At 44.1% G+C, this 72089-nt stretch overlaps 1 protein-coding gene across 1 annotated transcript; it reads left to right on the top strand.

The window, feature by feature from the left end:
• Positions 1-25717: 25717 nt before the first annotated feature.
• On the top strand, positions 25718-50425 carry LOC147890638 (Cyclophilin-like peptidyl-prolyl cis-trans isomerase family protein). The gene is made up of 8 exons (XM_087390699.1): positions 25718-25901; positions 45585-45698; positions 45855-46003; positions 49227-49299; positions 49493-49582; positions 49731-49770; positions 49936-50030; positions 50157-50425. The coding sequence occupies exons 1-8, from the start codon at positions 25773-25775 to the stop codon at positions 50175-50177; spliced, it is 711 nt and encodes a 236-aa protein (XP_087246825.1). The 5' UTR covers positions 25718-25772; the 3' UTR covers positions 50178-50425.
• Positions 50426-72089: the final 21664 nt, after the last annotated feature.

Raw genomic sequence — 72089 nt, forward strand, 5'->3', positions numbered from 1 at the left:
TGTGCTCAAACAACAAAAGGAGGATATCTTGTATAATGAGAGCACAACCTAGTACTTTGCTTCAAACATTAGTGTGGCTTATTTATTAAGAGAACGCCTTGTACTACTTTTGTTAAAACACTAGATGGCTTGTATATGATGAGAGCACCTTGTACTACTTCCCTTAAAATACTACAATGGCTTGTTTATGAGATGATGGCACCTTGTATTACTTAGCTTAAAAGATTAGAGTGACCTATACCTATGATCATGAACTTTTTTTTTGCAATGTTTACGCATTAACTAATGATTTGATAAATCCTGATCAAATCATCTAAGTTCCTTTATAAAGCATGATGTCCTTTGCAAAGAGGACAACATCATTTGCATATATAACAACAATGAACTATTTAACCAATAATATGGCCTTATTCTTAGCTGTTCGACTTTATCCATTCATCTAGTTCACCTATGCATATACCAAAATCATGTTGTTGATGATTACATTGGTGAGATATGGTAATGTACGACAAACATCATAGACCTTTAATGATGGAATATACCAAGTCATGTTGTGGATTGATGAGAGATGGTAATGTCCATGACAATTGTTGTAGATCTTTGCAATTGGGGTTAGAGAGAGAGAGAGAGGGAGAGAGAGAGAGAGAGAGAGAGAGAGAGAGAGAGAGAGAGAAAGAGAGAGAGAGAGAGAGAGAGAGGCCTCACTAGCCTATGAGACAAAATGTAAAACCAAAAGGTAACTCATACAAGCCACTAAGGGCTGAAGCAAAGGGCTCACTAAGGCCCTTGCTGAAAGCTAAAGTGCGAAGTTAGTGAAAAAAATAGTAGAGTAGCAAAAGCAAAATATCAGAAGAGTATCAAGTGCTCAAAGCCAACGCTCCTAATACCTGCCCGGGTTCCATATATCCAAGTAACCTGGTCGCTCTCTGATGAGATGTGAGGAGCTCTCATATCTGTGTTTGTCCAACTATCTCTCGATGTGGTGGAGGGTATGGTCTCCTCAATCTCTATATCCGATGGGCTATGTCAAGAGTGACACCTTGTCTCTGACAGTCACCTCTGAGGAGGGCTAAAATCACAGACCTCGATCGTGTGTGCTTTGGTTAATCCACAATGCTCTCATCTCATCAAGTTCCTCTCTCTTAGCCTCAATGGCAGCTAGCTCAGATGCATAGAAATCTATAACAAGTGTTTGTCCTCTATTGATCTGGGTGACCTATGGCATCAATCCCTACTACTCTCTATTCTGTCACATTAGTATATCTCTCTGTCATTGCATCTCAATCAGATAGAGCCCAACACAAACCTGATTGAGAAAATGGATCAATTGTGTAAGTCGACCAAAGGCATGCCCCTCCTGGAAGAGGCAATGATATCGCCCTCGAATCTCAAAGTAGACTAGGCAGACTCATAGAAAGTGCTCCTCTATCTCTTGATCTCCTCCATCTGGCATAGTGTGCAGATCCTCCACTCTCTGGGCATGCTTGTAACTCTCCCAGCCTCAATCCTCAGCTAATGTGATGAGACTCGCAATTGACCAATGGCAATCCTCAATGTATGTGAGACTCTCTTGTCCTCAATCTACTGGGGTCTGATGATGAGACCATGCTCAGAGACCCCCAAGAAGTGGTCATGATAGAGCTGGATCTTGGTGGGGAACTCCTCTCCCCCCCAAGCCTTAGAGCTATGAAGCTGGAGTAGGTCCAACCGTATGATACGGTTGATCTCATCCCGTGGGATCATCTCAGGTGGTGCATCCATGCTGTATAGAAAGGGGGAAAGTATTTCCATTTGAATGTTGTGATTGCCAATCCATGTGGATACACATGCATACCATGATATATCAACACTGCTCTCTGCTAGTCGCTTGGAAGACTCCAGTGCTATTCTCTATAATCTCCACTGGGGTAAGGCCCAGCTCTGTGGAGAGAAGTCATTGTCTGAAAGATGGCATCACCTTGGAGAGGGGTCATGGCGAACTTTGCCTGTAAAATCTAATGGGGGACTAAGGGATTGCTCCGAATCATCATGGATCCCATAATCACCTGAAGCCTCTCAAATGTCTTCCACTCTATTGTTGAAATATCACTCCCCCAGAAAGGTGCTACATACATGGCAGTCGATCTCACCAGCATGTCAAAAAGCCAACCTTTCATTGGAGGGTCCTGGAAGTGTGCCTGGAAGCATTGCCTCTCTAGTCAAGCTAGAGCACCCTATCCTCGTGTGAGTCATGCCATACCTGCATGGGTCATCGTGAAACCTGGTCCGATGAACACTACCCCCAAATATGTGTAAGATTTCACTATCTCCACTTGCTCGTCTTGGTATGTGAAGCTATGGTGATGGGACACTACTCGCGAGGTGTTGAAGATCATAACCTTGCTTTTCCCAAGGTTAACTATCAAGTCTCTCTCTTTGTATAACATCTCCAGAGCCTCTAGAAGTTTTTACAATCCCTCTGCTTAGGATGTTTTTGCAATCCCTCTACTGAGGATATGTCATCTGTGTACAACAGTATTATCTACATCATCAGGTTAGCCAGAAGTAATCTCTATTTACCACCTACCCAATGATGGCAAAGAGATATTACAACTAACTTTGCAATGAGAAGGGAAGTTAGATATGCACAATAGACCCTCTGACATACCTTACAAATATATTGAGTTTGTTGATGGAATTTGATACATAGTACTACATCATTGCAAAGCAAGTGGAAGTACATAGTATAGTAACAATAATGTATCAGTAAATTTAAAATAAGAGTCCAAGTGGAAATAATGTTACTTGTATCATTTTGTGCCAATCATGCGACTTGAGACCACTTAGTTTTCCATTTGAAGTAAAGGCACCCTTCAAGTTATGCATATATCTAGTTCAAGTTTTCATACCCACAATAACACTCTTCACATAACTCTATTCTCCCTTTACCAAAATGCATGGTGCCTTAGGTAAAATCACCTTGTTGCCTCTTTCTAGGTGATCAACAAAGGAACTGATCTCATCGGTATAGAGTGCGAAGACAGTCAATGGAGAGAGCAACCTTGTTTCACTCTGATAGTGCTCTCAACCCAGTCTAATAGGCCTCCTAGGGCACATACCCTCGCTTTGACGTACTCATATAGACTCATGACCCCCCAGATCGTGATCTTTGGAAGCTGCAATTCCTGTAACCTCTTGATCAAGTGAGACCATGGGACACTATCAAATTCCTTATGAAAGTCTATGAAGCAAGTGTAGACTTTCTGATGCCTTGACTTTGCCTCCTCAATGATAGCCGTCAAGGTGAAAATGTGGTCTAGGGTGGAGTGTTGTCTCTGAAAACGTGCTTGCCTAAGAGCTCAATGTCCATGGCCCTTTGTGTGGCTATTGATTTCCCTCTCTAGTACGGACCCATATATCTTAACTAGAGTGTGGCCAATCATAAGAGTGCATTCCCAGTGTCCCATGGGATCACCTACCTTGTGTATTGGTACTATGGTGATGGTGCTCCAAGTAGGCAGGAAGCCATGGCATAATGCATGGTTGAACAGCTATGGTAGGACCGGGCTCAAGACCTCCTGTCCATGTGCAAAATGCTTAGTGTGTAGTCCCTCATGATTTGGTGATATCCGGTTCTAAAGCTAGAGAAGGGCAGCTCATACATTCTACGTAGTGAACAAGTGACACATAGTGGGTCTGGGCATAGAGGACATATCAGGTGGTGCCTCTGACCAGGGACCTCATAGAGAGAGCATGCATATGTATGCTAGACTACTGTGATGGAGATTGGTGACTTCCCCTCCGATAAGAGCCCCCATCCTGTAGTAGGATCTTCTCCACGAAAGGATGCGATCACCTCATCCATCTTGTGTATGAGGAAAGCCCGCTTCTTAAGTTGTATCATTTGGCATGAGACCTGTTGTTCTTTTGGTGAAGTCAAATGTCCTAGTTCTCACTCACGTGTGAGGTGGGCTCTCATCTCTCTGCATTCATCATCAAACTAGGGGTTTTGGGGCATCTTCCCATCTGGGACACGTGCAGATCGAGTCGTGGGGAAGGATCTAGTGGCAACATCCTGTATCAATGAAACTAGGGTATCTGATGCATGTGTGAGGTCCATACCCTCTCAAAGTAAGACTTGAAGCTTAGAAGCCAGATGGCTCACATACACCAGGTCAAGTACACAGTTAAAATGGATCTAAACGTGAGTGGGTGGTAGAGGGGCCCTCCTCATGGTGGCTAGCATGGTAGCTGATATAGAGAAGGCAAGGTATGAGTGGTCGCACCGGAGTGGAGGAGGAGGCACAATAAAATCGCATATATGTGGGGCAAAGGCTAGTGGACCCAACACGTAGTCCACTGTACTTCTCCCCCCGCCACGTAGGAAAAAAGTGAGCCCACCAGATAATGGCCATATCTGGAGACTTGGATAGCCCCCAACTTGAGTAGATACCTCCCATATGCTATCAGTGGTGCATTTGCATCTATTGACTACCTCACAATCCCCAGCTCTGGTGCATCCATCTCCGATACTATGAGGGAATCCTCATTGAAATCTAGCAGGCCAACCTTTCTGTTTCCAGTGCATGCATTGAAGTCACCAAGGAGGAGAGTATCCCCTTGTCTTGAAAGCTCTGTGATGTCATCATGAATGGTCTCATATGGGCTGTTCCCATTAGTGGGGTGACTTCTGGTGCATAAGATGATGTGTCTTGGGGAAAGTAACACATTGCAATGAAAATTGGGCATGTATCTAGTAGCAGAAATCGCACCCACATATGTCATGCATAGTCCTCTCTCTGGATCATAGATATGAGTGTTCTCTTATGTGCTCTAAAAAGGACAACCACGCCTCCTTACCACTGTATCCCACTGTCTCCTCTCATCTCCTTCCTCTGGGCTGATTCCCAAATATGTCCCATCACTGTCGGTAGCCCTCTTTCTGGGCTTTCATGGGTCTCGATGTAGAAGATCATGTCTTTGTCAGTGTATGTTTCCAAGAAACCCTCGGGGTCAGACCAAAGGGTACCATTGCAATTCCACACTGCTATTCTTAGCCTTCCTTATGCACTTATCTTCTGGGTATGACACCGTCATGTGCTGTCCATCCCTCCCTCTTCTCTTTCTTTGCTTTCCTCCCCTTTTGCTCTCTCTCTGATAATCAATTTCCCATCTCTATAGACAACCCATTTACTTGCATCTCTTACTGCCATAACATGCACTATTCTCTCTCTGTGATGCTCTTATTGTAGCAATGTGAGGTCATCGTCCAAGTATGCTTTTGTACCTTTCAAGGTTGCCCTCATGCTCATGAGGTATACCTGTCCATTGTTGTCTAGAATTTCATTACAAGGGGTCTGTTGGAGCCTCGGCTTTGCCAACCCTCCATGTTGTCTCACATGTGCGGTTGACTCCCATCTTGGTGAACAAGGTTTTGGCATCTGACATAGGGGTATCTCCAACTGCTAAGCCTCTAACCAAGATATTCAAAGCCTTGATACTCCTTCTCTTTTCTTCCTCTAGAGCCTCAAATATGATCTCTTTCTTGGGGGCTGCCGCACCCTTCTTAACCACATTCTTCCATTCTTGCATATCTGCTTCCCCTTCAGTCATTTGTTGTGTAAACCCAGCATGTTTTCCTTGTATGGTTGTCTGCAAGGATGCCATCTCCTTCTTGAGCTTCTCATTCTCAGATTTTAGTTCTTCCATTGCCTTGTGTTCCCCTTCTGGTGTTCCTTGCATGTTTCTTAGTTGATGTAATTCTATTCCCATGGCTTGCATTTTGTCAATAAGGCTAGTCTTTTCAATTTCCCATGCTGCCTTCTCCTTCTCCCACTCATCGTTCTTGTTCCTCTCCTTTCTCCATTCATCTTGCATACACCCTCCTTGCTTCTTGATTTCATTGAGTGTCTTATCAACATGTGCTTTCTCTAACATCAATGTCATGTTGATGATCTCGAGATTATCCACTTTCTCAATCAAGGCCATACAAATTTTGCTAAGGTGAGTCAAGACATCAGAGGTATTTTTGGGTGGTGACCCTACCATGTAAGCTGTCATTACACTTTCAAGAGCTTTTATATAACTTTGTGTCCATTATATAATGTGTGGAGCTATTCAGTGTTTATTACGTATTCCCGAAATGAAGAAGAAATGAAGAGACAAGGTTTGCTGCTCTAGGGACCTTTAAGTGTACCTTCAAGTATGCTGGTAACTCTTCTCTATCCTTCTACTGACGGTGAAGTTTCCCTCTCAACATTTTCTTATTATTGATGCTGACTTTCTTGATATTCTCATTGTTCTTGTTGCAGGTTTAGAGCTAATAGGGGTTGAGACCTTTGTTGGGTGGCCTTGATGACTAAGTGGAGGGAAAAAGGCCATCTGCAATAGCCTTGCTAGCCTGTGGGCTAGTCAAACGCTTATTGGGGGTAGAGGGCACCCCCCCAGGTCCCTATGCTTGTGCTTGCAAGCGTCTAGGGGTGGCAAGGTAACAGCTGGCCTATTTATGTGCCAAGCGAGTTGTGTCACTGCAGTAGCTGCTACCATGGCGCCATCTAGGAGGTTATGGTAGGGCAAGTCTCATGCAAAGGCGCAAAGGGGTGGTGCATATGGACGAAGGCACGTGTATGGACAAGTAGCAAGGACGACCGGGAGTCACGGGTGGGAGCAACAGTCACAGGCTGGAGTAGCATAGAGGGGGGGTGGCGGAGGTGATGGACGGAGAGGAGCGGGTGGCGGATGGAGGGGTGATGGACAGAGAGGGGGGGTGATGGATGATAGAGAGAGCAGACAACGGACGGGGGTACAGAGGTTATGGATGGAGAGGGAGGGTGACAGACGGAGAGGGGGAGGTGACAGACGGAGAGCAGACGACGGAGAGTAGACGATGGACGGACAACAGATGATGGATGACGGGTGGGTTGAGCGATGGACGACGACGGACGATGGACGACAGGTGCGCTGATGAAGACAAACGACAGGGGATGATGACGGGTCTTCGGAGGCAGGTGATGGACGACAGACAGGGCTGGCGATGGATGACAGGAGGGTGGCGACGGATGGAGAGCAGATGACAGGACGACAGACGCGAGAGAGAGAGTCATATTAACGTCTATGGAATAAAATGAAAAATGTCAAAATGACTTTACATAAACCGAGAGAGTCGCGGTTGAGGTTATTATAGCTAGCACACATATAAGTTCTAATCCTAGTATAAAATGGCCTTCATTACATCAATTTAAGATTGAGGGTCTTTACGTTTAGATTTAGGTCTCTAATGAATGCCAATCCATCTTTGTAAGCTACCCACTTTCGAGCTTTGCATGCATCCTTCACTTTAGTAAGTTCAATCTTCCTTTGTTTGAGCAAAGTTGGAGTGAGCTCATCAAATATCCATACCCTTGTACCCTTCAGCTTGTTTGTATGGCAGAGAATCTTTACTCTTCTTGTCCTCTCATTGAAATAAACTTGTAGCTATTTTCCTTGCTTAGTGATACAACTAATGTCGTTTGCATCCCATTCAGCTTGTGCTATCATATCCTTCATCATCATCAAAGAAACTGAGGCAATCTTCTGCTAGCCCCCTAGTGTGTAGTATTTTGTTATTATGTACTCTACTTTCTTGCTCTTTTTTTTCCATGTATAGGTCAACTTTATTGACTTTACTGCTAACATTTGCAGTCATCTCCTACTTGATGGACCTTACTTGAGTATTGATTATATCCTTTATTATGGATACCAACTAAGGTGTTGGTGGAGAAGGACAATTGTGTAACACTTCCTAGACAATTTCCTTTTTTTCGTTGCTCTTTAAGTCATGCACCTTCTTCTCCAAAACTGTAAGGTGAAATCTGAGCTCCCAAATTTCTTGCTTGGTTTTGTTGTGCTCACAAGCTTCCTAGCTTTCATGGGAGAGAGAGAGAGAGAGAGAGATTAATGTCAATGAAAGACCAATTTGGAAAGATAACTAGATAGAGCCAAAGGGAAGTAGGACTCATAAGGAACATCAAATGAGTTAGGTACTTATAGGTGCTAAATATTTATTTCTTTGAAAACCATGCAATGAATGGAGATGGAGGCTAACATTTACTGGGCCATTGGACCTGGTCAATTGGAATGCATTGCTAAATTTGACCATCAATCACCTATCCTAGCTCCTTCCATGGGCCCTTTTGAATTGGTACTTAAGCTCACTTCTTCTTGTATTGAGGTTGTGTCCTTAATTTAAACTCATTGTTCTTCAAATTACTTGCCTTTGTGCTACACTTTTGTGCCAACATCAAGTGACTCTTGACTAGATGAGCTCACCCTTAGGCTTTGAATCCTAGAAATGCCTTAATCATTGGGCACAAGAGCACCATCTTCTCTTGATTTGGTCTTTGATACTTGCAAGACAAGGTTATTACATTCAATGAAAATGATCGTATCTTATAGGTGCCTTACCATGAATGCAATTGTAGGTGCTTGCATTGGAAATATGCAGCCTATTTTCTACACCCTCTTTGATTGTGCTACCAGTCTAGTGAGTGGTAGGATAAACTATGGCTCAGATAAAGGGAAGGTGCATTGTGAGTGCATCTCTATATCATTCATACATAGAGCCATTTTTACTTGATGAACAAAAAATTACCATGGTACCATAGCTTCAAAGAAACTTTTGTCAATTAGAGTCTATCTTACACCTTGAAGTACAACTTTTTGTTCAATTTTGCTCATGGACCAAAATGTCCACCATTTGTTTTAGATTGATATATGATTCTTTGAGGTAATCCATGCATTTCAGTTTCTCAAGGTTATACAATACCATTAGCAAGATGCTTGGGGAAATGGGGTTGAAAATGTTTGAGATGGTAGATCCCAATCTAGATTGCTAGTCATAGCCATGCTATGAGGTCCTTCCACTCATCCATACTATTAGTGTAGCCTAAGCTTAGGTAGCATGGTACCTATTGATCCTTCACTTTGAGGTCCTCGAAAAGCACCATCAAATATTGAGATAGCCTTGTATTAATCAATCATCATTGAGTTAGCATAGAAAGGGATTGGTTTTATCGAAACCATTACATGGGCACATTTTCTTACTATGCATGCATAACAAAATGTAATGAAGCAAAAAGGCACTTCTCAAGCACTTTACCTAAAAACCAAACGGTAAGAATAAAAATAAGAGAAGAACAAACTTTGTACACACAAAATTATAGAGAGAGATTGAAAATGGTATGACCAATCAAGAGATATGACTAAAGAGGTAACTATGATGGGTAAATTTGAAATATTCTCTCACATGATCAAGAGGCACAGGAGAGGGAAAAGGAGAGGGACAGAGAAACTCCAACAGAGGCACAAAAGAGGGAGAAGGAGAGGGATAGAGCAGTAGCAACAGAGGCACAGGAGAGGGAGAAGGAGAGGGATAGAGCAACAGCAACATAGGCATAGGAGAGGGAGAAGGAGATGGACAACCAGCTCCAACAGAGGCACAGGAGAGGGAGAGGGGAGAAGGATTCCACGTTGATCATGTGATGTTAAATCACATTCTCACACTAAGGTGTCATTGAGAAGGCTTGAGCATGGAGACATGATTGAGTGCAAATAGGACATGGATCATGGCCAAATTACAATAACGAGTGTGCACTTGTGAGCACACACCAGTTTAGGATGATTAATGGTGACTCATGCAAGCTTTAGTGGTGCATTTGATCAAGTTAGGGCATGCCCTCTCATGCAATTGCTTTTTGTGCATAACAATAGTGGCATAGGAAGGTGACATGATGTGAGTTAGAAAATAAAAATCCATCACCTCCCCTTAGTGCATACATTTTAATTAAAGGTGGTAGAGTGTGGTATTTGAAAATTTCAATGTCTCCCTTGGGTCCTTTAATATTTATTTGATAAAAGAAAACTAGATCTACTCATGTGGTGACTTTTTAGAACCGTGGGCTAAGGTGGTTAAGTTTGTCTTTGTTTTTTTTAATAAAAAGTTTATCTTTGTGACTCTTAGGACATTCAATCATTGTTTTCCTCTTTTTTGATGAAGTCTCCACCCTGTCTTCATGTAGTTAGCTTCTTGGTTCTTGAATTTGTAATCTTTTTCCTTGTGTATTAGATTCTTGCAATGGTTACACTTTGGCTTATAGCATTCACAATCCTTGAGACCATCTGTCTACAATGGCAAAAACTGTTAATTGTTGTGTTGAAGAGTGCTTGCTCTTCATAGTTAATATTAGTTGTTATGGTTTCCTTTAAGAAAACAATACAACATTTGTGCTCAATAGATAACAGGATCTCGTATGCAAGAGAGAAAAGCAGATAGTATGGAGAAGCAAAAATTTGATTACTGTAAAACTGCCAGCCGCATGCTCTTGTGTGAGAAGCTTCGATGGCATGCTGGAAACAGTAGAGGACAGAGGTTGGATGCTAAGGAATCAAGGTTGTTGTGGCCAATGATGATAATGGGCTTCACAGGCTTGCTCTTATATAGCCACTAGTCATAGTCGGTTAGACCCAATTGGGAGATCGACCCAATCCACCCAAAACGGCCGACTGGTCCGAAATAAGCCACCAATCACACAATAGAATCGTGGCGCAAAGTAGAGCAACTAACCTACGATCTCCATTCGGCTCAAATCCATCTGAGATCATCTGGGGCTCTAAACGGGCCTTGCAACCCGAGAGTGGGCTGCCCTGGGAAATGCTCCGTCTACCCTCAGTGCGGTTAGTCATGGGATGCCTTCCCGCACTTGCATGTAGCCTAATTGGCAGTGTGCCAACTCTAACACATGGCCCCCATCTAGTGTCCAAACCAAGACGAACCGGATAACTGAGCTACTCAAATGCCTTCTCCGCATATGGGGGGCTTACAAGTAGAGTTAGCTGGTTCCCACGTAGTTACATGAGAGTGGAGCATTGATATCTAACACCCCCCCTCAATGTCCACCCACAAGGGAACTTACTTTTTCGGCCCAATGCCAAGTCAATGAAGATGCCTCTCCAGCAAGTCTCTTCCAAGAGCCTTCGTGATGATGTCCGCAGCATTCTCTGTAGTTGGACATTGGACAGTACACCAAGTCAACCTCTCCATCCATGATGAGCTCATGTACTCTTTATCTTGAATCCTCCCAAGCACCGTTGGGGGAGTTCGGTCTGCTATTGGTGGTTGTATTGGATGGATATCCTAGTCTTAGTTGTCTGGGAAGGAAGCATCCTCCTCTAATTGATGCGGCTATTTTGAGAAGACCACATTGCAACTTACTATTACCTTCTTGGTAACAGGATTATAGAGACGGTAACCCTTCACCTCTTCACTGTAGCCCTAGAAAATACACTTCCGGCTCTTCGGTTCCCAATCAGTCCTGTAAGCATCAGGGACATGCACAAAACAGTCACATCCAAAAACTCTGAAATGTGTAGCTGAAGGTTTCTTACCTGAAAAGGCCTGCAATGGAGTCATCCCGTTCATAGCCTTCGTGTAGCTACGATTCAGAATGTAAACTATCGTGTTACATGCTTCAGCCTAGAAAGACATTGGCAAATCTTTCCCTTTCATCATACTCCTGCCCATTTCGCAGATGACATGCATCTTGTGCTCTGCTACTCCATTTTGCTGTGGTGTATGTGGCAGGGGTTTCTGCCTCTTGATCCCGTGACTTTTGCAATAACTTTCGAATTCACTTGATGTGAACTCACGTCCTCTATCTGATCTCAACTTCTTCACCTTCCTCCCCATTTCTTTCTCGACCATTACATGCCATTCTTTGAACTTACTAAAAGCCTCATCTTTAGTCTTCAAGAAGTATATCCATATCCTTCTACTATAGTAGTCGATCAGCATCATGAAGTAGTAGGAACCTCCCAAAGCTTTCATCTCCATCTTTCCATAGAGGTTCATGTGAACGAGCTCTAGAGGAACCTTTGCCCTGTTGGCCTCTTTAGGAAAGAGCTACCGATGCTGCTTGCCCATCATGCAAGCTTCACATACATCGGGCAGATCTCTCATGCCACAGCTTAGTGTTGCTCACATTGGCTCGAGCACTGAAAGCTGAGAGTTCGTAGATGTTGTTGCACCGTGTACCTTTACCAATGACCTTCCCTTGAAGATCCAAAATCTGTGCGCCATTCTTATCGAATTGAACTTTGAGGTCCCGATCCGTGATCGCAGAAACGACCAACAAATTTCTCTTGATATCTGGCACATAAAGAACATCGGACAACTATTTTACAACTCCATCTGACTTGAGAGCAATCGTACCTTTTCCTTTTGCTAGACATTTTACATCATTGCCGACTGCTACCAGGATGTCATTCCCTACTCCGCGGATGTAGAGAGGCATACCAATCCTTACGACTGGTCATGTGGCGCGATGCACCACTATCAATAATCCAAGGTTCATCCGCAGGTACATGAATTGCCTCCGTGCAAATCTCCTCAATTGCTATGAACAGCTCTACTGGTACCGCCTGCACACTGTTGTTGGACTCTTTCTTTACTCCATTCTTCTCATCTGCAATCTTCTTCCGGCACTCATTCTGCTTGTGCCCTGCCTTGTTGCAATAGAAGCACTTGATCTTCTTCTTTCTCTTTTTATCATCAGAAGAAGATGGGTTACCAGAGTCCTTACCTTTCTTTGATCTAGGTGAGAAAGCCGAATCTTCTCCAGTCTTTGTCTTTTGATGCATCTCCTCCTCTAGAAGCATCACACTGAAATCCTCAAAGTTGAGGGGCAGATTTTTGTTCTGTGTATTCAACGCCATAACAAGACCATCGTACTTTGGTGGGAGAATCTGTATGCACCTTTGTACTAGATTCTCGCTGATGATGGTGATGCCAATCACAGTCATCTGATCGCGCAAATTCTTCACCCTGGTGATGAACTTCTCTACCGTTTTAGACTCAGATAGTTTCTCATTTGCGAGTTGAGTCTCCAAATTCTAAATCTGCGTTTGATTCGTGGTCTCATATTGATTTTTCAAGACCGTCCATGCCTCGTCCGCTATGGTGACATGTTGAATTAATGCCATGACAGAATCACTTACACTGCAGACAATAGAACACATCGCATCTACATTTCTCCTTGCCCATGCGAGAATCTGATCTGCAATTGGTACTACTATTGTCTTGTATTGGCTAGATTCGGTCTCGCAACCGGCTTCACATCCACCCCAGTAGCAGTATCCCAAAGCTTGTATGCACTTAGGATGGTCTTCATCTTGAACTTCCAAAGTGGATAGTTAGTGCTGTCCAACTTTCCGCTTTCGCCAAATGGTGGGATTCACAGTCTTGTGGGCTGGGGCATCTCTCATAATCTACTCGCAAACAGAAACACACTACCAAATCTTCTTGCTAGAGCCCAAGCTCTGATACCATGTAAGAAAACAATACAACCTTTGTGCTCAACAGATAATAGGATCTCGTATGCAAGAGAGAAAATTAGATAGTATGGAGAATCAAAAATTTGATTACTGTAAAACTGATACAATAGAAGGCACTGCCTCCTAGCCGTGTGCTCCTATGTGAGAAGCTTCGATGGCATGCTGGAAATAGTAGAGGACAGAGGCTGGATGCTAAGGAATCAGGGTTGCTGTAGCCAGTGATGATAATGGGCTTCATGGGCTTGCTCTTATATAGCCACCAATCGTAATCGGTTAGACCCAATTGGGAGACCGACCCAATCCGCCCAAAATGATTGACTGGAGGTCGGTCCCAAAATAGGCCACTAACCACATGATAGAACCGTGGCACAGAATAGAGCAACTAACCTACGGTTATCATTTGGCCCACCATCCGGGATCATCTGGGGTTCCAAACGGGCCCTGTAACCTGAGAGTGGGCTACCTTAGGAAATGCTTCGTCTATCCTCAGTGCAGTTATCATGGGATGCCTTCTCGCACTTCCATGTAGCCTAGTTGGCAGTGTGCCAACTCTATCTGAAGCCGTCCAGCCATCAAGCCACACATGGCCCCCACCAAACCAGGACCTACCGGATAACCGAGCTACTCAAATGCCTTCTCCTCATACGAGGGGACTTACAAGTAGAGTTAGCTAGTTCCCGTGTAGTTACACGAGAGTGGAGCATTGATATCTAACATTTCCTTCATTTCCCTTTCTTTTCCAAGGAGAGATAACACACATTCCTCAAATGTGTAAGATTCTTAAAGTTTGTTGTCAAAGCATTATATTCACTATGAATACTCTTTAGGCATTTTAATATGCTTTATCTATCCCTTCTAATTGAGCCATGATATTTTGCTCATAAACTGTGCCAAGGACTCATTGAAGTCCATTTGAAGCCAATAAAACTCAATTTTAAGATATATTACTTGATTCTTTGCTTTAGTTCCACACATAATGTTCAACTCATCCCATGCAAATTAACCATGTTCCTTGGAGTCTATGTGATGGATTAGATTAGTATTCAAGTGTAGACAAATGAGTGATAATGCTTGCTAATCAATGCATTATGTATCTCTTCCTTAATAGTCTTCCATTTTCTCTTTCTGCATTAAGAGTACTTCATTTGTCTATCCCAAGTGTGGAACCCTTACCCAGTTAACTTCTCAATTTCTTAACTCCATTTATTACAAAGGTTGTATGATAGTTTCTAATACAATAATGTTGATGTGGAGCTTGTAGAGCTCAAAATAGTGATCACTTTTTGTTTTTGGACCACAGGGAAATTTCTTTTGGATCAAAAGTTATAGACTTCTAAGCTTTGATGATGTGGAAATCAGGTGCACATGCTAGTGGAGCACAAGTATTGATGTGGCATTATGTGTGCATGTGCTGAATACAAAGTGTGCTTAGATGGCACCGTGCATGCTTATGTGGTAGGTGTGCCACATGGGCGTGGCGAGGTGCCACATGTCACTACAAACTCTCACCTTGTCCTACCCCGTGGATATGCCATATATCAAAATCTAAGGCATGCTATCTTGTGCCGCATGGCAATTGATTTGTCACCTATGTTACCATGTGTCATGTCCACATGGACCTTGTCCATGAAATCTTGTAGATGTTCAAGGAGATGCATACATCATTGTCTGTGTATTCTACTTGTGTGCTATTTGGCATGGCTTGTAGTCAAGTAGCTAAAGCTACTATGTGTGTTATGTAAGTCTTTATGTTATCACTGCCATTGCTAACCCAGCTACTTGTCTATTGCTTTGAGTCAATTTGCAATTTGCATTGGAGATTGTCACTAGAGTCCAAATTTGTGGTTTGCTTTACTCGTACCTAGCATTTGTGCTTTTTGTGGTTGCATATAGCTAAAATTGCTACTTGCATTGAATGATCATTTCTCCTTTCTTACTTGTTGTGGCTGCTTCATAGTTGCTTTCATTATATTGTGCCTTGGTTGATCACATCTTTGCTTTGTAGTTGTTCACGTATTCCACTAGTAGTTGCATGCATCATTGTAGTCGGCTCTTTAGAAAATAGACAACAGGGTCTTGGATTGTAATTGGAGTAATTGGACAAACCTTCTAATAACTATTGAGAACAATAAATAAACTAACCAAGGGATGAACTCCATCCTCCAAAATGGTCCACATTCTCTTTAAGTCATGCCTAGGCCAACCAAGTTGAGAACAGACTTTCATCAAGGAGTTCTTGATAATTAACATATTTGCTTCGATTCAGCTGACCACAGGGAACTCATATATATTTGGCTTAGCTATGCTAGTCTTGCCTTGTACTATGGTTAATACAACTCAAAGTTTCCAAACCAAAGAGTGATCTTCTCTGAGGAAGCTCCAAGAGCCAATTTCACAAAGAGTGATCTTCTCTGAGGAAGCTCCAAGAGCCAATTTGAAAAATTTAAGGGGAGAAAATGAAACTCTTTGATGGGTCCTAATTTAAGAGAAGAGCCCTCTTTTGGTAATTGCCAAAGTCCCTATCAGGGCATACCACTGGGTCTACCAGGATGTTCTTCTGAGATAAGATCTTGACCAAAGCATTGAGCATTTTTTGGCTTCCTTGCAACCTCGAGTCCTTATGTAGTTGAATGAGTTTGGAGAAAGTGAGGGTTGCTATCCAGAAAGCAACTAAAATTCATAAGATTAGTAGCTCAAAAGGCATTAAACATCTGTCAATCGAAATGATCGTCTATCAGCACCGAACATCAACACTGCCTCTCCTCGCCTTCACAAGTCAACTGGTAGCCTCAACATATGAAGCTCCAAGTGGCCTATGGCACACAACACCGTTCAAACATCCTTTGGCCTTCTTTGTTTGGTACACACATAGCAGAACAACCTCCGAAAGCCCATGCTCAACTCGGCTCCTCACTCAATGGCTCAACCCAAGGTAGCAAGCCCACTGGACTTCAAGCATAGAGATACAGACTCTGTCGGAATTCATCACCATCGAACGTTTCTTCTTGGTTTCTCTTCACCAAGGTCTCAGACCTTATCTCAAGACCACATGGCAGTGGATAAGGTCACATGGCATTCACCTAACCGTGGCAAGGGTAAGGACCACCGAAGGATAAGGTTGGCTCAATTCTCTACCAAATGGTAGATAGAGCTAGCCCATGGTTAGGTCAAGTTGACCATGGGTGTAAGGAGTGCTCAGTCTTTGGCCAAGTGGCAACCCAACCTTCTTTGCCCTACTAACCCGATTTAACTAACCATGGTTAGATTTGACTAACCCTTGCCACATCTCAGGTCTAGTCAACCACTCATCTGCCACCTCACTTGACATGTGGGAGTGCCAACTCAGCATCTATGGGAGTGCATATCCACTGTCTACATCAACAATGCATCCACACCATCATTTTTGGGCCCTCTTATGATCAAAATTTGGCCTTTTTTTCGGGGGCCGTATCTTTCTACCCAGGTAGAATTTGAGATGCTCCAAAAACCAAAATTGCCAGCTCGCGCTCTACACACCTATCACATTAGATTTGACATTTGGGATTTTTAGTTTGCAGTCTTTGTAAAAACCTCTTCATTGGCACCCCTCTTGATCAGATCGCTCCGAACCCAACACAACTAAATGAAGATAAAATCTAGTTTGTTGCTTTTTCATATTTATTGATGTGTAGACTAGTTATAGGATAGCTACCTTAGAGGAGATAATCCACAAAAGACAACTAAAGCCCTACCAAAAAATCTCGACTAGTTCCCAACCAATGTAAGTCCCTGCCGAACCTATCATCGGCATTCATCTCACACATATCGACACCTGTTCCATTCTTAGACAGAGGACAGATTCATTCTTATTGAGTTGCTTTGGCACTTTGGGTTACTGATTCAAGACAATTGCACCCTTGCACTCACATGCCACCTTGTAAAGTCACTAGTTTGCTATTTTGACATTCGGTTCTGCATCGCTTCTTCAAGCCTTTGTAAAGCCTTTGGCTATCACTGACACTTGGTTGCTATTTGTATACAGGTTTTGATTCTTGGTGCACCATGGCAAAATCACATGATGATGTCATATTATTTTATCAGAGTAGCAAGCTTGATGATAACTATGGCAATTGGAAGTTCAACATGCTGAATATTTTACTGAAAAACTTGTGGGACATTGTCATGCAAGATGAAAAGAGACCCGAGCCTACCTCGACAACTCACCCCAAATCAGCAACTAGCACTCACAAAGCAATAGAATGAGTGGGATACCAAGGCTCGGCTTGCCTTGAATATCATCAACTTCAATGTGAAAGATATGATTCCCTCTTCTTGGTGGGTAGACCTCAGCTGTACTTGCTTGGAAGGCTTTGGAAAGGAGGTACAATGTCAACAACATGTCATGTATTCTCTTGTCAGAGAATCAATTGAACAACAATCCAATTCTTCCAAATGAATCAGGTCCTGACTTCTTACTCAGATTGAAGGACCTTGGCGATCAGTTCCTCTCACATCACGAGGTCAAACAAGAGAGAGTAGTCCAGCTTGCCATCAATGGACTTGGACTAGGACTTGGACTAGATTATGGGCAATTTGTGGTTGCATTAGTCACTTGAGATGCACCTCCAACATTTCAACTCATGTCAGACATGCTCATGTAGGAGCAATTAAGACATGGTATCAAAATATATTTGAAGGATCATGACAATGCCTTCATAGCAAGAGGAGGTGCAACAAGGTCATACTAAGGAAACGGCAAGAATTTCACACACTCTAGCAATCAAAGCAGAGGTTAGTACTAGAGCAAACAATCTCCATCTTTATCGACTTAGAGTCACAGTCCTCCCACCGCACAAAGGGGGACTTGGAATCCCTGAGGTAGAGGTAACTATGGAAGAGGAGTAAATCAAGGAAGTACCCCTAGACATGAGGGAAATTGCAACTATTGTGGCATCCCAGGCCATTGACTCTGGTGCGAGCACATGACACATGAGAAAGAATGGTTCTCTGATCTCCATTCCAACTGAAACCCAAGAGAGAATGTCGTGATGGGGGATGATACACCCCACAAAGTCAAAGGGATCGACAACATACCCTTGCACAGTAATGCAAGCACTGTAGGGAGCATTGGAGATGCATCTACGTCCCCACAATGGTAGAAAACCTTCTCTATGTTGGACAGATGATTGAGAGTGATATGGAAGTCGTATTCAACAAGTATGGATGCACCGTGAGAGAGCTCAAGAGTACCAAATCCATCATTGCTTAGGGTGTCAAGATTGGAAGAATGTTCAAGCTTTCTTCTGCCATTCCAATCCAGAGAGCCCTAGCAGCTTATCATTAGAATCAAGATGCCTATTTGAGTACATTGTGGCACAGAGGGATGGTCACCTCAACTTCAGAAGCCTTGTAGCCCTAAAAAAGGCAAACATGGTACAAGGGCTTCCACAGTTGTACTTTTGAAAAGATGTATGTGAGGCTTGTTAGATGGATAAGCAACATAAACAACCCTTTCCAACATCTTTGACTCAAAGTACTAACATTCTTCAGACCATTCATTCATATCTATGGGGTCCAACTACTATACCATCTCTTGGCAAGGCTTTGTACTTCATGATCTTCATCGATGATTACTCACGAAAGACTTGGATCTACTATCTGAAACAAAAGTCTGATGCATCTAACACTTTGAAAGACTTCAAAGCCTTGGTAAAAAGTAGACTGGAAAGTACCTAAAGATCCTCCGTTGTGACAATTGAGGTGAATACAAGTCCACAGAGTTCAATGACTTTTAGAGACATCATGGCATCACATGTCAGTTCACATGCAGATATACACCTCAGCAAAATGGGGTTGGTGAATAAAAGAAGAGGGTGATTGCAAAGTCATCTAGATGCATGCTCAATGAGAAGAATGTTCCAAGACAGTATTGGGCCAAAGCATGTGACACATCTGTGTACTTGATGAATAGGAGTCCCACTACTTCATTGTAAAACATGACACCAGAAGAGGCATTCACAAGAACTAAGCCCTCTATTGGTCACTTGAGAGTATTTGGCTCTCTTTCTATGCTCATGTTCCCAACGCACTTAGGACTAAACTTAATGTCAAATCAATCAAGTGTGTTTTTCTTGGCTATGTTGCAGAGTCGAAGGGATACCAACTCTATGATTCAATCAAGTAGAAGTTGATTACATCTAGGGATGTTATAATTGATGAGGCTTCATCATACTTTGATAGTTCGATTATAATTTCTACTCCGCCTCAGCCAACAGTGCCAGTGATACATCAGATTTCTTTGCTTGCAGAGTCGGATAGTATGCAGTCCACAATGACCACTCAGAGTAAAGGTAAAGAATGTTAGAAAATAGGAGGGAATGAATCACTCAATCCTCCACCCAAGATCTCTCCAACTCTCACACACTCAACTCAGATAGATGATCACAGATGCAACAAACACACACTCAAAAATATAGATGGAGAGAGAGAGAGTATATTCATCCATTGGATGGTGGGCAGAAAAATGGCTCCAAGGGAGCAATACAAAACTCAGCAAGGTGTTGGAAAACAATGATGAACTCTCTCTCAGAAACTGCTCCAGATCTGAGTGCAGAACACATCCTGGGAGAGGGCTTTCAGTTTCGCACTGGATGCTGGGCTGAATGGAGAAGTGGGCCTTTTATAGGCACTACCCAGGCCCCTTCAGATGATCGACCAGCAGGGTCGGTACCCTGTCCGACCACATGGGCCCCATTAAACCACCCAGGGTTGGCCCTGGTTGTGGGCCGACTTGGCATGCCACATGCCCGTATATAAGGGTGCCCTGTGCAACTAGTCTGCGTTGCTGTAGGAGCCTCCACGTGAGGCCTAAAGCCCCTATATACCTGCTGTTGTAGGCAGCGACCAGCCCATCTGCCGGTCGCCTGTTTCTGGCCTAAGTCTCTCTCCCAGCCCTCCTACCTCTCACTACCCCTTGTCCCCTCAAATCGGGGGCTCACAGGTGGGCACAGTGAGAATTTAACACCCCCCCTCAATGTCACAACTATGGGCCAATCCCCATACGTTGGTGCTCCATCTGTCTTTGAGGGAGTGCCTTCGTGAAGAGGTCGGACAAGTTGTCGGTGGTCGGGCAGTACATGAGCTCGATCATGTCGTCAATGATGAGTTCTCGAACAAAGTGGTAATGAACTTCAATGTGTTGGTCCGTGCATGTCACACTGGATTCTTAGCAATGGCTATGCAACTTTGATTGTCGCATATTAGCACTGTTGCGCTCTCCTGACACACATCCATGTCCTCCATTATCCACCTCAAATAGTGTCTCACAAGCTACTGTACATGTGGCTCTGTACTCTGCCTCTATAGATGAAAGGGCCACTGTGGGTTGCTTCTTACTCAGCCAAGAGATGGCACCAGATGCAAGTAAGAAGCAATACCCTATTGTTGATCTTTTGGTGTCAGCATCACCCACCCAATCACTATCACAGAACTCGCCTAGTTCAATGCCTTTGGTATAGGTGATCCCATAGGTGCAAGTACCCTTTAGATACCTCAGCACCCGTAAACCTGCATCCCAATAATCTTCTTGGGAGAAGCAAAGAACTGGCATAACAGCCCAACTGCATAACAAATATCTGGTCGAGTATTGGTAAGGTAAAGCAAACTTCCTACCAATCATCGGTACAAAGGAGTATCGATCGGCTTGGATGTGTCATGAACACTTAGCTTGAGCCCAACCTCCATGGGAGTTACTGTTGTCCTGCAATCCTCCATCTGGAATCTCTTCAAAAGTTCTCTACAATATTTCTCTTGTGAAATGAAGATCCTGTCTTTGGCCTGCTTTACTTCTATCCCAAGGAAGTAGTGTAATAACCCAAGGTCAGTCATCTCAAACTCAAACATAGTAGCTCCTTAATTTGACATGGTCGCCTCTCAAGATAAGATCATCAACATAGGGTATGAGTACCAATCGCAACCCTTTCTCAATGAACAAGTAGAAATTTGCCTCAGAAGGGCACCAACTTAGCCCTATCATCTGAAAGAATACATTAATCCTTTGGTACCAAGCTCTGGGGGCCTGTTTCAGCCCGTATAATTCCTTCTTCAACTTGTAGACCTTTAATGGGGACCCTGGATCTTGAAAGCCCCGTGGCTGCTCTACGTATACCTCCTCCTCCAAGGTTCCATTGAAAAATGCGGACTTCATGTCCATTTGAAAAATAGGCCACTAGAATTGGGCAGCAAGGGCAATCACTGTCTGAATAGTAACCATGCGAGCTGTGGGAGCAAAAGTTTCATCAAAATCGATGCCTTCAGTTTGAGCAAATCCTTTGACCACTAACCTTTCTTTGTACTTATCCAAGCTACTGTCTAATTTGTATTTAAGTTTGTAGACCCACTTAGTGCCGATGACTTTCCATCGCGGGGGCCTGGCCACTAAGTCTTAGGTATTGTTCTTTAGGATAGCATCCATCTCTGCCTACATGGCAGCCTACCATTCTGGATTGTCCTTCGCCTCCTCGAAGGTCCTTGGCTCTTCAAGCTGAGCCACCAATGCAAAGCTCACGGATGGGATCTTCTGAAGACGTTGGGACCAACGCAATCTGGAACTGCTACTCTTAGGTACTTCAATGACCCGAGAGTCTTCCAATGTTCTTAGGTACTGTTGGGGCAACCTCTTCTGCTTCTCAGTGGGAGGAGGAATTGGAACTTTTTCTTGAACATCCTGCTCTTCCTCAGTACCTTATGGAACATTAGCTTCCGATTTCGCCACCTCTTGGATGGTCAACCTGGGGTGGGGTGTGTTTGGGGGTTGAACAATCTCCTCCTCAATCTGAGGCTCCTCCTGGGGTTCAGGTTCCTTTTCCTCAAAGACGACATCCCGACTGATAAGGATCTGCTTCTTTACTGGGTCGAAGAGTCGATAGGCCTTGGATTCTTCGCTATACCCAACAAAGATACATTTTCTGCTCCGGGAATCAAGCCTGGTCCTGTCTTCCTTGTGCACATGCACCCATGCGTTAGAACCAAAAATGCGAAGATGAGTGATAGAGGGCTTCTTACCATAAAATGCCTCATATGGAGTCTTGTCCTTGATGGCCTTCGTCTTAGTCCTGTTGAGAATGTGTACGGCTGTATTGATGGCTTCACTCCAATAGGTTTTAGAAAGGTTCCTCCCTCGAAGTATAGCAAGCCCTGTCTTCGTGGTGGTTCTATGCTTGCTCTCGGCTACCCCGTTTTGTTGAGAAGTATGTGCTGTGGTGAGTTGTCACTTGATCCCATGCTTGCAACAAAATGTGTTGAACTCATTTGAGGTGAATTCTCCCCCCTCTGTCTGTACGGAACGTCTTGACATCCTCCCCTGTCTCCTTTTCAGCACTGGCCCTTGAGTCCTTGAACTTCTCGAAAGCTTGTGACTTTTTTAGCCAAACAATACACCCCAAGTCATTCTACTGAAATCATCCACAAAGAGAAGTGAGTACCTAGATCCTACCCACGATGTTGAAGACATTGGGCCACAAATGTCGGCATGAACCAACTCAAGTGGTTTGCTGGCCCGAAACGGGGCCTCTTGTGGGAACTTGTCCCTATGCTGCTTGCCTTCTAGACAAGCCCTACAGACACCATCATTGCCTGTAATAGGTGGAAGTCCATCCACATCTTCGATTTTGACATTTCAGCCAAGGTTCCATAGTTGACGTGACCGAAGCACTCATGCCAAAGTTTGGACTTTCCATTGTCTTCATGAACCAACATTGCACTGAGGCGGTACAGTCCGTTTTCTTCAACTCCTTGGGCCATCATTTGTCCATTTGCTTTGGATGTCACGGTGACCTTGCCGTCTTCAAAGAGAACTGACATGTTGTTCTTGTCCATCTGACTTACAGACAATAAGTTCTTGCAAAGGTTGGGTACATAAAGTACTCCAGAGATATCCTCCTCCTCACCCGCGGTCGTAATGAAAGGAATGCTACCAATGCCCTTCACAGGACATGTCCAGCTATCCCCAACAAAAACTTTGGAATCTGGGTGTGTACTTTCCATGGTTTTGAACCAAGTCTTTCTGTTAGACATGTGCTTTGAAGCACCGCTATCAACATACCAACCCTCTTTTCCTTCACTAACTGCATACGCTGAACAATGTTCACTAATTAAAAACAACTGTCCAGTCGTCACATTGGCAGAATCATTCTTAGACTCTTCTTTGTTCCTGGCTTCTCTCTTCCTGCCTTCTTCTTTCGGCATTCTTTGGCGGAGTGGCCAAGCTTTTCACAGTAAAAGCACTTCATTTTCTTCTTTCGGTCAGCGTCCTCTGACTTCTTGAACTCCTTTGGCTTGCCTTTTCTAGGCTTGTCTTTGGCCACTAATGCCTTCTCGTCGGTTTGCATAAAGAGTTTCTCTCGAGCCTCCTCCTGAAGCAGGAGTGGGGGCTAAGCTCCTCAAAGGTGATTGGCTTAGTCCGTTGACGTGTAGTGGATACATAGATGCTGATTGGGCAGGAGAGTGTAAATGACAAAAGATCCACCAGTGGTGGATACTACTTTAGTCTTGGCTCCGTAGCTTTGTCATGGCAAAGCAAGAAGCAACTAACAGTGCCATTATCTTCCACCAAAGCAGAATATAGAGAATCCACCAATGTAACATGTGAAGCAATTTGGTTCAAAAGGCTTCTTTTAGAGATTGAGATACTTTCTAGAGACCTTATTGTTCTCTATTCAAATAATATGAGCAGCAAGGACCCAGTGTTTCATGCCAAAACAAAACACATTGAAGTGCATTATCACTTCGTTCGTGAGAAAGTTCTTAGTGAAGAAATTGACTTGATACATTGTCCAACACAAGAACAAGTCACATATATCTTCACCAAACCACTTTCCTTTTATAGGTTTGCATATTTTTTACATCAGCCTGGTCTTCACTAATTGCAACTTAAGAGGGGGAAGTGAGAGTTAAGTTGTACACCTTTGTACATACTGTTTCTATTGTTTTCTTTTTGCACTCTTGTGCATCTTTTCAGATCTTTGTTTTTGTTGCTGTTATAAAATCCAAAATTTGTGTTTTGTAAAGCACCCTCTTCTTATGCAGTGCAATTTAAGAGGGGGTGTTAAGAATGGTGTATAAATTGCACGATAAGGGTTATGGGACAAACCATAACCCTAACCCTAACCCTAAGGGGTCCATGTATATATTCCTATTTTCCTTGGAATACAGTTAGTGTACAATTAGTATCTAGTGTGCACTGCTCTATCTCCCTCTCTCATTTATGCTAACAGCTTCTACCACATCCATCATTTGGAAAACCTACACATTCTCTTGATGAAGCTGATCCAAAATTTCTTAGTGTCCACCTGAGCCCTTTGGTAGGCAAAAGTCTAAAATTTTCCGCCCATGAATGTGCATCTCTTAGCAATTGTGCTCCAATATGTCGACAAAGGCTGCTACATTTGTGGTTGCTTATGGCCCCCTTAGCCTTTTGATGAATTAATTTGGGTGCTAGCTATGGGAAGAAATGTGAGACAACACGAGTCAGCATCAAAGATATGCTAGAAAAAGAGATGGATTCTCTAACCATGAGGAGGTAAAGAAGCGAAAGGAGTGACGTAGGAGGTGAAAGAGGGAGAGAAGGTGTCTGGATCCTCTCATGATGAGGATGAACTGTAGTATCATGAAGAGGGGATGCAAAATTTTGATCGATCCCACTATTGAAAAGCCACTTCCCCTCAATCCTTGTGCTATCTATGGTGCTTGAAGGAAGGAGTGTCTAACTCCTTATTCTCAATGTCAATAAATTTTGGTTCTTTTTGTTTCTCCTTTGACTCATGGGTGGCCTCTATGCCCTTATATCCACCATCCCCCTCTTTGAGCCACTAATCATCCTCAAGTATGACCTCAGTCTATTTTTAGCCTTTTGAGTCTACATGATGTGCTCCTCAAGTGTGAAATTTTGGTTACAAGAGGGACATTGTTGGGTGGGTCACATGATATCCGGTATGGGAATGTGCCCGACCTAGAGAAGATAATGGCAGTTCTCACAATGGAGCCCCCCCACTGATATCAAGGGAGTGCGAGCCATTCCGGCTATCATCGAAAATTTATTAGGCACTTTGCAGATATAGCATGCCCTCTTATAGAGCTACTTCACCATGGTGTTCCCTTTCATTGGGGCCCTAGAAAACAACACACATTTGACACCCTCAAGAGGGCATTGGTATGTGCCCTGATACTTGTAAACCCAAATTGGAATAAGGTGTTTCATGTCCATACTCATGCAAGCAGCAAAGCTGTTGGGACAGTACTCACACAACTTGAAGATGCCCGTGGGCACGCCCAAGGCTCATGGACGGGCAAGATTGCCCGCCCACAGCCTGCCCACGGTTCAATGCATGTATTGCATCTTGGGCGGCCATAGTGTCTGAAGTAGTTCCTATAAAAAGGCAAAGGCTTGTTTCATGTATGCAGGAATTGTAATGGCGTCTCTCTTGCGATGCTTTCTTATGTGGGGAGCTTTCCTTGCTTGCATTCGCCCCTACATCGCTGCTTCTGAGCCCCAACTCGGCTCATTACGCGTTGTCTTTCAGGTTTGATGCCCAATTTTCTTGTCCTAGGAATTTGAAGTTTCGAATTACCCCTGAAATTTCTGTTTCCGAAGAGAGACTTCCATTGGCAGCATCACTTTCAATGTGTCAGACCAAAACTAACAGCTAAGAGCGGGTGATTTCGATCTCGAGCTCTCAACTCCTGTGGCTGTATTATGCCCTGTGTCTCTCCACAGATACCACATCAGGCATCAAATTCCTGAAAAACCGGTGCACCATTTGCAACAAATTCTGTTTTGCAGAATGCGAATTCCCTAGGCTCTGCAGCTAATTACAAACGATGATAGCTCTAGGAAAATGGCTCAATATATAGAACGTCATACGTAGCTGTGGAATGCTCCCAGCTGTAATCTTTGAAGCTCTCCCATGACTGAAGGCTTGGGGCGCATAGAGGACAATGCATAACAGGACTTGAACACCAATGCCTTTGAAGAACCTGAAATAACTGCGTTGTATTACTCCGTATGCATGGATTTATGTCTGGAGCATGCGTTGTTCAATCTGTTCTTGTTGTACACATCAAAACACTCATGAAATAGGAGCGAGAAACAACGTTTCCTGCTTGCAGCTCTTCGTGCATTCATGCCGTCAGCCTGTGAGGTCTTCGTAGTTATTGGTGTTATCTTCGTACGCCATTATCCTTTGGCTTTGATCATCAAAGGTTATGTGCCCATACATTCTGTTCGTCTTTGGGTTGGCGTGATCTTGCCCATCCACCTTGTCTTATGGTACTTGAGAGGTTGTATGGCTGACCTATATGCATGCCGAGGAGGGCCAGATTATTGCAGGACTTTCAGTTTGTTAGGTTAAACCCTAGAAAATGACGGCAAACCTGTAACGGCTGAATCCCATGCTTAAGAATCAGAAGTTGGATTAGATGCGAGACTTTACAATGAAGAATAGTACTCGTGCTATAAGAGTGTGAAGGTTTAGTGAAGAAGATGTGCAGAAGCTTGATGATTGAGAAGTTAGAACGCCTTACCTACCATAAAAGCAATCCACTCGTGTATCTAACCAGAAAGAGTCCAAGAAACAGCTCTCAAAAGAACCTGCTTTTTAAGGAAATATGCAAAATCTGGACATTTCTTACAATGCTCAGATTGTTAAAGATAGGCAATAAACCTACTCAAATATCTCTGATATGGCTAAATATGGAGTGATTACCTCCCAATTCTATAGGTTCTCTCGTCCTATTACTTCTCTGAAAGGACTATGATACAAGAAAAGTAATGAACAAACCCTGCTCTGCCCTTGTTGTAGTCGTTATATCTTCGGAATTTCGGATTTGGGTATGTTTAGGATCCTTGAATGCAGAATCAAACTGGGAAGCTTCATAGCCCATTTTCTTTTTAGTTCTTAGTTTTGTTCTATTTTTGGAGTTGGTAGGCAAACTCTAGTAAAGGAATACATTGAGTCCATAGTCTAGGCTGGTCATGGACACAGGCTCATGGCACACTTACGGTATCTTTTGGCTGGTCATGGACACAGGCTCATGGCACACTTACGGTATCTTTTGGCACTTTCACTCTGACAGTTTGGGGATGAAAAGTGGTGGAAAATTTTAACTTAATTTCAAGGTTTTCAATAAAGAAACCAGAAAACGACCTACAAACTTTGAGTCATTGTTAGAAGTAATGGATCTAGGTAAACCATGAAGTCGGACGGTCTCATGAATGAAACGTTTTAGCAATTTGAGGAGCTTCCTACAAGGGATTAAAGAGACTTGCTTACACAGTCTGCCTAGCCACAGTGAAGATCTGATCATGACCTCCACTCATTGGGATCATTGATACAAAATCCATGGTGATATGTTTCCAACTTTCGGATGGAATAGGAAGTAAAACAGGTGTCACTTTTTATCTTTTGACGTATTATGCATTGTCGAGCAAAAGTAGTGATTTCCTTTCTCATGCGAGGCTAGTGGAAACATTTCTTCACATTGCTGACGGTTCCTCTAACACCTCACCTTGAGCTGATTTCTGCTGGGCAACTGCTGCTGCAACACTTTTGAGCTCAGCAATTGTACGAAGCTGTTCAGTCCTTTTGAGGCATTTTTGTGCATTTGTGGAGCAGCTGCCTTCAGAAGAACATTTTAAACTGTCTTGATTCTGGTTTTCTTAGTATGTGAGCTTTTACTATTAGAGTTATGTGCATCTCATAGTGAGTGAGGGCTTCTATGTGGGTGTGCCCGCCCTATTCAGAATAGCCCAGTTTGTAGGGCAGGAGGTCCAGCCCATTGTGGGGCTTGACCCTGGTCAGGTCGACCGACCAGCAGGTCGGGTCAACCGACCCAGCCTTGGTTGGTTGACTGACCCTGGGGTCCGGCATGGCATCCCACTGCCAGGCCTTTACAAGGCCCAGCCCTGGCATCTTCTGGAGCTTGTTCTATTCCTCTGCTTACGATTTTCATTGCTGTATATACAGTTACCATTGCCTCTCTCTCTCTCTCTCTCTCTCTCTCTCTCTCTCTCTCTCTCTCTGTGCTGTATGCTTCTGCACTCTCAACTCTCACATCGTATCAGACTTCAGGATGGGCAGTGACCAAGAGAGGACAGACATGATGCGCCTTTCTTGAAAGCATTACGAAGTATTTACTACAAGCATTCTGACCTGGATCCTGCTGCGATCAAAGGCGCCTCTTACATTGGTTCATTAAAGGCTGTAGGAGGTGATTGGTCCACGCAGATGGCATTCCATTGGCCAGCAGATGTGGTCGGCAGTTTACCTTGTTGGCGCCAAAGTTCACGGGCTGTTTTGGCAAGGTTTTTTGGACCTGATCTAACGCAATTGGAGCTGCTCCTCTTTGCCTGCAGGGTCTACCTGCCTTCGAGGTGATTTGGTGGCTGTCTGGAGCAGCAAAGCCCACACAGGGTCCACAAGAGGATTGGCAGCAGATGTCGGCTGTCTGCTTGGCCTTCTGGCACAGGTTTGTGCCCATTCGGAGCTGTTGGCTAGTGAAAGAGGTGGCTGGGTGGTCTGCACATGGTGTGCACAATGAAAGGGGTAGCAGGATATTATTTTGGCCCATATCCCACCCACCGTTACTGCATTGCGCATGGATGAAACAATCGCCTGTGTCTCTTGACCAAGATCGTATAGATCCAGTTGGGGCTGCTCTCTTTGTAGGCTCTTCCGAGGTGTTGAGGACGGAATATTTCCAGGTCGATCAAGGTTCTATGGTTTCCCCGTGCCCGAGTAAGGAGAACAAGTTGAATGGAGCCAATTATGTACATTGGAGGCTCCAACTTAAGATTTGGTTCATCCATAGGAGTTGGTTCAGGGGTATGAAAAGAAACCTGAGCACCCTACAAACCCAAAGAAGTGGACCAAGGATTAGGAGGACAAGTTTCTTGAGGACCTTGCAGACTGGGAGGATCGAGACTCAAAGGCACACTCCATATCGGTTGGCACCATCACCCAGGAGGTTTCTCCGGTGGTGCAAACCCTCGATAGTGCATTTGAGGTCTGAACCAAACTAGAGAACCCATATGCGAGGGACTTAGGAATGAGAGTTGTCACTCTTCAAGGGCAGCTTTACAATTTGGAGTTTCCCAGCGACAGTAATGCAGCCCTTCTTGATGAGGCTAAGGTCCTCCATGACCAGATTTTGTCTATGGGAGTTGCTTTGATATCCCTTCGGTAGCAGCATTGATTCCCTCCAAGGTTCCATCGGCATATGATATGGTCTCCCGAGCAATACGGTGCCAGATCACGTCGAACCAGTTGGATTTTGACAACGTATGCTCCTTGTTGCTTGAGGAGGAGTCAGTTTTATTGTCCCAGGGCAAGTTGTAGTTCACTCTAGGTGGTGGCGAGGCCCTTACATCCTAGCACAAGGCCAAGAAGAATAGGAGCATGTGCTACAAGTGTGACAAAGAGGACATTTGGCAAGGGACTACAAGTCCAAGGGTAAGTCTTTGGAGGAAGACTTGTCATGGGACTCTGACCAGTCAAGTGGATCCAATGCAGTAACGGTTGCCAAGGATTGCAAGGCGGTACCAGCTTTCTGACAGTAAGAAGCCTTCCCCCCCCCACGGGTCACAGCCAGAGGGGGCATGTGGGCAGGAGAGAGGGCTGCTTCTGGCCCTAATCAGTCGAAAGTCTGGTAGGCAAGGTAACAGTGTGGAGCTATGGACCAGATGTGTTCGAGGTTCATTGCTTGGGGTTGCAGTGACTATGGACTGAGGAGTTTGAGCTCATTGTGCGGGGTTCCTGTATGTGGTGAGTTTGCCATCATGATACAGGACGTGGTGTGTTCCACAGTCATATCACTCCATTGGAGACCCAGTGCAAATGGCTTGGGAAATCATAGTTGGGGGCAACTCTTTCATGGTTCAAGGTGGCACTTCTTCGAGGATCCAGGCCATAGGGAGCTATCTCCTCGGACACTTGTATATGCTGTGTTGGAGGATCCATGGTGGCATCTTCATCGGCTTGCTTCTTCAGATCATCTGCTCACTTTGAGCTGCAGAGAGGGTGTTAGAGTTATCCGCATCTCATAGGGATTGAGGGCTTCTATGTGGGTGTGCCCAACCTATTCAGGATAGGTTTGACTGAGTGTTTATGCCTATTTATGGGCTGCTTGGCAGGGCACTATGGCCCAGTTTGTAGGACAGGCCATTCGGAGCTATCTCCTCGGACACTTGTATATGCTGTGTTGGAGTATCCATGGTGGCATCTTCATCGGCTTGCTTCTTCAGATCATCTGCTCACTATGAGCTGCAGAGAGGGTGTTAGAGTTATCCGCATCTCATAGGGATTGAGGGCTTCTATATGTGGGTGTGCCCGCCCTGTTCAGGATAGGTTTGACTGAGTGTTTGTGCCTATTTATGGGCTGTTTGGCAGGGCACTATGGCCCAGTTTGTAGGACAAGAGGGCCAGCCCATTGTTGGGCTTGACCTTGGTCAGGTCATAGGTCAACTGACCCAGCCTCGATCAGTTGACTAACCCCGGGGTCAGCCATATGGCAACCCTGGGGTCGACCACTGCCAGGCCTTTATAAGGCCCAGCCCTCCATTGTTGGGATCTTCTGGAGCATGGATGAGGGGAAATCGCAATCCTTTCATGTTTCAAGAGTTGGTGGGACTCTTATTGCAAAAGGAGCAGACTAGAAAAAATATTTCATCACATCTCGTAGTGGAGAGCCAGCATTTTCAGCCAGGAAGAAATATCTGCCCAAACATGACATAGGTCATACTTCTTGCAGTGCTTCTGGACATGCAGGTGGGAAGGACAAAAGCGATTCCGTGAAGCCTTTTAAGAAAGGTAAATGCCATTACTGTAAGAAGCTGGGTCATCACGTAAGTGAGTGCCTCAAGAGGCTTGCAAAGGAGGAGGAAACTGTTATGGCTGTTTCAGGTTCAGCCCATGATCTAGGAAGAGACGATACTTCAGCCAACTTCGTTGAGCATGATTAGGCATTTTTCACTTGCAGCTATGATACTTTTGGGCCTCACGCACTTTTTGCATGAATGAGACGACTAAAACATGGTATTTCGATAGCGGTGCATCCTGCCATATCACTTCACGCAAAGCATTGTTTGACATGCTCCAACAACTCTTCTTATCTGGTCAAAGGGATTGGAGAGACTTTGCTTATGGGCGTGGATGGCTCAGATCTCCATCTCCACGATGTTTTGTTTGTCCTTGGGATAAAGAAGAATTTGCTTTCAATGTCCTCTTTCACGAGAAGAGGCTTTCAAGTCATCTTTGAGGATGATAGATGTACGGTACATGATTGAGTGACAGACACACTTTGTTACGGGTTGTTTCAGCTTGATGCCTACATTCAGCTCATGTTGCTTCTACATCTATTGTTGCTTCTACATCTACCTTTGCTATGCAGGATGCAGAGTTATGGCATGCTAGGTTTGAGATGTGAATTATGGCAGCCTTTTATTATTGTAGAAATTCGAAATGGTTGATGACTTACCTTGTTTGGAGACCCCTCCAATGCAAATATATGAGTGCTGTATTTTGGGTAAAATGCATAGAAAATTGCAGCCTCCCCTACCTCGGCAGAGCTGACTGAGTCAGCAGGCCAGAGCCTAGCACCCCCCCAGACAGGAGCAGCAGGAGTCTTAGACCCCGTGGGTGACCCCCTTAGAGGGGGACTGGACTCAGGTTAAAAAGAAAAAGAAACCAAGCAAACAGGCCCGCAAGCGTCGCAGGCAAAGGGCTAGACGTATAGAGAGAGACAAGGTTTTTCGAGAGGCACCTGAGGAGGAGCAGCAGCAAAAGCCCTTACGTGGAGATCCACCTCCCCCAGCGGAAGGTGCCACCCAGCCAAAGGATCCTCTCGTGATGGAGGTTCAGCAGCGTGCTTCTTACGCTGCGATGGCGGAAGCTAGCTCGGCAGCGGCGGTTGAGGAGGAGTGTGTCTAGAGCCCCGGCGGGCCTGATCAGCATGAGGGGCCTGTGGTTGCCCCTACTCCCCCCCGCTCCCCTCCCCCTCCAGATCGTGCTCCCTCTCCACCCCCCCTCCCTCCCGGATTCCCCTCGCCTCCCCCCCCCCCCCTCTGCTATGGTCACCCTCACCACATGTCCCCCTTCCTTCGCCTCCCTTCCTCCCCCTTCCCCCTCCGTCCCCCTCTCCATCTCCTCAGCAGGTTCTTCAGCCTCCCACCCTCCCCGCCTCGACACCCCTGCCAGCTGGCAAGGGTAAGACGATGTCCCCTTTCGCTTCCTCACCGCAGCATCCGGTCCGAGGGAGCTAGAGGGAAGGGGCTCGTCCTCTCGGTCAGCAACTCCCCATCTCCAGCCTGGACGTCCCTTTACCACTACGGGACTTTTGGAGGCTGGGACCCTTGAACTATCTGGAGATTCCGGACTCTTACCCTTTACCCCTGGAGGTAACGCTTGTGGTCTTGCAGCCCCGGAAAGGGGGTTCGATCAGCTTAGTGGGCTCCTAGACACACCCAGTTTGGAGATCATTTTTAAGCCATTCGCACAATGATTTGAATGCATGCATGGCAACCTCCTTGGTTGGAGAATTCTTCCATTGTCTACATCTCATCTTGAACTCCTCTTGGTCATGAGGTGGGATGCATCTTGTAGCGTGCTTATGAAGATTGTCCTCCCAATGCCACAAACAAGTGCGCTCCTTTCCCAGCATCACATTCTCTAGGCCCCCATTAAAGACAATCCTAACAGCCCTCCAATTTGCCTAAGCTTCATCCCCCATGAAACCATGAAACTTTGCTTTATGAAAACCCTCTTTCTCGATGACTTGGTTCAACAATTCCCAAAATATCACCTGACTCTCTGTGTCCCTGTGGCACGCCCATGGTGTGGAGGTGAATTTACACGAGAGAAGCCGATGTGTGGTTTGGCAGTAGGAGTTATCAAATTGCTGCTTGGGGCAAAGGTTGATCAGGCATGGCCACTCCAGAAGTGTGCCGAGCTGTTCGGGGTGGAAGTCTCCTTCATGATGAATTGGGCACAAAAGATTGGCATTAAGCCAGTGTCCATCTTAGTAGGTCGACGTATAGACACGGACTACTCGCCCTCCAAACCCCCCGACAAAGTCACATAAGGCAGTCTTTCTGGAACAGGTACCCACTCACAGGAGAGCCTTGTTTTCTGCATCCCCGTCCTCATGAGCTGGACCATAGTGAGTTGGAACGTGCACGGCTCCATGACCGTGCTCGTAGTCAACCGCAGTACTTGATCCTTCGACAGGAGCTACAGAGGACAGTGGTAGGGCGGATAGTGGACTTCCTTTTGATTCAGGAGCACTTGTTCTCAGCATCAGACATCAGACGGCGATACCACCTCCTCCCAAGGAGAGGTCCAAAGGTTTGGTTCCCTGCAGTAGAATGGAGTGGAGGGGTCTGCATCTTGGTCCCACAGACTGTGGCTCCAGAGGTCTATGATCAGGGCGAGCTAATCCCATGATGTGCAGTTTGGATGGGCGAGTCCATGATTGGGATCTTGAACGTGTATGCCCCAGCATGCAGATAGCACCGTCCGGCCTTTTGGAGGAGGCTTTTAGAGTGTCTTCCGGATGTAGACTCCTGGATTGTTGGAGGGGACTTCAACAACCTGGAGTTTGGGGAGGACAAGCAGGGCAGTGCCTCCGTCTCTGAGATGCCAGGAGCAGAGCGGAGCACTTGGGAGCAGTTTCATTTTCATGATCAGTGGCAGAGAACCGTGGCGAGAGCCAGATTTCAGCAGGATACCTAGTAGCCTCCTCTTCTCTTTTGGACAGAGGAGACATGATGGGCTGTTTGAGAGGCTAGACCGCTTCTACATTGGGGACGGGGCACTGCATAGAGGCGGCTCTACAGGGATTCTGGTAGGTACCACGATGTCAGACCACTCTCCAGTAGTACTTCACTTCGAGCAGCCCCGTCGAGGTCTTCCCCAAAAGGGGGTCCGCATTCTAGAGGACCTCCTAAAGGATGAGGAGATTCAGCAAGTCATGGCAGGGATTTGGCAGTAGTCAGAGACGGCACCGTGCGAGGGTTGGGCTTCGTGGGTGGCTGATGCGATCCATAGTAGCAATGAGGAGTTGCAGGCTCATGCCCTTAGGCGGAGGACTCTTCAGGAGCGTGAGTGGGCATTGAGGAGAGACCTCGCCTTCATAGAGCGGCTCAGGGAGCAGGGCCCATGATCTCAGTGGCTTAGTGACAGGTTTGAGAGTGCTTGCCTTGAGCTTCAGGACACGGAGATCCAGCGGGCTGAGTTCTCCTATCACTCTTCTCGGGCCTGGTGGGTATAGCAGGGGGACAGGACAACGAAGCAATTTTTTCAGACCATTGGGCCTCGATCGGTAGGCACGTAGCTGCAACATCTTCGAGATCCTCAGGGCATCATGCACACCGACCCGCAGGAGATTTTAGACCTGACCATAGGTTTTTACAGGCAGCTCTTTCAGACAAAGAGAATGATTTCAGCTCGTCTTGTGGCGTGGGAGGTAGTTTGAGATCACGTTCTGACAGTAGTTTTGCAGGATCTGTGCAGCAGTTTGGAGGAGCCCTTCACGGATGAGGAGCTCTGGGAAGCCCTCAAGGCTCTCCCGACCCAGGTGATGGGAGGCCAGATGACTTCTCCAACAGCCACCCTAGTAGCCATTTGGTAGGATATCTTCACCTTGTGCGCCATTTGGGAGCGTGGTAGCGGGTATTTCTCAAGGGGCAAGTGTTGGCCCTGCCCCTACCAGGCGTCCAAGGAGAGAGTAGAGGAGCGGCCATATTAACTGATGACGGCGCCGCGTTAATGGTTGCTGCTCTGGTAGTGATTGGCTACACAGAGGGGTAAGGGGGTTTTTGAGTGATGGTTGGACACACAGTATACACACACATGCACGCCACGTGACCACGAGTGGTGAGGATCTTTGGTAGGCGAGTGAGAAACCGGCTGAGGAGATTCCAATGGCGAGATTGAGGACCCATGACGTCCGCGAGTGCTAGACTTGTAGAACTGGGATGTCCCCATCAAGCCACAAGCTGAGTTGCTGGCACATCATCCATCTAGTCCACAACCAGCTTGGCGTCCCATACCACTAACGCTCATGGGCCTCGGATTGAAGATGAACCTGGGGCTACGCTAGATAGCAGGTGCACTTCCGCACTCAATCCAAGATCAGACCCACGAGAGAGAATTGGATCGCTCCCACTGGGGCTACTGACAACTGAGGCCCTGGGCCCCTTATATAGGCTCAAGCCCAAGGCACCGCCAAAAAGCAAAAACCCTAATTTGCCAGTGCCCTTGCAACTCAACTCGAGAATCGACTGCATCTAGTCCAAGCCTCTTCAGGCTTCCTAAGATAGTCTTGTGTGATTGGCACACGTCAAATCCATGCACATGACGGTCTCAATACCTAGAGGAGCTATATTTCTCCCACTCAAGTATAAGGAAGATCAATTGTTTAAATGGAAGAACTATAACAGTTAGATAATGAGCGAATACATTACGAAATTTGGGCGTTTGAGCCTCAAGTTTAAAACAAAGACAGAAGAGGAGAAATTATGCAAATATCTATCAAGCCTACCAACTATTCGCCATGAATTGGAACTTCTAACCCAAACCTTGAAGGAGGCAATTAGATTAGCATAGGCATTAGAAAAGAAAGTAAATCCTAGGAGGAGAGATGCAACAAGTGAGGCATCAATGTCGGAGAATAGACCATTTGATAGATCAGGTAATTCTAGGCAAGCGGCAGTTTAAATGATCAGGGATAGATTGTTAAAGGAGAGAGAGTCTTTAAGGTCTACTTATCATAGGTTCTATGAATGTCTGGAGCTTAAGAAGAAGATGAGCAAGACCAATGTATATAGAGCCTCTCACCCTAGCAAGAGAGTGAAAATGACATACGTAGTCCAAAGACTTGCAAACAACAAACAAGCATAACAAGGAACAAGAAGGAGGTACAAGGGATAAGTGGATTAACCAAAATAAAATTTACATGGCCACCAAGGGATTTCTAACCGTTCATACTTTACATTTCATTAGATTCATAAGAACATAAGACATGCTCTTGCTAATGAAATGATTAAGTGAAGATTAGATGAGTCTTTCTAGTGATGCAATAGGGGACCCAAGATGTAGTATAGGAGCTTGATGTGTATGTAGGGTTCTTTCTCAGGAAAGGATAGGTTCCTAGGAAACTAGTGATTCATGCACTAGGTGGGAATCCACTTGGAACATGGAGTCCTACCTATGGGTATATTAGCAAGATCTTGCAACCTTGAGAGTTTTGGGTATGATCGACCCAAGGTTAAGGGTTCCAAGCTGGGTCCTTGGAGGTCTTACCAATGCATGTGAAAATTAGAAAAGAGATTGATTGTATTAATCCAAACATGAGTAAGTTTCTGCAAGAACATAAGCGGTGCATCATATTAGGCATCAAAAGATAAGTACTCTATGCTTATGATTGCTTGGAGACATTTGTACTAATGTTTGACTTACTTGGCAGGTATAACATTGAGAAAAGAATTAAACTAAGAAAGCTTAGTACTAGAATTTGAAGACGGGGTAGAATTATTTGTTCCAAAACGTACACTATTCCATGAGGTCAAGACTAACAGGAATAGACAGAAAGTAACTATTCCATGAGGTCAAGAGTACTAAGAATAGAAAGAGATCGCAATATTTGGTAAAGTTTGATCTCATGTCTCTTGGGATCACATCCCTTGACATACCCCCGTTCTACCCTTAGCCTATGACTCTTTTATGCCTACCATTAACTAATGCAATACCTATGCAAATACTATCCTTTCCTACTTTTTTTTTCAAAGAAAGGAACCTTCTATTGATGCTTGAAAAACTTCATACAAAACAGCTGCTCCGAAGGTGCTGAGTATGGAAAAAACCAGAAAAAGGCAGAAATAAAAACCGGCCTGTTCCAAAGAAACCCAGCTCACTGCCTAGGGGATCTCTGGTACTGGGGCTAGCAGCCAGGTGGGGGGACTATACAGCCAGCGAATCCCACGCGGAGTGAAAATGTAAAAAACTCCTGTAGGCCAAGCCTTGCAGAATCGAGCACGCCTTGCGATAGTCGCCCTAGAGCTTGGGATCCCACGCTCCCAGGTGGAGCGGAGGGTGTAGATGATATCCTACTAGATGGTGGCCAAGGTAGCCGAGGGTGGAACCGGATGCTCACCCATCACCAGACTACAGCGAGCAACCCAAATGTTCCACGTAGTGATACTGGCTACTACCTCCCAAAAGCTGTCCTCCGGAGGAGGAGGAGCTAGGCTATCAGGGGGGACCTCTATCCTCTGACAGCTCTGACCCTGTGTCCGGTAAGCTGGGGAGATCTCATCAATAGGGAATGCATGACCTCCCTCAGTCAACTAGGCCACCATCCCCCAAGTGTAGTCCCTCGGAAGACTTTGCATACAGATCATAATCCTGAGGGCTCCCATCCAAATCCTCACTGCGCTATGACAGCTCCAGAGGCAGTGCAGGATCGTCTCCAGAAAACCACCATAGCAACAGTGACACTGCCCCTACACCTGCATCTGCTCCAACCACAGGCCGATGTGCAAGCCTCCGTGGGCGGCCAGCCAAAAGAAGTAGGATATCACTTTCGGCTGCAAACTGGGCCATAACCATGTCCAAAACTTGGAATGGACATCCCGGGGCACTCTCTTGGCCACTCAGTGCCTCTCCCTCGAGGGGGTCCATGTCGAAAAATCCATCTGAAGCCTCCTGTCAAATCCGTGTGGTGTAGGAAAAGAAGGGCACCTCGTCCACCTGCTCGGCAAGGCCGCCCCTGGAGGGCCAGAACCACTCTCCCGGATCCCACTGGACTTCCCTCAAGGGCCTACCCTCCCAAAGCCAGAGGCGCCATCTAGGGGCACCATGCTCTGAGATACTGGGAGGGTCAATGTGCCACTCCTTCCCCAAGCGTCCCATTGCTCAGTGAATCCCATCCAAACTCCCATCCATTTCTGGGTCTCTCTTAGTGAGTGCCTGGAGTAGGCCTCCAGGTCCTACACGGAAAAAATAGGTCTGCGTGCTGCCTTGCTGCATCATCATTTTCAAGGGGACACCAATCCGAGAAAACTGGCCCTGCCATCTATTGTCCATCCACACGCGAAGCCCCTCCCACCAGGACTTAGGGATAGCTAAGTCAATCTCTGCCCTGTCCCTTGCAGATGCGCTACGGCGCCAAGCCTCGCCTTTGCCTCCATGGATAATCTACTCCATCTGCCTCCATGTGTAATCTCCCAAAGGACCCAGCTAGTCCACTGTCCCACTGTGCCCAACCAATGTGAGTCCACTGCATCCTCTATGTTAGGAAAGAAGGGAGGGATTTTTTTGTTATTATTCTTTATGTCGATGACATGCTGCTCATTGGTACAAATCTTGGAAAAATTGCAGAATTCAAGGCTGAACTGCATCGGAGTTTTAAAATGTCAAATTTGGGCTGCTTCATTATTATTTGGGCATCCAATTTGTACAAGATGACAAAGGCATCGGGTTATTGCTGTCCAAATAAGTTGGAAAAGACTTGGAACGGTTCAGATTTCAAAATTGCAAGCCCATTTCCACTCCAATGGAGCCAGGGCTTAAGGTGTCCATTCATGATGCTAGTGAACCATTTGATGCCACTGTTTACAGCTAGGCTGTAGGATGCCTTATTTACTTCTTTAATACATGGCCGGACATGCAGTATGCAGTGTCCTAGCTGAGAAGGTTTATGCACAGCCCTAAGACTTCTCATCGGCAGGCCGTGAAACATGTGTTTAGATATTTGCAAGGCTTGGTTTTCTCTTTGCCTGGGGGGTTACTTCCATTTACATGCTTACATCGATTTGAATTGGGTTGATACACGGCAATCAACCAGTGGTAATTGTTTTTTTATCGGTCATTCTACATTTCTTGGTTGAGTCAGAAACAGTCTATGGTTGCTACCTCATCCTGTGAGGTTGAGTATAGGGCAGCCTTCACCAGGTAAATTTATCACAAATACATTAAAGTATCAACATATAATATACAAAGATTGATATGAGTTCTAGAGTAGAAATTATATTGTATTTACAAGTGTCATTACAAGAACTTGAAGTTAATAATTTGAATTGGTGCTACCATAGTGGAATGTGTTTGGCTGAGGCGCTTGTTGGCCGATCTCATGCATCATTGGAGGAGCCTACTCCAATTCTCATTGACAATTAGAGTGCCATTATCGTGGCATGGAATCTTGTGTTTCTTGCTTGTACGAAACACAAAGAGTGGCTACATGCACGGGATATCAGTTTGGTATTCTGTCCTACACAACAGAATGTAGCGGATCTATTGACATTCACTAAAGCATTACCTCATCCAAAGTTTGAGGCTTTTCACAAAGCTTTGATCTTATATCCGTTTGGTGATTGATGTTTACATTGTACATTGTGACATTGTCACTAAGGGGAGGTGTTAGAAATATTCATATTTCTTAGGGCAGCAGCCAATGTAATAAGGGTTAGGTACATGTATTAAGGTTTTCCCTTAACCTCAGTTAGAGGTTGAGTTTGTGAGGGAGTTAGTTACCACACATGTTTTGACAGAATACCTATATACCGCACAACAGAAGATTGATAGAATACCAAGGAGCTCACACAGTGTGTGTGGGGAGTGGAATCACAAACTTCTTAAACTTATGTGCATCAAATAGACGTGCAGACTCATCAATAGACAATGATCTAGCCAGATATAGAAACCACCAAAATAATATATTTCCGCCCAAGGCTATGGACACAATACACAAGAGATAGATCCAAGGTCCCACCAGAGCATGGTCCTTTGATCTTACCACAAGGTACTTCTACTATCTGCCGGATATCTCCACACTTGAGCCCGCATGCTACACCTCGAGCGTATGCAGACTCTCTATCCAGATCTCAGCTTCTTGCTGCCTTGATAGACAGCCTAAGGTTTAGCCCTGTGAACTCAGTCTGCAGCACACCTCTAGGTCCAAGGGAGAGGCTTGCTGGCTGCTCCTGTCTGCTCAATTTTGCTGACTGCTGGATGCCAAAATGAGGCCCAGGGCCTCTCCTTTTATAGGCCCAAGGCCTTGTCAAAATAACCGACCAGTCAGGCTGCCTCTGGCCGACCCAAACAGGCCGACCAGGCCCTGACCTGGTCTGCTCCATAAATGCCCCTGAGGGGCTCTCATTCCTAGGTCCTTTGGCCCACACTTCCAGGCATGGCCTGGCCTAGTACCAAGCCTATAAATAGGCCTGGTTGGCTGGCTATTCCCAGCCCAACCAGCCCACTTAAACAGGCCACTTGTCTGCTGGTTTGTCCTGCCATCATTGCGCCTTTGCCAGGCCCTTCTCCAGCGCCGTACAGATCCGTACACCCTGCATATGTCATCGCCATGTCATTGCCTACTATTTTGGGTCCCTTGTGCTGGCTACTGCTTCGCCTTTTGCTGCTGCTGATCCATCCCAGCTCCAGGTACCTTCCATGTTGTTTTTCTGTGAGGTGCTGCCCAGATGGCAGCCCCCTCACCATGATGGATGCACTGCCCACATGACAGTGAGAATGCTGTCCATGTGGCAGGCACATCCTTCTTTGGTCCACCCCCCCGATGCACTCCTCATTTGGGGGCTTACAGATGGGGAAGTGACCTTTCCAACACCTCCTCCCACCGACACATCTCAGCCCAATGCCAACATGTCGATGACGACGATCCAGTAATTCCCTGGTCGTAGTCCTCTAGAACATTTCAATGTCGAAATCTTTTCCTGGCTTTTCATCTGGTGGCTCCTGCTCCACCAGGTTCGGTTGCTTCCACACAACATCTGGGTACATAGGTCCATCTTTGGTAGCACACTCCTTGCACCACCACCTTTAGTCACGTTCTCGTCGTTGAACTCGAGCAATCAAAACGCCACGATCTTCCAGTTGTCCCTCTCATAATGAGTGAACAACCTCGAGTCTTCCAGGCACCATGCTTTGAGGGTCTGTTTCAACCCGTCCTTCCTTTGGCAAGGTCCGCAACAAAAGAACCATCTCGAGAAATGAAATCCCAAGAATATTTCCAGATAACATGGAACTCTCACTGAGTTCTCAAGCAGGTACTCTTCTGGCTTCAGTACACCTCGTCTATCACCTTCGAGCAATTTTTGTCGGAGATTTGAAGAAGCACCCACACTTCCCCTTCTGCCTTCGAAGAAGGCCCATTCCTTCCAATCTTGCATTACGTGAGACATATGAAGAGTGGATTCTCTCCACATCATGCTATAAAGGCTTAAATTAAGAACATCAAGTACCTACCATATCGTCGTACTGCCTGTGTGCTTGCTCTAAAGGAAACCATGCACCTCATCGAGGCACATAACGATAACTTTTGCAATCTTGTATTGTCCCCTTTTGAATTACTAAGGAATCCACGTAAACAGCCACGCACCTGGAAGATTCTAAGCACTCCTTGCTGTCCTTTACCTTCACGAAGGATTCTGACTCCCTGCGTTAGCCCACATCTCAATGTCAAACATCTTCACTGTGGCTTCTAGGTCAGCATGTCGTACCTCAATAACACATGGAGGTGTCACCAAGAACAGTTTTCCAATTGCCACATTAGCTTTGGCTTTTGTGTCACCCTCTGAATCTGAGTCGGACTCCTTGTTTTTTTGATCCTCCGTCTTCTTTCTGCAATCCTTTGCAAAATGGCGTGGTGTGTCACAATAGAAGCACTTCTTCTTTTGCTTCCTCTTCTTGGAAGTGTCCTCGTCATTAGAGTCATCCTTCTTGGGCTTGCCACCGTTAAGACTTGCCCTTTCCTTTGCCGGCGTAATCCTTTGCTAGCAACGCCTTGTCATCTTTGTCGTTGTTGTAGAGCTTCTCCCTAGCTTCTTCCTGGAGCAGTAATGGACCCAACTCCTCAAAAGTTATGGGTTTGGTCCTCTATCCTATTGTCACAGTCGTAACGAAGCTTTTGAAACTCTGAGGTAGCCTCCTTAGTACCATTAAGGCCAAATGGCACGGGTCCACCTTCTGACCAACTGATGCTAGTTGATCGCTTTGTTGGAATGGTCACCTCCCCATCTGTAAGCCCCCATATGAGGATCGCGTGTGGGAGGGAGACCTAGGGCAGAAGATGCCCAGAGAAGAGAGAGGGAGGGGGCTGCCACATGGGCATGTGGGCAGTGCATCCATCATGGAGAGGGGGCTGCCATCTGGGCAGCACCTCACAGAAAAACAACATGGAAGGTACCTGGATCTGGGATGGATCTGGAGCAGCAAAAGGCGAAGCAGTAGCCAGCACAAGGGACCCAGAATAGTAGGTGATGACATGGCGATGACATATGCAGGGTGTACGGATCTGTACAGCGCTGGAGAAGGGCCTGGCAGAAGTGCAATCGTGGCTCGACAAACCAGCAGACAAGTGGCCTATTTAAGTTGGCTGGTTGGGCTGGGAATAGCCAGCCAACCAGGCCTATTTATAGGCTTGGTACTAGGCCAGGCCATGCCTACAAGTGTGGGCCAAAGGCCCTAGGAATGAGAGCCCCTCGGGGGCATTTATGGAGCAGACCAGGTCACAGGGCCTAGTCGGCCTGTTTGGGTTGGCCAAAGGCAGCCTGACTGGTCGGCTATTTTGACAAGGCCTTGAGGCCTATAAAAGGAGAGGCCCTAGGCCTCATTTGGCATCCAGCAGTCAGCAAGATTGAGCAGACAGGAGCAGCCAGCAAGCCTCTCCCTTGGGCTCACAGGGCTGAACCTTAGGCTGTCTATCAGGGCAACAAGAAGCTGAGATCTGCACAGAGAGGTGGAGCACCTAGAGATATCCGGCAGATAGTAGAAGTACCTTGTGGTAAGATCAAAGGACCACGCTCTCGTGGGACTTTGGATCTCTCTCTTTTGTATTGTGCCATAGCTTATGCGGAAATATCTTCTTTTGGTGGTTTCTATATCTGAGTCAGAATGCTGTCCATATGGCAGGCACATCCTTCTTTGGTCCACCCCCCCGACGCACTCCTCATTTGGGGGCTTATAGATGGGGAGGTGACCTTTCCAACAAAAGTATGGATGCCTATCTGACTAAGGTCAAGGACTTCAAAGAGCAGTTGGCCAACATTGATGAGGTTGTGCGAGACAGTCAGATTGTGTCCTCAACATTGAGTGGACTTCTTGACTCATATTAAAGGTTTGCAACCATGTTGAGGTCGGTGTGGCCTTGGGCAATCCCAACCATTGTAGCTTTGATCAGCTCGTCACTTTATTGTTGTAGGAAGATCAAAGCCTTGCTAATCGGAATGCCTCTATTTCAGGTGACTAGGCTAAGGGTAATGCAAAAATAACAAAGCCTTGTGGGAAACCCTAGCATAATTGTGGTAGTACTCCAGATGCCAACAATAATGCAGAAAAGGAAAATAAGAGATGCAATTATTGCAGGAAAGCAGGTCATAGTATCTCTAAATGTCGAAAGCGCATAGAATCAGAGAAGAAGCAGAAGCAGTCTAGCCTTGTAGTTACTAATGCTTTATCCGAGAAGGATGAATTATCCAATGTTGTTCACCATGATTGGGCTTTTGTGGTTACATGCTAGTACAATCCGTCTATTCATGATTCATGCTTGGCAGTTTCTAATGCATTTAGTACTTGGTATATTGACAGTGGTGCTTCTGAACACATTACTTCTTGCAAGAAGTTGTTTCTTTGCATTGTGACTTGTGCCATTAATGCATCTTATGCCGCAAACAACATTGATTAAGTTGAGCTTATTGAAGCATCAAGTGATCATGCCTTTCTACATGATTGTATGATCTGTACAGTTTTGCCGACCTTGACCTGTTCTGTTGTAGATCCCAGCCTTTTCCCTATTTCCGGGCCTATAAATGGGCCCTAGAAGTGCTATACTGAGATGTTTGTCAGAACTCACTGACCCACCTGTGAGCCCCCAAATGAGGAGGACAAGGATCAGTAGATTGTGGGGGGGTGGGTCTAAACCAAAGCCTGCATCAGTTTGGGCGATTGGCTGCAGGGAGAAATCACCTTGCTTTACTGTGATGGTTCAGGACAGGTCCACAAGGCAGATGGCTTCACAAACAGCCTCAAACATGGGCTGCCAGGACCTATACAAGCCCTGGCAGTAGGCACCTGTACCCGCGACCTAACCCTGGGTTAAACCAGGACAGAAGCATTCGGTTTTGGGGCAGTCTGTAGGTCCAGTTGGTGCAGCAGCAGGTCAAGTCGGGTGGTAGGGCATATAACCCCCCTCTATCCTCCACACTTCATCAGATTCACTGAAGCCCTTTAGAAAGACAGCATGGATTGGGAGAGAGTTGTGGACTGTTCTGCATGAGAGATCTCAGCATTGTAGGATGAATAAAATCTGAGTTCTATCTCTCTTCTGTACTCCTATTTGCTCTATCTCTTGCTAGATGCCCACGGACATCAAGGATGCTTTAAGAAAAATTACAATGGCTGTAGATCCAGACGTGTTCGAAGCATGTGAGGATAAAGATGCCCGAACCATTGCAGGGACGATGTCAGACTCTGTTATTCCACATGTTCAGACGGCTGATATGTCAGAGCGGCTCTGAAGATCCTATCTCTGTAGCACTAGTTGTTCAACATGAACATGGAGGAAGGGGATCAGGGCTAGCATTGGATGGTCAGAAGGTGGACTCAAGGCAATTGACGTTGCTAGTACTTGGGATGCTTTCGAGAAAAAGCTTTGTAACTGCTGTGACGACAGGAGAGTGGACTAGGCCTTAGACATTCAAGGAGTTAGGCCCCTTCTTGCTGTAGGAGGAGGCTAGAAAGAAGCTCTACGACAACAACAATGACAAGGCATTTTTGGCAAAGGACAAAGTCAATCCTGGCAAAGGGAAGAACTTGCTATTTGTGAGTCAAATGTCCAAGAACAGAATAAAGGTAGAGTTGAATGACAAGGAGGTCGTGGTATGATCCAAGGCAATTGAAGAGGTCATGGCTCAAGGAGTTGAAGAGAATGGGCTGTACAGGATCAATGCATTTTTGGTTCATGGGGCAAATCTGAAGCCATAACATTCTATGAGAGCATCTTTACAGCTGGTCAGAATGTACTATCTAATCAATAAATTATGTAACATACTCTTTAGGTGCCTTTGTAAAGTTACAATGGATGGAAGTAAGAGAGCACGTGCTTCTAAATTTGTGATCTTATGTATCGTTTTTATGTTCATAAATTTAAAATTCTCAAGGTTTGCAGTTTGCTGACTTGAAAGAACATGTTGTATTCAGACAAAATTTGGAGACGTCGAGTTTGGATTTTTTGAAAATGTTGCCCCCAAAACTGTTGAGCACATTAAAAAGCTTGTGCAGCTTGGTGCTTACAACTCAAACCATTTTTTCCGGGTGAGGTTCACAATAATTCCAAGTTTTCAACTTTTCTATCTTCTTGATTTCATGATTAAATAGAACATGACCTGAAACTTTTACTAGCTTGATCATTTAGCATGCTTCCCTAACTTGAGTGATAACTTGTCAAAATGATATTCGAGGCTTGTGCAGGTGGACAAAGGTTTTGTTGCACAGGTAGCAGATGTAGTGAATGGTAGAGAGGCTCCTCTCAATGACGAGCAACGGGAAGAAGGGGAAAAAACTATCGTTGGGGAATTTTCTGATGTAAAGCACACTAAGGGCATCCTCTCTATGGGAAGGTGAGCACTTGCTTATCTCCATGTCAAATTATTGCTGATATGATATCACATGGAAATTTGCTCGGGAAGAAGGGGAAAAAACTATCGTTGGGGAATTTTCTGATGTAAAGCACACTAAGGGCATCCTCTCTATGGGAAGGTGAGCACTTGCTTATCTCCATCGCAAATTATTGCTGATATGATATCACATGGAAACGACTGCTCCCATGAAGAAGTAGAGATCACGGGGACGCGGTGGTGATGGTGAAGTGTCCAAACTAGTTGTCACTGAATTCAGCCTAGGGTACCAGGCTAGGGGCCTTAGTTAATGCCCAAAAGGTACCTATGATTTCATGTGCAATAAGTGCAACTCCTAGTGCTATTAGAGTGGTTTTGATTTCTAAGGTCATTGGTTTGGTTCAGTGGGGTCATTCTTTAAAAATTGACCCCTTAGAGATCCTACAAACTAGGGTCTTTGGTTCCCAAGCATTAGGGTCATGGTGTGCCATCTGACTCCCCTAGGGGCATTAAAATCCCACGCCTCATTTTGTACATGTGTCTGTGTGTGGCCTCTCTGCTTGCCTTGTGGCACCTAGGTGTCACCCCTGGAAGCCCCTGGAAGGCCATGGAGCCCTTCCTTTCCCTTCCTTGCTGTTTTGAGTCTTCTCCCCTACCAGGGCAGCCTCATTCTGAAGATGGCAGGGATGCCCTGCCATTGGCCTGGGAGAGGCTTGGGGCATTGGTTGTGATACTCTCTCCCTGGGGTTGCAGTGGCTAGCCTTGGGCTTAGTAATGGCTTGGATATATGTGAATGCATTGCTTGGCATGTTGTCAAGTTGTTCTACTTGTGCTATGCATGACTATTGAAAGGAACCAAGAGAATAGCACTGAGAGTTCGGTTGGCATTGTACTGGGTTGCACCTGCAGGTGAGCTCTTGAAGGGAGTCCCTTTGTATTTGAGCTAACGAGTAATTAAATAAATACCGCAAGGGGCGCCAAGTGTTGGGGCCAACAGGTGTCACTCTTCATGCTTTTGAGTAGGGGCATTCTAGCCTCCCTTGTCTTAAATGGTCAATGATGCTATGCATTGAAGTTATATGCTTTGAGTTTTGTTTGTAGGCAATGGCAATGTTTCAAGTTGGCTGTATTTCAGATTTGTGAGATAATAGAGTTAGTTACACTGCCCTTTGTCGATCAAAGGCCTGAAATATAGATCCTCCTCCAAAGTGTGTTGGCTGAACCACATACTGTGGTTGGGCTTACTGCCCTTGCTGCACATTCTAAGCATTGCTACCATGCTCATTCCCATTTGGTCCCTGCCTATGTGGCACTGCAAGTGGCTGTACCTCTGGGGTCGGTGGCTTTGGTAGTGGCTGTCCCACATGCATCTGTGGACCATAAATGGGTTGTGCCTTTGCCCTTGGCATCAAAGCTGGATTATGCACAATCTTAGCAAAACTCTGAGTGGGCTGAATCAAAACTTGTAACACAGAAGCCATTTGTGTTTGCATTATTGCCATAGCATTTGGCTGTACACTTGGTTCAACACCCAATGCAACTGTACCCACAGGATTTTGCACTTGTGGAGCTGGCTGCCCCAATGCATCAACCTGAACATTCTGCCCTTCATGGGCTGCATCTTGCACTCTTATTCCGGGGTGTGCTCCCCTTATCTGCGGCTCTAGCTCAGACTCTGAGTCTGCATCATACTCAAGCCTTATATGCTCCATATCAAAAGCAATGGATGGCTGTATCAAAAATTAGCAGCTGCCCAGGGACTCCTTTGGATGATTTGATGAGGGTCCCGGAGTTACAGTGGTTTATTCAGCCTACCCCTGCTGTTTCCTATTAACTCAAGTGGCGTTTCAGAAACGTTTCAAAACTACCACGTTTCCTGCATGGAAACGTTTCGTGCAACATAGGTTCTAATGATGACAGTAATTAGGTAGTAGACGAGTATGAGAAACATGTGTATCTTATTGAGGGAGATTTTGAAAGTTGATTGCTTGAATTGAGAATTGATAATTGATAATTTACGTCATAGGAATATCGCTAGTTTTTGTAACCTTCCATTTACTCTCCAAGGCCCAAGTCTGAAGTTTGAACTTTTGTATCTCAAGCTGACCTTACAAGCACACTGTTTTGCATGTCTCGGAATCTTTTGTGCGATATTTCTATTTCTTGGGGCATATGAGGTATAGGTGCATATTTGGCACTTTTCTCATATCTTACCTTCCAATACCTTGACTTAAATTCAAATTCTTGGATTAATTCAGCCTATCTGGCCTTTTGGCCTCCCAACCAATTTGACATGAAGCTCAATCCCAGAGTCCACTGCTACTTATTTTTCAAGAGAGGGCTAATACCTTAGAGAATTCCAGTTTTTGAAACACTGTGCAACTTCAGAATCCAGATCGAAATGGTAGGAGCCAAGGTATTTTTAGTTCCTCACCGGGGACACCAGCAGGAGCTCTCCTTGCCACATGGGATTACTTAGCCACGTATCCAACAAAGTCTTGGAGAGGAGCCTATAGAAGTGGGGGCTAAGTCTCTTTCATCCAAAATAGAGCCCGTGCATCTTGAATGAACCCAAGAGCAGCTGAGGCAACAAATGTACTTGGAAGATCAGACCTTCAGCTTGGGACTTAGCCTTCGAGAGGCATAGTGAGGGAAGCCATATCATTGTTGTTTCAGCGTTCAGTTTAATACTCCTCTTGTGTGTGTGCGCTGTGGTTTTGTTTTCTTTTGGGAGGTGGAAGGACATTGGATGCAAGTCAATTTGCCGGATTGTTCTCTCTCCCTTCACCTTTTACTTTCTTTCAAGTTAGGCAAGTCCTTGCTTTACTTAGAAGCATTAAGTTCACATGCATACATAAGAATACGAGTCCTGCAGCCTGAGACCTAAATGCTGATAGGAGGAATGGGAATTCTATGTTTTGCATTGTTCTGGAAATGCATTCCCTGGAAGGCGAATGAGGGGTTCAAAGTGCTACAATTCTGGGTAATCACTTGGAACCTGGCTCCCCTGGTCCAATAAGGGGGAAACGGATTCCTTGGTGACTATGGGAGCCATGAAGCTCTTTGCTGGTGTGTGGCTTGCTCTGAAAAGTTGTGTTTGCAGTTCTGTGATTCATTTTTACAATTGTTTTTTGGGGGAAATAGGAGTCTTTTGTTATTTATTTGGTATTTTAAAGGTGAAAAAAATCATTTTGTCTAAGATTTGAATTGTAAAATGAGGATGCAGGTATAGTGACCCTGACAGTGCTGGTTCATCTTTTTCAATTCTTCTTGGGGATGCCCCCCATCTTGATGGACAGGTACTTAAGATGCTACATTGTTTTGCCATGTTTGTATCCCTGGGTTTTAGCTAATGGAGGATGGGATGCAATTAATAAGGTCTGGACATTATGGTGAATTACTGGCAATCGAATCAAAGATCTCTAACATCAATGAATTGTCAAATGATATAATGTGCACTGTGGTATGTTTCATTGACGAATTGTGCTGCAGTATGCGATTTTCGGGAAGGTGACAAAGGGATATGAGACGCTTGCACGTCTGGAGGAGTTGCCAACAAGGCGGGAGGGCATATTTGTGATGGTATACAAGTATTATAGTCATTAATAACGTTTCAGAGTGAATATACAGCCAAGAAAATTATTTCTAATGCTTTTGTGATGCGCTTTTACATGTTCCTGAGGATTGGCTGCATGGCTTTATAGTTATTGGTTGTTTGTTGATGGTGCAGCCCTTGGAGCGCATAAGCATTCTTTCTACCTACTACTATGGTGAGAATTTTGAGCTCCTTGTAGTATATTCAAGGTGTGATCTTTTTTATTCAGAAAAAGTGTTCGGTATATGAATGATGCATTGTATGTGAGGTGCTGAATCTTGCTCTTGCATTTTGTTTTCCTAATACACCTTCCCTGCATGGTGTTTTGAAATTTGGCCAGATGCTAAAAATAGGCAATCAGGATTGACTTGCGAGGAGGAAGTGTCTGTTCTAAAGAGGAGGCTTGTTCAGTCAGTTGACACAATTGAGAAGCAGGTTTGTTCTATAACAAAATGTAACGATTATATTCTTGATTTAAGAAGATTAATTCTTGTAGGTCCTTTTTGTTTGTCTTTGGGATTTCTAGGTTCTTCTAATTGATTTGCCTGATCTGAGTTTCAGAGAACTAGATGCCTTCCTTAAAAGGCGATCGGGCTGTGGAGACTTGTTGCCATCACACCTGTGCGCAGTGGAAGACATATTATAGACCACACATGACAAAAAGGGCACAATTTACAAATAAAGGGAAATCATCTGGACATATATCCTCAATACCAGAAACTAATGAGGTGGTTTCCTGTTATGATCAACGTTTGCATTGCTTTATCATTTTGAAAGTGGTATTTCATGAAATTTCCTCTCATGACTAAAGCATGGGTTTTTATATGATTCATGGGTGAGTACTTAGTCTAGACTCTACTTATACTAAGTGCTGAACTTGGGCTTTCTGTTTTAAATATGTTATGGCATTTGGGAGGGTCCCATTGCGCAAAATCTGTGAGATGCTTAGTAACGAATGGTCTATTGGAAAGGGTTAGGACATGTGGATTGACCGATCTATCAATGTTCCGTGATCTCGGCTCAGAATGTTGAAGCTTATTGGAAGAGGGGCCGAGTGTTTAAAAGCGACAGACTGTAAATCTGTTGTAGTCGATCCCGAGTTGGTGGTGTGAAGCGTTAATTGGCACAATAGGATGGATCAGCTGGGCACAATTCGATGCGAGGGAAAGCTTAAACCTAACCAGCAGCGGTCAACCTCAGGTCATATCAATTCATACGATCAAACATGCACCTCATACTTATTAGGTGAACAACTATACCCTTTAGGAAGGCATTAAACTGCCTATGAACTCAGAATCCACAGTGTGAGGGTTGTCTCTAAAATGACTTCCTTGAACATCAAGTACCCATTGTTAAACAAGTTAAGAAATATATTATACCTGCAAGGCTAGGCTGTATTTATATATTGCAAGGATTTCTGTTGAAAGTTGACAGTTATAAGGCTTAGTTCATCTTAAAACTAGTCTTGGCCAGTGATCACTTTGTGATCCTGATTGCCTTTGCAATCATAGGACATACCTTGCATCTCAAGACTGTTACTATATCTGAAAGAAACATTTTGAGAAAGGAACTTGTATCTGTCGAAACTTACAAAGCAAGGATTCACCAATCTGAGAGGCACACTACACACAACTATGCCATCCTTCCAATTGTCACTAATAGAAAGCAAGAGTTTCCTTTTGTAACAGGAGCTCGATCTCACCAACTAACACTTCTTTGACATTGTATTGTTTTTCCACACAGATAAAAATGAGTAATGACTGGGCACAAGTGTGGATCTTGCTTTTATTTTACAAACACTTGCAATAATTATTTTATGTTGAATTTATCAAAATACTTGCTTTTGTAGTGCTGTTCGAAAAAATACTACTTAATAAAAGATGAAACACTGTTATGGGTAATAAGGACAGATCTTGTAATATTTTCAGACTTAACAGCTGTCCTAATAAAATCTTAGAGCAATAATTAGGGTTGTGCATTGTCTGAATATTTTAAAAATTGCATATACATTCCTCTCTCATATATTTTGTACATACATACATACATACATACATACATACATACACACACACACACACACATACACACACACATATACATATATATATATATATATAGAGAGAGAGAGAGAGAGAGAGAGATTTGTCATGGGTTTTGATGCTTGCTTAGAGGTTCCACCTTGTCAGCATGTTGTATCAAGTTCTTTCAATCTCATAGACCCTTGTTTCTTTAGTGCACAGAGCCTTTGAAAGCAAAGTGCTCCTCTGACTCAATCACCTATAGATCACATAGGGTCCATATGTGGCCCTCTCTAGGGATGCCCTTTGCAGATCGAGTCTTAATGCGTGATCTGTGTGAAGAAACCCAAAACCATATGATTGAGTGGATCTGTGTGTAGCTTGGTAGGTTATATAGCCATCCTTTGATATCCGTAGCCAGTGACCTTTGTAGAAGGTAAGCTTCAATGGAAACTCACTAAGGGCTTACTAGGTCTTGTATGTGTGCAGTTGTCTGAGATCCTCTCGAATGACTTGGTTAGCCTCGTGATAGGTGAGCGAAATAGAGCGATCCTTAAGGTTATATTAAAAGGGAGGTAATCTGACCATGTGGAGTCTTAGGCTCCTAAAGCATCTGCAAGTACAATCATACCAACACCTTTGATCACCCTCAAATGCTAATGTCTTCGATGTGGATAAGGCTAGCGATGGTAACGTGTGTTGGCCTGAGGTCGAGGACCTAAAATTTGACTTAGTGGAGGTGGGTGATCACGTGGAATGCTACATTAAATAGATGGAATGGAGTGCATCCAAGTGTCGCAAGAGACCCTTAGCTATGAGGAGAGTAAGACCACATCGTCTATAGCGAGGAGAATTCGAATCAAGGAGCTAACGATAAATAAGCCTGCCTCTCCTAGTGTATGGATGATATAGAGGCCAAATAGAGTTGGTGATAATGGACAACCTTGTTTGACCTTGATAATACCATTGATCTCCTCTGTTCACCCTATAGGTGTACAAATGTTGCTTAATATCCTGTCATAAAGTATGATGACTACTCATATGATCTTATGATTGTATCCTAGATCCTACAAGTGCTTGATGAGGTGCTCTCTCAGCACTCTATCAAAATCCTTGCAAAAATCCTCAAAGCATCAATAAAGAGAGAGAGAGAGAGAGAGAGAGAGAGAGAGAGATCAACGTCCACGGGAGGCCTCGCGGGTCTATGGGACAAAGTACACAGAAAGCGAACTCATACAAGCCTCAATGGGTTGAAGCAAAGGGCACGCTAGGATCCTTGCTAAGTACTAATATATGTTAACAGAGTCATAATCATAGAAATAGTTTACTGCAATTGCATAGTGGGTTAGATCAATCTATTCAATATCAGGAACAGATTAAAAAACAAGTTAGCTGGGACTCAGAAATAGGATTAGAAACCGAAGCTTGGTACAATGATTGCTCTTTGGTGGGTTGTGAAGATGTCTCATATCTATGTCTGTCGATTTGTCTCGCGTTGGGGTGGGGGATGCGGTCTCCTCGCTCTCTGGACTCTCTGGGCACTCTAGGAGAGAAAGAAAGAAAGAAAGAAAGATATATTAACATCTGCGGGAGGCCTTGCGGGCCTATGGGACAAAGTACAGAATCAAGTAACTTCTACAGACCATTGTGGGTCGGGGCAAAAGGGCTCGCTAAGGCCCTTGTTGCAGAGTACTAAAATGCTATACTAGTACAAAATAGTAAAAAGATAGCAAAATAGCATGAGGGTGGCATGAGAGAGAGAGAGAGAGAGAGAGAGAGAGAGAGAGAGAGAGAGAGAGAGATCTATTAACGTCTGCAGAAGACCTCACAGGTCTATGTGACAAAGTACAACCTCAAAACGTGACTGACTATATTTGAAAAACTAGAGAATCGGGGGAGTGCACAAAGATTGTCTCCTCTCGAGTTATTATAAAGCATAACTAGATACTGATACTATCGTAAGGTGGCCTTTATAACATCAGTTTAAGATTGAGGGCCTTTGGGTTTAGATTTGAAATCCCTAATTAGTGCTTGTCCATCTCGATAAACCGCCCCTTTGCCTGCTTTCTTTATTTTGGTGAGTTCACTATTTCTTTGTTTGAGCTAGGATGGAGTAAGCTCCTCAGATATCCAAATCTTTGCGCCCTTCAGCTTATGTGTTTGTCTTAGGATCTTAAGTCTTGATGCCCTACCTCCAAAGTAGACTTGTGCTTGAGTGCCAGGTTGATAGATATTGCATATATCATTCTCGTCCCATTCCACTTTCAGTATTTCCTTCTTAAGGCATATGATTATATCATCTATGTCTTTCTCTTCATCATCATGAAGGCATCCATCTTTCAAACCCCCAACGTGTAAGATCATTCTATTATTTATCCTAGATTGTTACTTTTTCACTTCCTTTTAAAGATAAACTTTGTTCACTTTGCTATTCACATCAGCAATCATCTCTGCTTCATAGATTTCACTTGAGTGTGGTGACCATGTCATGCACGTTAAAAACCAATTGCGGTGTCAGCGGAGATGCATTACATTTTTGTATTGCCTCATGGGTTGCTTCTTGCTTTCTATTATCCTCCATATCATGAACTCTCCTTTCTAGAGCTGCAACCCGAAGCTTGAGCTCTTGAACTTCAAGCTCTAAATAATAGATGCGCTCCTTTGGATTTGAAATGGTCTTCGTGTGGTGATATGTCTTTGTGCTAGGAGTCAGGGTGAAAGCGGCAACAATTGCGTAAGAGATTTTGCTAGTCGAGGTCAAGGTAGTAGTTGCAAACAACTTTATTTTCGTAGGCTCCATTGCTGGCATGCATAAAATTGCCTATCGCAATGCTAGTCCTAACCTCTAGGTTGGGCCAGGGGTTCAGCCCACCCTGGAGTCAATGGGATGAGTTGAAACTGGACTACTTGGTGCGAATGAACTGATTGACTGCACTGAGACTAAACTGAATTGGACTAGACTAAGTCGAACCGAAACTGAGACTGAAAGTGAACTGAAGTGAAGAGAAGACAAAGTAGACTTTGATGGTGACCCGAGGTTATAGAGGAACCTTATAGCTTTGGAGACGAAAAGAAATGCAACTCTGGCGACGCTTGAAAATGGATTGTGGAAACAACTTTCAAACTGTGGCAGCGACCTTCAAACAGTAAGTGAGCGACTGTTAGGGTTACCAAGGTGGTTGGGATGGAGAGGAAGGGAGGCAGCTGAGAGGGCTACAAGCTGAGAGAGATGGGTGAGCCGCACGTACGTGCGAGGGGGGGGGGGAGAGAGAGAGAGAGAGAGAGAGAGAGAGAGAGAGAGAGAGATGTATTAACGTCCTCGAGAGGCCTCGTGGGCCTATGGAAGAAAGTGCATAAAAGAAAACTCCTACAAGCCTCAATGGGCTGGAGCAAAGGGTGCGCTAGGGCCCTTGCTATTGAGGACTAATCTATGATGATCTAATGAGCTCAAGAGCTCAAGAAAAATCAAAATCGAATACAAATTGAAGCAAACTTAGAGCTAGAACTCAGAAGCCAAAGCCCGGTACCGTGGTGGCTCTCCAGTGAGTTGTGAAGATATCTCAGATAAGCGTCTTTCGAACTGTCTCACGCTGTGGCAAGGGGCCCAGTCTCCTTGATCTCTAAACCCATTGAGCTATGTCCAGAGTGACCCCTCGTCATCGGTCTCCTATGGGGAACCCTATGATAAGTCGGACCTCAATAGAGTGTGTTCTAGATGCTCTCCTCGTCTCGCACGCGGTCTCTACATCCCCCTCTTGGCAGCATCGTGTTGGATTTCTCTATTGATCCAAGCTACTCTCATATTAGCTAGCTCCTCCTCCTACTCTACTCCGTTGCATCCTAGAGCTGACTCAAATGCATAGAAGTCTGTGATGCGTCATTGTGCTCAGTAAGCCTATGTCTCCTGGGGCTTGGTCGCCTCCTATTGCTCTTTGATATGTCGTAATAGTGTCTCCCTGTGTCGGCACATCTCTCCATCAGATAGAGCCCAATGCAAACGATCATGGAAGCGGATAAGTTATGAGAGTAGACCTCTTCGCCAGGTAGAGACAGAGGTAGCATCCCCACATCTCATAGTAGGTTGGGCAAGCACAAAGAAAATGGTCCTCTGTCTCAACCAACCCCAATGTGCATAACATGCACTCTAGGTATACGTGCGGCTCTCCACCTCAATCCTCAGCTGATGAGGCGAAACCCACATCTGTCCAATGGCAATTCTCAGTGCATGTGAAACTCCTCTATCCTCGAGATACTGGGGTCTGATGATGAATCCCTCCTTTGATACTCTCCGGAAGTGGTTGCGATAGAATTGGATCTTGGTCAGGAGCTCCTGGTTCCCCCCCCAAAGTCTGAGATGTATGGAGTTGGAGGAGATCTAATCGTATGATACGGTTGATCTTATCTCATGGGATTGAGTCAGATGGGTGGCCCATCCATGATGTACTGAAAGGGGGGAAGATTATTCATTTGGATGCCGTGCCTGGTAAACCATGTGGATATACGTGCATACCACATGTCTGCTCCGTTCTCTGCCAATCGATTGGATGACGCTAGCACCATCCTTGATAGTCTCCAGCGAGGTAAGTCCCAAACTCTATGGACAAATGTCACTGTCTAAAAGATGGCGTCAACTTGGAGAGGTGTCATGGCGAACTCTACCTGTACTATCTCATGTGGGATTGAGGGCTTACTCTGAATCATCCTAGATCCCATAGTCACCTGTAAATGCTCAAACCTCATCCACTCTATCATCGGGAGATCACTCCCATACATGGCAATCAGCCGCACTAAAGTGTCAAAGAGCCAATCCTTCATCAGTGGATCTTGAAAATGTGCATGGAAGCATTGTCTCTCTACTCAGGCCAAAGCCCTCTGTCCTCATGTGAGTCATGCCCTGGTTGCCCGAGTCATCTCATGAAGATGGTGACAAAATATGAAGAGGGGAGAGGAGAAGAGTGGAGATGAGGAGAGAGGGCATAGCTAGAGAGCACACCACAAATGACTAACTGTACCATAGATTTAGTTGAAAATGTAGAATATATACAAACCCTTTTAGGGTTAGAGTTAGGGCATCTAACCCTTTTCTTTATAGCACTCTATTGGGTTAGTGCTATGCACATATGATCACATGATGTTGAGCATGGCTTCTCAACACTTTCCCTCAAGATCAACATCATGAAGTAGGCCTTCCCTCAAGATGATGATTCTGGGGAATCGAAGAAGGACTAAGCATTACATTCCATCACTCCCCTTTAATGGGAATGTTCTTCCTCTGTGTCAAACCAAGAGCTTGTTGGTGCTTCTCGTCGAAAAGCTCTTTACCAAGTGGTTCGGTAAAGATGTCTACAATATTCTCTTTGCTATCACAATGCTGCAATGTGATGTCACCAAGTAACCCTCTTTCTCTAATGAAGTACTCTCTGACATCAATGTGCTTTGTCCTCGAGTGGTATATTGGATTCTTGGCCAATGCTTGAGCTGATTGATTATCACATTATATTGTTGTTGGCTTTGATTCATCAAAGTAGTTCGTTTCTGACAATAGTCTTCTGAGCCATATAGCTTCACATGCACCTGTAGTGAGTGCTCTATATTTTGCTTCTGTTGAAGACAAAGAAGTAGTTGGTTGTTTGTTTGACAACCATGATATAGCACCTTGACCAAGGAAAAATGCATATCCGTACGTCGATCTTGTGGTCTCATGATCTTCGGCATAGTCACTATCATAGTATCCATGCAACCTTGGATGACTTGCTCTGTATTCTATTCCAAACTGTCTTGTACCTTTGATGTATCTCAAGGCTCTTTTGGATGCATTCTAATGAGACTGTTTTGGATTTGACATAAACTGTGCAAGTGAGCTTACTGCATAACAAATATCTGGCCATGTGATAGTCAGATATATAAGAGATCCGATGAGCTGGCGATAGTAGCTGTCATTGGCTATAGGCTTTTCTAAATCTTTTGTAAGTTTCGGCTTTTCTGAATCTTTTGTAAGTTTCAAACTCTATTCCATGGGAGTGGCTGCAATCTTGCAATTTGCCATATGAAACTTCTTCAGGAGACTATCAATATATTTGAGCTGACTCATGAAGGTGCTGTCTGAATCTCTCCAGAACTCAATTCCAAGACACTAGTGCATAAGTCCAAGATCTTTCATGTCAAACTTTGCAAACAAATCTTGTTTCAACCTTTTGATGAAGCTATCATTGCTTGCGGTCACAATCAGATCATCTACATACAAAAATGCAATAGTAATGTCTTCCCCTTGAACTTTATAGTAGAGAGTATGATGTGCATTGGACTTCATGTATCCTAGATTAGTAAAATAATTGTCAATTTTGCTGTACCAACTTCTGGGTGCTTGCCTTAAGCCATAGAGACTTTTCTTGAGATGGCAAACCTGATTCTCTTTCCCTGGTTCAACATAACCTACTGGTTGTTGCATGTAGACTTCCTCATCTAGATAACCATTGAGAAAAGCATTCTTGACATCGAGCTGGTACACATTCCATCTACTGAGTGTCGCTATATGAAAACCATCTTTGCTACTGGAGCATAAGTCTCATCATAGTCTTTACTATACTACTATGCAAATCCTTTTGCAACTAGTCTGGATTTGTATCTTTCAATGCTTCCATCTGGATTGTACTTCATTTTGTATATCCATTTGTTTGCTATGGCCTTATTTTCTGGTGGAAGGTCGCATAATTCCCAAGTGTTATTCTTGTACAAAGCTTCCATTTATTCATTCATAGCAGTTTGCCATTCTGGCTTGTCAATTGCATCTTCAAAGTACACTGGCTCTTCTGTAGCCATGATGGTAGTCAAAAGAGCATAGTTGGTGGTTTCAACTTGAATTGCTTTTCCTTTCTGAGCATATATGTCAATCTAACTGGTGATCTGCTTTCCCTAGTAGACCATCTGAGTTGCTATGGCTCTTCTTAGGGTGCTTCAAGCAATTCTTGCTCTTCTTCATCAACCTTTTTTGTAGGTGACTCAGTAATCTGTGAGTCTATCTCCTGTGTATTTGACGTTTTCCATTTTGACTCCTCATCGAAGATTTAATCTTTAGAGATAATGACCTTTCAGTTAATGGGATCATATAACTTGTATACTTTGCTTTCTTCACTATAGCCAACCATGATGCATTTGCATGACTTTGCATCCAATTTTCTGCGATGATCGTCATGTATGTGGGCATATGCTATGCAACCAAATATGCGGAGATGCCCAATGCGTGTTTTGTGTCCAGTGAATGCTTCATAAGGTGTCATACCTTGAATCAGTTTGGTAGGAAGCTGATTAAGCAAGTACTTTGTAGTGGCAATTGCTTCTGCCCAATACTGATTCGAAAGATGCTTCTCACTGAGCATTGCTCTAGCATTGTCATTGGTGTAGTTGTACATCGCGTTGTAGATCATGTTGCTGCTATTGGCGATGTGGCAACAGGTGGAGTAGAGCTACTGCTGGCTGGATCATCCAATGGTCCAGGTGTAGACCCATCAACATACTCCCATTTGTCCTGAAGTACAAGAATGGTCTCCATTCGGCATTTCCATGTGCTATAATTGGAGTTGTCTAGCTTAGTAGATGCCTCCAAATTGAGGTTGCTAGTCGTAGACGGTGCAAGAAATGTACTCAAAATGTCTGTGAAATCACTATCTAAATCAGTTGCAAAACACTGACTGTATCAATTGAAATCTCAACTGTCGGTGAAGATAGAATTGCAATTTATGATTACATCTGTTACAAGGCTTGTAGTAAATGAAGCCGGGAATAGCCAAGAGGCTTTACAAGGCTTGATATGATGTCCACAATGCCAAAAAATAGCCAAATCAGTCTTTACAATGATGGCATGTGTGTGTGAAATCAAATCATGTGCTATCTGTCCACTGAATAATCGGTCAATGTCTTTGAGCACTTTGAAGTCTGCTCACTAAACTGTGAAATGTCAGGTTTCAGAAAATGTGATGAAACCGTTGTGAGTAAAGGGACTGACTCCGAGTAGGAACTATTTAGGAATTTTTCGGCATGGCTTCGATCGGCTGCTTTGGAATTCTCTTCGCTATGAATGATCTATTGTAATCTGGACTAGATCTATACCAGCCGACGAGTGATAATAAAGCAACAAATAATTCCTTTTCTTTGTTCGTTTTAGGTGTTGGGTTAGATGTGGTGTTGTAGAGATTGATGTACATGAAAGAAGTGGATTTGTCATCGAGGCTCAAAGGTGTGTGAAACTTGCAGCAAAATATGTGTGTGATGTGATGAGTGTGTAGAGCACAAAAAATAGATTGTTTGTTCTTTTTGGAGTGCCCTCAAATTCTTCCTGGATCAAGAGATATCGCTTGATCAAGGTGGAGGGGCCAAAAGGGTGAAAATGATGATGTGGTAGTGATCTGGCCACTATGTTCACATGGAAAATTTGTGCCTAGCAAGGGGTATGCCTATGGAGCACTGTGTGATGAGGTGGCAAGTGTGTGTTCACATGCAAGATGCACAGGGTGCTAGTGAAGGAGCAATAGTGCCTGAGTGCCACATGGTAGATGAGGATAAGAGTGCCATGTGTCACAATTTTCACTAGATTTCTCTCTAGTAACTCAATTGGGGGTTAACTTGACCAACTCTATCATTGTTAACCCTATGCGGATTACGGTTGACCAACCACGGTATGGTTTGTGGAGAGCCAAGTGTCAAGTACTATGACCAACCCTGGGTGTGTGATGACCTTGAGGATAAGGCTCTCTGGATAAGTGCGTGCTATGGTGGAGAGCCACGTGTCAAGTCCCGTGACCAACCCTGGGTGTGCCGAAAGCTCTCTTGCTAAGTGACTTACGAGTATGGGGTCGAAGGCAAGATCAAATAGGATCTAGGTACGGGTAGGCATGGGAGGATCTCTCCTCGTGGTGGCTTGCATAGCAGCATGCATGCACACACACATGCACATGCACATGCACATGTGCAATGCACCCATGCATGCACACACATGCAAGTGCACACGTGTGCACACACATATACACATGCATGCATGTGCGAGCACACACACTTTGATGGCCATGTTTATATGGCCCATTTTGAAAGCTCTAAATTTCAAGGGTATTTTTCATAACCTCCTTGTATTTGAATGAAAACCATGAAGTTTAGATGTGAAGAATAATTTTATGAGATATGAAATTTATTAGTCCTTGAAATGTACTAGGTGCATGATTTGGACTTAGGTATTTCTAAAGAAAGCTTTAGTGAAAGTAAAAATTTTGGTTAAATACACATCCATATCTAACTCACTATATGGTGCATCATTTGGTTGGTCTTTTCTAAAAAAATCTTTGAAATCTTAGATGAGTCCTTAAGGGTATACATTGTGCTTGTGATTCTTTGAGTCCATATGTTTGATAGAAATCCTTTTATCATTACATGCTTTAGAGGCTTAAATTGGAGCTATGAAATACAACCTAAAAATCTAGTATAGACTTTTTGTCTTTGATCTCTCATGAAGTTGGAACCAAGCAAGAAAAAAGGCTCGATTCCTTTTGAAACCCTGCTAGCCTAGCAACCCAATGCCCAAGCACTCTGATTGGTCCAAAGAGAGCATCTTCATTCATGTTGGCTACAGTGACCTGTAAAATGTTACAAAAATTATATTTCTGGTATATCTTGCTTTGGACATTATTATTTTAGTCAAGTGTGACTATGGCAAAGTACTCCATAGGAGTGCACCCGGGACGGTGGGGGTCCTATTGGATACTTTGTGTGGTTAGTTGGGGACGCCTTACTAGCTTGTGCTTTGCCATGCTAGATGGTCAGTATTGTGGGTGATTCCATGTTAATACTGATGTCGCTAGTGTTATTGGTATTGTGCTTTGAGCGCAGTTATGTTGGGATTGGTTGATTCCGTGATTTGTTCAATCGATTGTTAATAACTAATGTAATTGGCAGCTTGAGTACAGGTGATGGAACTCATATAGCGAGGATTGGAGCTAGTGCGAGTGTATCGATCGAGGTGTCGCATAGCGCATTATATATGGCCATGGTCCAATTTTGTATTTGCTTTATTATTGCAAGTTTGAGCAATATATTTTGGAATGGATATGATTCAATTTTGGGACCTAAGATGGCTACGTAAAGAAAATCCCTCATTTTGGAAGAGAGGGATAATTTTGGCTCCTTGGTGCTTTTATGAAATATCATAAATACTTGAGATGAGGAAGCGTGAGCCACTCATCTAGGGAAGGGAGATTGTATCCAATTTGCTGTCGTTTTCGAGGTGTGATTGTGTTCTTCTTCTCCAATTGATTAAGTGGTGAATTTGTGTGGAAAATAATTACCTTTTGGTTTTAGTGGTATCAAAGCTTTGGTGACGCTCTTGTGAAGGAAGAAAAGAAAAGAAAGTGTGAAGCTCCTTCGTTTGAATTCAAAAAGAAAAAGACACCTTGGAAAGAGAAGGTTCGTGGAGAAATTCTTGATTGTGCACCTTTGACTGTGTGACCTCAAGTTTCAAGTTCTTCTTGAGGCTTCTTCTTTCTGTCCACGTGCCACGTCATGGGACTCCAACTCGCGTGCCTTGTTTCTTGAACTCTGCGCGCTTGTGACAGACCACCTACAGTCTGCAACCATTAAGAGGAGGCTAGAGGAGCCTAGAGCCCACTAGCCCTCGGCTCATTAAGGCAGCCTCTGCCCGCGTGTAGTGCAGCCGTGCACTCAAGCAGTCCCACTGTTCCAATACATAGAGGACGCCGTGTAGCCAGCCGCCTACAATATATCGGCCCCCATGCTCTTGTACTCCGAATTTCAAAGCAGGCAACCTCTAGTCCTCGAACCTCTATCATTGCAGACAGCGGTAGACTCCATAGCATCGCCCTTAGGGAAGCAGCCTCTACAAAGCCACCACTGCCATCATCTCTGTAGTCCTACTGGCTCGTGCAGCTCTTGCTCACGCCACCTCGGTTCATGGATTATGCCATTGCAGGAAGCAGATGGTCAAGACTCAGCAGTCTCTCAGAGTTCCTACAGTTAAGCGCGTCATGCAACATTCTCAAGTCAAAGGACTCCTTTGACTTCCTACAAAGCAAGGATAAAGGATCCCAAGGTTCAAAAGGCCCTCTAAGGATTTTATTTTTTTTTAATTTAAAAGAGAGAGCTCTAAAGTTCAAAAAAAGAAGTTTTTCTTTCGGCGATCTCCAACACAAAGTGCGAGGCCACTCCACTGACTAGCAAAGGTGTTAAAAGAAGAAGAAGAAGAAAGCAAAGCAAAATCTGAAGAAGCTTGAATCAAGAAGGCGATTTGGAACCACGAAATCACCGTGCAATTAATTGGAGAGCGGTCGAGTGCAAAGATGACTATGAGCGACATCATCAGTCACATATCTCCCACTCTAGTCTTTTCTACGTCCGATCAAAGAGTGAGATAAGTGATATTCCATACACTTAGTATCATCCACCATCCATTTCTTACCATACACTCAAAATCACATTTCATCCATTTAAATTTCTCATACACTTATTATCTTTATTTCCCTCTGCTCCGCCTTATTTGTATTTATTGCATTATCATGGTGCATCAACCACATCCACCCACGCTTCAAGAGCAGTTAGACGCACTTCAAGCACAGTTGGCCGATGAGCGTGAGCATAGGGAGAGATTGGAAAAGAAAATCAATGGTAAGAAAAGAAAGAGGCATTCATGTGACGATGAGTCATTCGATGATGATTCCGATGATGATCCTATTATCAGGACAATCAAAGCCACACTGAGAGCACAAAATTCGAGAAAGGAGAGTAAGATAAGTAGAAAATCTTTCTCATTTTAAAATTTTGATGGAAAGAAAGAAGCATGCATTGTCTTGTCTTGGATCAGTCAGCTAGATGATTACTTTTCAGGGGAGAAATTATCTGAAAAAGATAAGATTAAATGTGCTACAAATCATTTAGTTGAGAGTGCTGCACTTTGGTGGAACATCACTAAGCACAGTAAAAGACGACCAAAATCTTGGAAGTCTTTTCAAAAGCTCATCAAGAGAGATTTCCTTCCCTCACATTTCGAAGTAAACGCTAGACAATAGTGGGATACTTTTAGGCAATTCGATAAGGAAACGATCTCCACATACACTGATAGGTTTTGGCAAACGTTGATCTAGTTACAGTCTTAGAAAAAGTGAATGAGCGAGATCAACGAAGGAAGTATGTGGCAGGTCTAAAATCTAAGTTGAGAGCTGAGATTAGCATGTTTCATCCTCGCTCACTGAACTCTGTGATTTCTCTTGCAATGAATGTCCATTGAATGTCCCGAAAGAAAGAGACCCGGATGGCGGCAAAAGTGCACATGATCGACGACAAAGTAGCCAAGCAAGAGGGAGGTAAGTATAATTGTCATGCTCTTCTAAAAATGAAAGGTTTCATTAATGGAAAAGAGGTTGTTATTCTACATGATGATGGTAGTACACATGATTTCATTTCGGAAAGAGCCTTAGTAAAGCTAAACCTAGAGTCATTCCCATCCAACTATAAGGTCAAAGCTACTTTTACCCCAAGACAAAGTACAATTGCACTAGAGAAGTCAAGAATCTTGAAATTTCAATCAAATCATACAAGGATAGAAGATACTTTCTAGTGGCACCCTTACAGGGAGTGGATATCATCTTAGGAATGCCCTGGAGACATCAATATAATCCTAAATAGATTATGATTCACACCAGATGTGGATTGAGAAGGACAAATGAGAAATATGTATGAAAAGTTCTATGAAACCTAAGATCACAATCCTTTACTCAATCACACACAAGCCAGGAGAGCCATTAGGAAATGTGAGAAGACATATCAGATCTAGGTGAATACGGTAACGGCTACTCAACCAAACACTAAGCCTACACACCAAAAGTTTCTTTCTCAAAATTTTGATTGTTTCTTAGAGTAATTACAGCCTGGACTACCATGTTCTTGACTTGAAGATCATAGGATAGAAATCCTACCGGGCAATACTCCACCTTGCAAAGCTCCTTATAGAGTCAACCAGCTAGAGCAAAAGGAAATTCAAAAGCAAGTGGAGGAACTGATAGAGAGAGGATTGATATGACCCTGTAGTTCTCCTTATGGAGCACCTGTTTTATTAGTTAAAAAAGAAAAATAGAACCTATCGAATGTGCATAGACTATTGTGCACTAAACAAAATCACAGTGAAGAACAAATACCCAATCCCTAGGATTGATGATCTTTTGGACAAATTGAAAGGGGCCAATGTCTTCAGTAAGATAGATCTCAAATCCAGCTATCATCAAGTCCATATAGTAGAAGAGGATATATACAAGGCTGCCTTTAAAACTCAAACGGGACATTATGAATTCCTAGTCATGCCTTTTGGGCTAACTAATGCTCCAGCTACTTTTAGTAGAATGATGAACCAAATCTTTCTTAAACATGAAGATTGTGTGGTAGTATTTTTCGATGATATTCTGGTGTTTAGCAAAGACATTGAGGAGCATAAGGAACATCTGATGTTAGTCTTCTCACTCTTGAAAGAAAATCAATTGTACATAAATCCTGAAAAGAGTAGTTTCTTTCAAGGTCAAATATTGGGTCACATTGTATCCAACCGATGGGATTCGAGTAGATCCAAAGAAGATCGAATGCATAGTCACATGGCCAAAACCCAGGGATATACACGAAATAAGATCATTTTTGGGATTGTGTAGCTTTTATAGAAATTTTGTCAAGAATTTTGCATACATTGCACATCCATTGACAGAGCTTCTTAGAAAAGCTAAGCATTTCTTATGGACCAAGCGTCAAGATAAATCTTTACAACTTTGAAAGAATCTCTCACACAAGCTCATGTGTTGCAACTACCCGATTTCTCTAGACCATTCTTTGTAGTTGTAACAGATGCTAGTGGATATGGAATTGGAGTCGTGCTTATGCAAGATGGGCATCCTATAACATATGAGAGCTGAAAATTAAAACCAGTGGAATGCAATTATAGCACATATGATAAAGAATTAATCGATGTTGTGCATGCCTTACAAATGTGGAAACATTATCTGATGGGAGCTGAGTTTCTTATCAAAACTGATTAGCAAAGTATCAAGCATTTGTTGACTCAGCCACTAATATCCGATAGGCACATCAAGTGGGCATCATTTATACAGAGTTTTGGCCCATGATTCGGTATCATCCTGGAAAAGAAAATGTAGTTGCTGATGCTCTTAGCAGAAAGCCAAGTATTAATCACATCACTACTGTAGAGACCCAGCCTTTCGAAGGTATGAAGAATTCTTATCAAGAGGATCCAGACTTTTTCGATATATGGAACAAATTAGAGAATAATAATTGGAATCCTATGTTGGACTATTCATGCAATGACGGATACCTGTTTTATCAAAAGAAATTATGCATCACTCAACCCTTTAGACAAATTGTAATGGAAGAAATACACCAACCACCATATATGGGACATAGGGGAGTGACTGCCACTTTACAAGTGATAGCGAGAGAATTTCATTGGCCTACTATAAGAAAAGATGTGGCTAAGTTTGTAGCCGAATGCATCACTTGCCACCAGAAGATCAAGAGTTACAAAGGAAAGACCCCTAGATTGCTAATGCCTTTGCCTATTCCTACGCAACCCTGGGAACAAATATCCATGGATTTCATAACAGGTTTTCATACTACAACGAATCAAAATGATATGATATGGACGATAGTAGATCGCTTTAGTAAGCAAGCTTATTTCATCCCATGCAAGAAAACTTTAACAGCTCAGCAAGCCACACATTTATTCATCAAGCATATCTTTGTTCATCATGGCTCGCCAAAGATTATAGTGTCTAATCAAGATTAGAAGTTTTGCAGTAATTTCCGGACTGCATTATTTCATAATCTAGGCACTACATTAGATTTCTCATCAGCTTTTCATCCAGAATCGAATGGGCCAATTGCGAAGGTATCGATCAAGGTGTCACAAAGCGCATTACATATGGCCATGGGCTAATTTTGTATTTGCTTTATTATTGCAAGTTTGAGCAATATATTTTGGAATGGACATAATTCAATTTTGGGCCCTAAGATGGCTATGTAAAGCAAATCTCTCATTTGGAAAGAGAGGGATAATTTTGGCTCCTTGGTGCTTTTATGAAATATCATAAAGACTCTAGATGAGGAAGCGTGAGCCACTCATCTGGGGGGGGGATTGTACCCAATCTATTGTCGTTTTCGTGGTGTGATTGTGTTCTTCTTCTCCAATTGATTAAGTGGTGAATTTGTGTGGAAAATAATTATCTTTTGGTTTCAAAAATCTTGGACAGGTCCTCATTAATCATAGGGTTGGATGGGAGAAGGCTTCATGGGGACATGACTTCTAAAATGCTGGCTTGGCATTTTAAAGCTGGAGTTGTAGCAGTGGGAAGAGTGCGGGGAGCTACTCTAAAGGCTCTCACTGCTCAGTCTATAGATGATCTCATGGAACTTCTCTCTCTCTCTCTCTCTCTCTCTCTCTCTCTCTCTCTCTCTCCCCCCCCCCTAAAAGCTCCCTCCTTCCACTCCCATCTACTTCCGTCGTAGCAACTCTCCCTCCCATAGCACCATCTCCCCTCCCTTGCCTACTGCAACGCTCAACTGCTCACAGTTCAGGCCATTTGATCATCACAATAAGTTTCTTTCCACCTGTTCGCCTTCAGTTTGCCGCCAAGGCTCATTCCATATTGGCTCTTGACTTTAGCTTGTCGTGGGTAGCAAGCAACCTCCAAAGTTCAAGTTCATAGTTCACAGGTCGCTGGCTCATTTCCATTCAACCCGATTTTCTTCGTCTCTCAGTTTTAGTTCTATTAAGCCCCCAAACCCCCCTTTGTCAATTCAATTCACACACACTTAGGTTTAGGTCATGCCAAGTTTGGGTTGAACCCTTGGTCCAACTGGAGGTTAGGTCAAGCAAAGGGGTAATGAAATCTATGCAGGCCACTATGGAGTTCCCCAAGACAAAATTGTTTGCCTTCTTGACATCCATAGTATGTAAGCCCTCGAACGCAGCCATTGCAGCCCTATCAGCACCCACCCCTTATGCAAAAACACGTAGACATTTACACCAAGAAAATGGAGAGCTCAAACTTTTGCTTGCAACCCCCCTTGGGAGGAAAATGCAGGATATGGAGTAACGAATAACAAGAAATTATTGCAGTGGTCATACACAAATGTAATGCATCTCCACCGGTGCCAACATTGGTCTCCATGATTAAGGAGATGATCACAAATCAAGTGAGCTCACTCAAGAGCAAGAAGCCTGAGCACCAAATAAGACACTTCTATGCATTGGGGGTTTGAAAGATGGTTGCCTTCATGATGATGAGGAGAAATCAATTGATGATATAATCATTTGCCTTAAGGAGGAAGTACCACACGTAGAACAAGATGAAAATGATATTGCAATATTTGTCAAATTGGCACACTAGAAAAGGTATAATTCAAAGGGAAGGTAATGAGAGTTAAGATTCTTAGACAAACACATAAGCTGAAGTGTAGAAAGATTTGGATATGTGAGGAACTCACTCTAATCTAGCTCTAATAAAGAAACAGTGAACACACCAAAGTAAAGGAAGTACACAAGGCAAGAAAATGGCAATTTATCAAGATGCCTGACATGCACTAATTAGGGACTTCGAATCCAAATCCAAAGGCCCTCAATCTTAAACTGATGTTATAAAGGCCACTTTATGATAGTATTAGGGACTTCAAATCCAAACCCAAAGACCCTCAGTCTTAAAATGATTTTATAAAGGCCACTTTATGAGAGTATTAGAAAATTCTATGTACTATAATAACTCGAGAGGAGCTTAACCTTGTGACCCCTCTGATTATCTAGCTATTCAGATTTAGTAATTCAAATTTTCGTGTTGATACTTTGTCTCATAGACCCGTGAGGTCTTCTGCAAATGTTAATCTCTCTCTCTCTCTCTCTCTCTCTCTCTCATGCCAAAGATGCTCGATCATGGATGCAAGTAGTGAAAAGGCACAAATGGTGGCTTCTATTGGAATAGGAATGCCTTAACTAATTGACCAAGCTCAAACTTAAGACGAAAGGAGATAGAGGATGATGGAGAGAGCAACAGAGGAACTTTTGAGGGTGACTCTAGATTTGACCTGTACTTTGCATCTCCCATCAACCCACTAGATGTCTCTTTCGACTTACCTCACTGCCTGTATGAGCCAAATTTCCTATTTGAATTCTCTCATGACTTCAGTGCACGTGCTTCTCCCTAGTTGCCAGATAATCTGAATATATCAAATGAGCTGCACTTCCTTGCGCTAGTTGCTAATCCTTTGGAAGAACGTGGACTGCCATCTTTTCGCTATGGAGCTCGACCAACTCCCCGAGCTCTGTGCCCCTCTTATGGGCATGCACCTCAGAAGTGCCATGGGGTGGCTTCTTTAGTCTTCCCCCTGGAACGTGTCCTTCTCCTAGCACTCCCAGTCCAAATGGGTCCCTGACTTTAAGAGAGCTACACAAAGCCTACCTCGCCCAGACTACCCAATGTAGGGACACGATTGGAAACGGTGAAGGACAAGCTACAAGAGCCTCTCATAGCCTTACCTCCAAGCTGTCACACATTCCAAGTGGTGAAGGAGGAGCCTTTCGAACTGATAAAGACAGAGGTAGTGGAGACGGATCAAATGCAAATGGAGGCGGTCTGCCCTCAACTAGTGGAGGCTCATCATGTAAAGATGAACGAGGAGATAGGCGTGATATTAGGTAGACTCCAAGAGAGTCCAGGCTTCCCACGACCTGCGAGGAAGAAGTTGAGGACCTCCCGCCACACTGGGCATCTCAAAATCCAAGCATGCTTCACAACCAGATGTTAGTGGAGCATAACTGCCTATGGAGCGGATCAAACAGATGGAGAAGGTAAGACTGTAATGGCTTTCTCGGATGACAATTTGCTGCATGACTCTCTAGTGTGGCTAAGAGCCCATGCTTTAGTGGGATTTGTGGCTAGGGTCAAACCTCCGCTTACCTTCATTGAGTCTTGGATTAGAATGAACTAGATTAGAAAAGGGATAAATGTGCTGAATGTAAGATTCCTAAAGGAAGGCCTTTTTGTCTTTATGTTTGAGAAACCTGAGATGGTTTCTAGAGCAATTTTGTTTAGTCTTTGGACTATTAGAAACCAACCCGTGTACTTAGAATGGTGTTCCAAGGACTTTTCCCCTGATGCCCCTAGGTCAACCAAGATCCCTGTTTGGGTGGAGCTTCCTGATCTACCTCTTTATCTATGCAACCAACTTCATTTTCTACATTGTGGTCTGGGAGAAGTACTAGGTGTAGAGCAAGAAAACTTTATAAATCCTAGAGACAATCCTCTAGTCTGCATTAAGATGCACATAGTTGAGGAGATGCCTAAGACTCTCACTATCCTTAATAGAAATGGTAGTGTTTTCAGAGAACAGCCCCTCACCTATAAAAATCTTCCTCACTCTTGTTTTTTATGAGGGCTGTCCACTCATGTGGTAAAAAATTGCCCTTTAAAGAGATCCAAAGCCAAAGAACCAGAATCCACTGCTGCTAAACAGTCTACTCCTATTGAAAAGTGGGTAGCTAAAGTTTAGAATCCCCCTGTTAAAAACTGGCCCAATGCTCAGAATATCACTAGAGTTAGTGATATATACAAGGATCTCAAACATCCAGCAACAACAAATAAACTCTTTTGAACCACTCAAGGATCAAGAAGAGAGTCTAGAGAATAGCCATAGTGTCAGCCAGGATGATTACATGGTTATAGAGGCTGGATTGTCTAAAGAGTTTGAGGAAGATGTCAACAAAGAAGATGCCATGGAAGAAGTAGAAGGTCGTGAGGAAGATTCAGAGGATGAACAAGAAAAGGCTACTCAAATTATTGAACCATCTCCAGAGGACACTAGTCAAGGCAAGGCATTCATTGTAGTGCAACACAAGAGGAGGCAATCCAAGGCTGCTACAGTACAAGTAAACAGTCCCAACCCTAGGGCTAAAAAGGGCAGAAGAAGAATGTTAGATAAAGTGTTGACCTTCTTGTCTCTCAATGTTAGAGGGATTATGGACCCTAGCAGAAGTGAAGAGCTAGCTTTTTGCTTGAGAGCTAACTCTCTATTACCTCTTTTTTTAGCATTGCAAGAAGTCAAGGCTTGTAGAAATACTCTTGAGGATAGACTTGAAGTGATAGATAGAAGAAGGTTTTGGTACTACACTTCACATGAGGAGGGCAAATGGGGCACAACTATTTGAATTTTATCTCACTACAAGGATATCATCACACGTCACTATGGATGACCACAATAGATGGTTTATGTTGTGAAGGAGATTTACCTCAGCTATAGAAAGGAGGGCTTTACGGGGAATCTCTGCGATGTGCACATGGCAACTGCATTCTAATCGGGGATTTCAACATGGTAGAGAGCAAGGTAGACAAATGGATGGAAAAGGGCACATGCATCAGAGGTTCTGAATTGCTTTCTTGGGAAGAGTGCACAAATAGGGATTTTACTTGATGCAATAGTCAAGTTGGTGATAATATAAGGGAGGCTAGATTGGACAAGTCCTATGTCTCCCAAAGTTCACTAAATAGTCATCTGTCTTTGAGAGTAGAAACATACTCCTCTTTAAGATTGTCAGACCACAAACCTGTCTTTTTTAACTGTGATTTTGGCTTTAGTGAGAGAAGCCCCTCTTGGTTTAAAGTTGACCCTCAACTCTTTCACCTTAAGAGGGTGCAAACTCTAATCAACAAGGCTTGGCATAGTGCTTTCTCTAAGCACACCACAACCTCAGAGGCTTGAGCACTTGCTGTCAAGGATACCCAAAACATTCTAAGAACAGCTAGAAAGAAAAGAGCACAGATTAGAGCTCAAAGAATGGATTGCATTCAAGATGACATCAGAACATTAGAGCAAAAAGCCAGAGCTAGAGATGTGGAGGCCCATACAGAACTGAATAGTGCAAAAAAAGATATCAGAAAACAAGAACAGATCGGGTTAAATGACTCCAAAGTATATTTTAGAGATTGGTGGGTAGGCAAGATTGACAGACCCACTAAGGAAACATTCAGAATAATCAGAAGAAAAAGGTGTCAAGAGGAGATCCCTCTCCTTAAAAGACCAAATGGCTCCCTCTTAAATAACACTGAGGAGAATATCGATTACATCTAGCATCATTTCAAGAACTACTCTCCAGCACATGGCCCCTTAATGATGAGACTCAAAGAGTAAGATAGTTATGTCAAATTATAAGGGAGAAGGCTGTTAAAAATTTTGATCTACTTTACTTAGACAGAACTTTCAGTTTGGAAGAGTTGAAAGAAGTTGTGCCAGTCATGGCAGATGGTAAGACACCTAGGGAAGATGGGTTACCTATTGATTTCTACAAGGTTTTCTGGGAACTAGTTGGCCCATATTTATTACTGTTATGGCAAGAAAGTTCAATGAAAGGTTTTCTTCCCCTTCACAATAATGGGGGCATTAT

The sequence above is a fragment of the Dipteris shenzhenensis genome, chromosome 19 (genome assembly GCF_047967505.1).
Source record: "Dipteris shenzhenensis isolate YYH24624 ecotype China chromosome 19, Dip_SZ_1.0, whole genome shotgun sequence".
NCBI classification, from domain to species: domain Eukaryota; kingdom Viridiplantae; phylum Streptophyta; class Polypodiopsida; order Gleicheniales; family Dipteridaceae; genus Dipteris; species Dipteris shenzhenensis.

Coding starts and splice junctions, on each gene's coding strand:
- LOC147890638 (XM_087390699.1), top strand. CDS start 25,773: ATGTATGCAGGAATTGTAATGGCGTCTCTCTTGCGATGCTTTCTTATG. Junction 46,004..49,226: donor GGCATCCTCTCTATGGGAAG/GTGAGCACTTGC, acceptor ATGAGGATGCAG/GTATAGTGACCCTGACAGTG. Junction 49,300..49,492: donor CCCCCCATCTTGATGGACAG/GTACTTAAGATG, acceptor ATTGTGCTGCAG/TATGCGATTTTCGGGAAGGT.